The 60,948-nt window shown below is 46.7% G+C and overlaps 2 protein-coding genes across 5 annotated transcripts in view; both read right to left on the reverse strand.

The window, feature by feature from the left end:
• Nucleotides 1-10,008, reverse strand: part of PIM2 (Pim-2 proto-oncogene, serine/threonine kinase) — a 23,087-nt gene extending 13,079 nt beyond the window's left edge. Inside the window, exons 1-2 of one of the 2 annotated variants that reach the window (XM_056540922.1) lie at nt 9,237-10,008; nt 7,705-7,798 (exon numbers count right to left, since the gene is read on the reverse strand). In XM_056540922.1, the coding sequence (XP_056396897.1) occupies nt 7,705-7,763 (59 nt within the window). In that variant the 5' untranslated portion in view covers nt 7,764-7,798; nt 9,237-10,008. Of the gene's footprint in view, nt 1-7,704; nt 7,799-8,902 lie in introns of both variants that reach the window. The other variant, XM_056540921.1, reaches the window with a different exon arrangement.
• Nucleotides 10,009-15,070: 5,062 nt separating this feature from the next.
• On the reverse strand, nt 15,071-58,202 carry OTUD5 (OTU deubiquitinase 5). Of its 3 annotated transcripts, none has more exons than XM_056540912.1 (9): nt 57,620-58,202; nt 44,840-44,930; nt 25,680-25,744; nt 25,421-25,577; nt 25,051-25,199; nt 23,577-23,762; nt 21,466-21,667; nt 17,432-17,545; nt 15,071-15,772 (listed from the first exon to the last, which is right to left on the reverse strand). In XM_056540912.1, exons 1-9 carry the CDS (start codon nt 58,070-58,072, stop codon nt 15,651-15,653), a joined length of 1,539 nt encoding a protein of 512 aa, XP_056396887.1. In that variant the 5' UTR covers nt 58,073-58,202; the 3' UTR covers nt 15,071-15,650. The 3 variants fall into 3 exon arrangements, with proteins under 3 accessions (XP_056396887.1, XP_056396886.1, XP_056396890.1); XM_056540911.1 differs by having other exon boundaries at nt 44,840-44,933; nt 57,620-58,194; XM_056540915.1 differs by lacking the exon at nt 17,432-17,545 and having other exon boundaries at nt 44,840-44,933; nt 57,620-58,199.
• Between the last annotated feature and the right edge of the window lie 2,746 nt (nt 58,203-60,948).

Genomic DNA, 60,948 nt, shown 5'->3' on the forward strand with positions numbered 1-60,948 from the left:
ATGTGAGATAGAGGAACGGGGGAGTGTATACATGTGAGATATATAGGGGGTATATATATATATGTGAGATAGAGGAACGGGGGAGTGTATACATGTGAGATATATAGGGGGGATATATATATATATATATATATATATATGTGTGTGTGTGAGAGAGCAACACGGGGGAATGTATACATGTGAGATATATAGGGGGGATATATATATATATATATATATATGTGTGAGATAGAGGAACGGGGGAGTGTATACATGTGAGATATATAGGGGGGATATATATATGTGTGTGAGATAGAAGAACACGGGGGAGTGTATACATGTGAGATATATAGGGGGGATATATATATGTGTGTGAGATAGAAGAACACGGGGGAGTGTATACATGTGAGATAGAAGAACACGGGGGAGTGTATACATGTGAGATATATAGGGGGATATATATATGTGTGAGAGAGCAACACGGGGGAGTGTATACATGTGAGATAGAAGAACACGGGGGAATGTATATATGTGAGATATATAGGGGATACATATATATATATGAGATATATAGGGGATATATATATGTGAGATATATAGGGGATATATATATATATATGTGAGATATATAGGGGGGATATATATATGTGAGAGATATATAGGGGATATATATATATATATATGTGAGAGAGGAACGGGGGAATGTATACATGTGAGATATATAGGGGATATATATATGTAAGATATATAGGGGATATATGTGAGATATATAGGGGATATATATATGTGAGATAGAGGAACACCGGGGAGATATATAGGGGGGGGATATATATATGTGAGATAGAGGAACACGGGGGGATAGATACATGTGAGATTTATAGGGGATATATATATATGTGAGATAGAGGAACACGGGGGAGATATATAGGGGATATATATGTGAGATATATAGGGGATATATATATATGAGATATATAGGGGATATATATATATATTTGTGAGATATATAGGGGATATATATGTGAGATAGAGGAACACGGGGGAATGTATACATGTGAGATATATAGGGGATAGATATATATGTGTGAGAGAGAGGAACACGGGGGAATGGATACATGTGAGATATATAGGGGATATATATATATATACATGTGAGATATATAGGGGATATATATATACACATGCGAGATATATAGGGGATATATATATATACATGTGAGATATATGTGAGATATATAGGGGATATATATATATGTGAGATATATAGGGGATATATATATGTGAGATAGAGGAACACAGGGGAATGTATACATGTGAGATATATAGGGGATATATATATATATATATGTGAGATATATAGGGGATATATATATGTGAGATATATAGGGATATAGGCGATATATATGCAGGATATATAGGCAAGATATGTGAGATCCATAGGCGAGATATATAGGTGAGATATATAGGCGAGATCTATAGGTGATATATATAGGCGAGATATATAGGTGAGATAGGTGATTTATTAGAGATATATAGGTGATATGTGAGATATATAGGCGATATATATAGGTGACATAGGCGAGATATATAGGCGAGGTATATAGGTGATATATATAGGCGATATATATAGGCAATATATGAGATCTATAGGCAATATATGAGATCTATAGGTGAGATATATAGGTGATATAAATGTGAGATATATAGGCGAGATATATAGGCGAGGTATATAGGTGAGATATGTGAGATATATAGGCGAGATATATTTATTTATTTTTTCTATCCTTTGAGCTTTGCAAGGGTTTGTTTTCATTTATTTTTATATATTTTTTGGTACCATGACCAAAACAAAGAATAAAAAAGAACAAAAACAAAAAACGGCACCAAGTGGATTAAATAACGTTGTAATAAAGTTTGAGTAGTAACGGAAATGACAGTCTTATTCGTTTGTATAGTAAAGCATGTTTAACTATAAACAAAGGTTTATTTTTTATTTTTTGTGGTTTTTAAATTATTATTATTTTTTTTTTTTTTACTTGCATAGCTTCATACAGTAGTCTCCAAACTCTAGACCTCCACATAATGAAGCACTACAACTCCCAACATCAGTCAATGCATGCTGGGCTTTGTAGTTATGCAACAGCTGGAGGTCCTAGGGTCTGGCTCTTCAAACCTGATGTAGCAAAACCACAACTCCCAGCATGCCTATTGGGAATTGAAATTTTGTAACAGCTGGAGGTCATAGGGTCTGGCTCAGTAGTCTCCAAACCGGACCGCCTGATATAGCAAAACTACAACTACCAGCATGCCCAGAAAACCAATGGCTCTCTGAGCAGGCTGGGAATTGTAGTTTTGCAACAGCTGGAGGTCCAGAGTTTGGAGATCTAGGGTCTAGTTTGGTGGTCTTCAAACTGGACCTCAAGATATAACAAAACTACAACTCCCAGCATGTCCGGACAGCCGTTGGCTGTCCGGGCATGCTGGGAATTGTAGTTTTGCAACAGCTGGAGGTCCACAGTTTGGAGACCACTAGTGTAATTTTAGACCTTCATTAGGTTGCTGAACCCATCAGCACCCCGCAAATCTTTTGTGGGGAGAATGAGGTGAGAGAAGAAGACTCTTCTAACCACTTGGATGTCACGGTTGCTATTGACAGTGGCATTATAGGGGTTAAATGATGGGGATCTGAGTTATCTCCAATCCCAGCCATTGTAGTAAAGTGTCTGCTGTAACGCACAGGACTATGGGACTTCTGAGACATCTCCTGATCTCATTACTTTCAGGCTGCGGAGATTTCCCAGGAGTTTTGAACATCCTGCCGCCGGACCAATGTCATGGTAAAGTATGATTTAACTGTCCGGCAGGTAGGTGCAAAGAATAGTTAGTGCGGTGGCAGTTAGAGGGGACAAAAGATATATTGGGGGTGGAGAGAAGAGTGAGGGGGGAGAAGACATCAGCAGGTAGGGGGAGGGCATGGCAGGGCTTCAGGAGACTGGGAAAGCTTGGTGGCACACAGACCAGCTGATACATTACGGCTTATCCGCTATTCTAGATTCTAGATCCGTAGAAAAGGTTTTAAAACCCAATAGAAATCTGATTGCGCTGTACCTGAAAACCCCCGCACGCTGAATTATCTGGACTATCAAATGCCAGATTACAGGAATTCCATGGTATAGTTTATATAGAACAGATGGCGAAGTTGTAAACCGTTGATTTACTGATAACAAAACATTTCCTGTGTTCTGATGAAGTCTAAAAATATTTGCAGCCGATAAGGATCTGACATTTGTTGTAGCAATTTAAAGCCTCAAAGAGCAAAAATAAATAAATAAAAAGTAAAAATAAAAATATATATTATTATTAATAAAAAAATAATAATTTTCTTACAAAAAGGGCAGGAATCAATAACACAAAAACTCTCGACGGGTTTCTCTTCTGTGTCACTGATCGTAGCCTGACGTGATCTGAAAGTCATCATTTGAGTCACTTAAACTGCAGCAGGTGTGACTCCTCACTACCGCCCCCATGATGGTTCCCAGGCACGGGGGTCTGTCATCGGGCATCCTCAGAGGGCCCTACGGTGGTCAGGGGCCCCTCTGAGGATGCCCGAACACCATTGTGTGATCTATAGGGTTATTGTGTGATCTAAAGGGTTATGAGCTGCTATTTATGTGTTTCCGAACCAGGGTGCCTCCAGCTGTTGCAAAACTACAACTCCCAGCATGCCTGGACAGCCGTTGGCTGTCCGGGCATGCTGGGAATTGTAGTTTTGTAACAGCAGGAGGCACCCTGGTTGAGAAACACTAATGAACTGGTTTCATTCAGTGAGTAACTTGGCCTTAATCTTGCTTTACTACAGATGAGGCAAAGGGGGGAGGCTCCTGCTGCAGCCAGCTTTCATAAAGAACATATAAACTCCATGCAGATATTGTCCTTGGTGGGAATGGAACCTAAAAACCCCAGTGCTGCAACACAGTGAATAAGCACTGTTGCCTTACAGTGCTGGGGTTGTAGGTTCAAATCCCACCAAGGACAATATCTGCAAGGAGTTTGTCTGTTCTTCTTGGGTTTCCTCATAAAAACACATACGGATGGGGGGGGACCAATTTGAGTGTACTGTGCTGCAGAATCAGTGTGCGCTATATAAAAAAAAAAAAGTATTATTATTATTCTAATTTATAATTGAGTTTGGTGTATTCACAGTATACAGTCAGCCCCCCCTAGTGGTGGCCGCAGGCAGCGAGATTTTTCTCATTTTGCTGTGCTGTATCTATGCAGGGCATTTGAAGGTCTGTATTAAACAAAAACAAAGCTCGGACTGGTTCGAAGATTTGTATCTAGAAATTATGTATTTTTAGTCCATGTAAAAAAATATATATATTTTTAAAAGTATATAAAGAAGAACTATTGGGCGTGGAGTGATACTTCCTTTATTCTCCTTCTTGTTTACATACACCCAATTCTAAATTCCCTGGAATTGAGAGGAAAGGAAGTTAAGTTTCTTTAGAAATGTTTTTATTTGCTCTTTTTCTGATGGTAAAGTGTAAAAACGGGGGGAGGACTGAGACTAGACCAATGTTTCCCAACCAGAGTGCCTCCAGCTGTTGTAAAACTACAACTCTCAGCATGCCCAGACAGCCATAGGCTGTCTGGGCATGCTGGGAGTTGTAGTTTTGCAACAGCTGGATGCCCCCTGATTAGGAAACACTGGTCTAGGACGTCACAATATAATCCTGCCATGCTGGGAGTTGTAGTTTTGCAACAGCTGGAGGCTCCCTAGTTAGGAAGAACTGGTGTAGGATGGAATAATATAGCCTGCCATGTTGGAAGTTGTAGTTTTACAACAGCTGGAGGCACCCTGTTTGAGAAAGACTGGTTTAGGACATGATAATATAGTCTGCCATGCTTGCAGTTGTAGTTTGGCAACAACTGGAGCCACCCTGGTTGGGAAACACTGGCCTTTGTCTGTCCAGACATGCTGGGAGTTGTAGTTTTGTAACAGCTGGAGACACCCCGGTTGGGAAACACTGATCTAGGATGTCATAATATAATCCTGCCATGCTGGGAGTTGTAGTTTTGCAACAGCTGGAGGCACCCTGTTTGAAAAACACTGGTCTAGGACATCATATTATAGTCTGCCATGCTTGGAGTTGTAGTTTTGCAACAGCTGGAGGAACACTGGTTGGGAAACACTGCCTTTGGCTCTCCAGGCATGCTGGGAGTTGTAGTTTTGCAACAGCAGCAGGCACCCTGGTTGGGAAACACTGGTCAAGGATGTCATAATTTAAGCCTTCAATGCTGGGAGTTGTAGTTTTGCAACAGCTGGAGGCAACATGTTTGAAAAACACTGGTCTCGGACAGCATATTAAAGTCTGCCATGCTTGGAGTTGTGGTTTTGCAACAGCTGGAGGCACCCTGGTTGGGAAACAATGGTCTAGTACATCATAAGCCTGCCATGCTGGGAGTTGTAGTTTTGCGGCTTTGCGTATGGTGCTTGAACCAGTCAATAGTGATGGTAACGCAGGTTTTTATCCCCCATATTTCCGATAGACGCTATAATTGTCCGCACGTACTGGAAGCGATATGGAAGGAAGCTGAACCACTTCCACATTGCTGAAGAATTGGATATAAATAAAACTCTTGTATTTTCCACGGTTAAAGAAGCAGCAACAAGGAAATGTTCCTGCACCTGCCTGTAGAGAACAACTATCGGCAGCCAAAGGTAACAAGATAAAAGGTGGATGCGAGAGGCCCCGAGGGGTTGTTCCCATGTGCGGGCAGCGGTAATAGTACAGACAGTTCTGGGCGAATGTTCCCAGAGGTGATTCATTGGAAAATCATCTTCAGGTACCAGAGTCGGAATAGATTTGGGTTGTGCCAGTTTCAATAAACTTTATTTACCTGGATCAAGACTGTCGCTATGATCCCTTAAAACAGTGGTCTCCAAACTGCGGATCTCAAGCTGTTGCAAAACTACAACTCCCAGCATGACCGGACAGCCGTTGGCTGTCCGGGCATGCTGGGAGTTGTAGTTTTGCAACAGCTAAAGGGCCGCAGTTTGAAGCCTACGTTTCTTATATCTATGGGTTTCTAAAGTAGGTTAGTACTGAAATATGTGCAATATAGTGTCACAAATGGAGACATTGCAAAAAAATAAAAATAAAATTTTTTAAAAGGAGTGCATGCTCTGACTACGACTACGCAGTCCCTGACACTAAAGGGGCGACTCAGGATTAAAAAAAAACAAAAACGGACCAGCTTTCTATCAAAAACAGCTCCACACTTGTCCTCAGGTTGTATTCTGTATTACAACTTGGCTCCAGTGAATAAAATAAAACTGAGCTGCAATACCACTCACAAACTGAGGACAAGAGTGGCGCCGTTGGCTGTCCGGGCATGCTGGGAGTTGTAGTTTTGCAACAGGCACATGTTTGCAGTTTGGAGACTCCACTGGATAACATTTTATTTTATTTTTTTTAAATCAACTGGTGCCAGAAAGTTAAACAGATTTGTAAATGACTTCTATTAAAAAAATCTTTATCCTTCCAGTACCTTTTAGCAGCTGTATGCTACAGAGGAAATTCTTTTCTTTAAAAAAAAAAAAATTTTGTCTTGTCCACAGTGCTCTCTGCTGACACCTCTGTCCGTATCAGGAACTGTCCAGAGGAGAAATTCCCCATAGCAAACCTATGCTGCTCTGGACAGTTCCTGACAGGGACAGAGGTGTCAGCAGAGAGCACTGTAGACCAGACAAAATTCAAAAAGAAAATAATTTCCTCTGTAGTATTCAACAGCTGATAAGTACTGGAATTATTAAGATTTTTTAATAGAAGTCATTTACAAATCTGTTTAACTTTCTGGCACCAATTCATTTAAAAAATAAAAATTAAAAAATAAAGTTTTGCACCGGAGTACCCCTTTAATCTGATGTATAACTACAACTCCCAGCATGTAGTTGTAGTTGTTGTTTTGTAACAGCTGGAGGTCTGCAGTTTGGAGACCACTACAGTATAGAATATCTCTGGATTTATAAAGTATGTTAGTGCTGAAAAATTAGCAAAATAGCGTCACAGATGGAATTGGTGAAAAAGTTCACTGAAAAGTGCATTCTCTGACTACGACTACGCAGTCCCTGCCACTTGTATACATTCCTTCAATAAACTTTATTGCCCTGGACCCCACTGATCAAAACTGTTGCTATGATCCCTTAAAACAGTGGTCTCCAAACTGCGGATCTCAAACTGTTGCAAAACTACAACTCCCAGCATGACCGGACAGCCGTTGGCTGTCCGGGCATGCTGGGAGTTGTAGTTTTGCAACAGCTAAAGGGCCGCAGTTTGGAGCCCACGTTTCTTATATCTATGGGTTTCTAAAGTAGGTAAGTACTGAAATATGTGCAATATAGTGTCACAAATGGAGACATTGCAAAAAAAAAAAAAAAAAAGACATTTTTTTTTTTTAAAAGGAGTGCATGCTCTGACTACGACTACGCAGTCCCTGACACTAAAGGGGCGACTCAGGATAAAAAAAAAAAAAAAAAAGGACCAGCTTTCTATCAAAAACAGCTCCACACTTGTCCTCAGGTTGTATTCTGTATTACAACTTGGCTCCAGTGAATAAAACTGAGCTGCAATACCACTCACAAACTGAGGACAAGAGTGGCGCTGTTTTTGGAAGAAAGCGGAGTCCTCCACCTGCACAAACCCTAATGCGCGCCTCCTATACCGTAAAGGCTGTGTGGCAGGTCGTGTCCTCCAGCGTCCTCCGTCTGATGCGAAGTTCATGCGTCAAACTTGTGTTGACCTCCGTGTACACAGCGCTAGAATAAACACAGACAGCCTAAATAAATGACAAGGTGGCAGCAGAGTAAATATAGATCTTTACGATTGTGTTCACTTCCGTCAGACGCACACACGGTTCAGCACCGCGGCTTTACATCACTGGGGGGGAAAAAAAACGGGTTCAAAGCTACTAAGCATGAATGAGCGTTCACCAGGACACCAGGTCACGAAGCTCCTTGGCTTTGCCATGACTTCGGAATGGAGCAGGTGGGCAGACACTGGGTGGTGATGTCATTAGTTGTGGTGGGTGATGTCACCAGTTATTGTAGCCAACGTCACCAGCTCTGGTCAGAGAGGTCGCCAACTGTGGTGGTTCATGTCACCAGCTATGGTGTCTCCAACTGGAGTGGGTGATGTCACCAGTTGGGGTGGGTGATGTCACCAGCTATGGTGGGTAATGTCACCAGCTGTGGTGGCTGATGTGACCAGTTGGGGTGGGTGATGTCACCAGCTACGGTGGCTGTCTCCAACTATGGTGAGTGATGTCACCAGTTGGGGTGGGTGATGTCACCAGCTATGGTGGCTGTCTCCAACTATGGTGAGTGATGTCACCAGTTGGTGTGGCTGACATCACAGCTGTGATAGTTGATGTTGTGGTGGGTGATGTCACCAGCTATGGTGGGTGACATCACCAGTTATTATAGCTAACGTCACCAGCTCTGGTCAGAGAGGTCGCCAACTGTGGTGGTTCATGTCACCAGCTATTGTGTCTCCAACTGAAGTGGGGGATGTCACCAGCTATGGTGGGTGATGTCACTAGCTATGGTGGCTGATGTGACCAGTTGCGGTGAGTGATGTCACCAGTTGGGGTGAGTGATGTCACCAGTTGGGGTGGGTGATGTCAACAGTTGGGGTGGGTGATGTCACTAGCTACGGTGGCTGATGTCTCCAACTATGGTGAGTGATGTCACCAGCTGTAGTGTGTGATGTCACCAGCTGTGGTGGGTGATCTCACTAGGTATGGTGTGGCTTATGTCACTAGTTATGGTGGGTGATGTCACCAGCCGTGCCCACCTGCTATATTTACACATCTACATATAACTACCGCTTTTCCCATGGTGCCATGAGACTGAAGCACTAACCTTACCAATGTTACCATGACAACCTCCAAGATGGACGATCTTAGCCTGCAGCATGACTTTACATGAGAGATGATGTACGGCCACATACAGCATCAGCCATGACACCATGACTAAATCTCATCGGTCCCACCAGATAGGAACCCAGAACCTTTTAGCTCCGCCCATAATGACCTGAGGCCTCCCTCACCCAAAGATCCACCTCACACCCTGACCAGTGGAGCTGCCATTGTCCTCCCATTACCAGAAGCTACTGCCAGCCCAAGGCTTCTGGTAATACCCACCCCCCCCCCACCATAACAGAGAGTCTTCTCAAAAGTCACATGGGCCTCCTAACCACACGACAGAAGGCGACGTATGACTCAGGCGTCGCTGTGGCTATTTTCTCGGAGTTCCTGACAGCGGCCACAACTGAGATGTTCACACTACACGTTGGGAGGTGTGTGGTTAACACGTGGCCAGAATTACAGAAAATCTCCATGAGGGAGGGGGGAGGAGAAGGCCTCGTGGGGAGACTGCTGCTTATTGTCAATAAAGTTTATTGAGACGAACATGGATGCAGTGAACATATCTGAATGGCACGGACTGCGTAGTCGTAGTCAGAGAGCATGCAGTTTTCAATAAGTTTTATCCAGCACAATCTGTGACGCTTTTTGAACATTTTTCAGGACTATCATGCTTTAGTAAACTAAGGGACCTCAAGATGATGCAAAACTACAACTCCCAACATGCCCGGACAGCCGTTGGCTGTCCGGGCATGCTGGGAGTTGTAGTTTTGCAACAGGTGGAGGTCCACAGTTTGGAGACCAGAGGTATATATTGTATATACATACATATAAACCTCTTGCTCGCCGCCAACAGCGCTACCCTTCACGGTTACACCGTGCACAGTCTCTACACCATATAGACAAGATATAATAAAGCAGTGTTTGTTGTCAATAAAGTTTATTGAAACGAGCGTGCCCATGGACACAGGTAATGTATATGAGCAGCACTTACTGCGTAGTCGTAGTCAGAAAGCCAGCACTCTTCAATAAAATTTATTTGTCTCAATAGGTGACACTGTTTTGCAAATTTTACAGCACTAACTTCAAAACCCAGATAAATAGTAGACAGAAGCGGTCTTCAAACTGTGGACCTCAAGATGATGGTGATGGGTGGTGACTGATGGAGGAGGGTGGAGGATGGTGAGGGGTGGAGGATGGTGAGGGGTGGAGGATGGTGAGGGGTGGAGGATGGTGAGGGGTGGAGGATGGTGAGGGGTGGAGGATGGTGACGGGTGGAGGATGGTGACGGGTGGAGGATGGTGACGGGTGGAGGATGGTGACGGGTGGAGGATAGAGATTTATGGAGGATGGTGATGGATGGTGATTGATGGAGGATGGTGATTGATGGAGGATGGTGATTGGTGGAGGATGGTGACTGGTGGAGGATGGTGACTGGTGGAGGATGGTGACGGATGGAGGATGGTGATTGGTGGAGGATGGTGATTGGTGGAGGATGGTGATTGGTGGAGGATGGTGATTGGTGGAGGATGGTGATTGGTGGAGGATGTGATAGATGGTGATGGATGGAGGATAGTGATTGATGGAGGATGATGATGGAGGATAGTGATTGATGGAGGATGATGATGGAAGGTGATTGATTGGAGGATAGTGATTGGTGGAGGATGATGATGGATGGTGATTGATGGAGGATGGTGATTGATGGAGGATGGTGATTGATGGAGGATGGTGATTGATGGAGGATGGTGATGGATGGTGATTGATGGAGGATGGTGATGGATGGTGATTGATGGAGGATGGTGATGGATGGTGATTGATGGAGGATGGTGATGGATGGTGATTGATGGAGGATGGTGATGGATGGTGATTGATGGAGGATGGTGATGGATGGTGATTGATGGAGGATGGTGATGGATGGTGATTGATGGAGGATGGTGATGGATGGTGATTGATGGAGGATGGTGATTGATGGAGGATGATGAATGGAGATTGATGGATGGTGATTGATGGATGGAGAATGATGATGGACTGTGATTGATGGTGGATGATAATTGATGATTATGATAGTTGTCCGGGCATGCTGGGAACTGTAGTTTTGCACAGTTTGGATACTACCCGTATAATGTATGTATACATACATATTAACCTCTTGCTCCAACCAGCGCTACCCTTCAATGTTACACCATGCACAGCCTCTACACCGCATAGACAGATATAACAAAGCAGTGTTCCCAAACCTGTGGTTCTCCAGATGTTGCAAAACTACAACTCCCAGCATACCTGGACAGATGTAGCCTGTAGTTTAGCAACAGCTAGGGACCCACAGGTCAGGAACCACTGCAGCAAAGGGTATAGGGAAGCCATAGACTATACATGCGCGTCTGTCAACACCTGACCACACGGGACACCACTTCCTCAACTTTCTATCTAGGCGCTTTCCGCAGCCTCCTGACACTGACCATCAAGTAAGCGTCTGAGAGCGACTGAGAATCTGGAGTTTCTGTTTCAGGAAAAACGAAACTCTGACTCCCTCCATGTAGATTAACCCCTTCTATCCCTGCACTGTACCATTACATCACGGCAACAAGGTAGTCAATACGAAGCACCGTAAAAACACGTCACAGCGATAGCGACTAGAATGCCACATGTATGAAACTAGTGTAATTAGAGCAGTATTTCCAAGCCAGGGTGCCTCAGCTGTTGCGAAAAAACACCACCCAGCATGGCCGGACAGCCTTTGGCTGTCCGGCCATGCTGCGTGGTGTTGTTTTGCAACAGCTGGAGGCACCCTGGTTAGAAAAACGCTGTCTTAGAAGTCTGTGGTCAATATTGACTGTAGTACTAGTTGAAAGGTCACCAGGACAGGATGAGTAGGTAGGACCCGGGTACTATTAGAAGGGTAGCAAATCTATAGGGCAGTTTTTCCCAGTCAGGGTGCCTCCAGCTGTTGCAAAACTACACCAGCCATGCTGGGTGATGTTTTGCAACAGCTGGAGGCACCCTGGTTGGAAAAAACTGCCATAGAGTGATCCACAATATGACTGACATTTTCCTACATAAGATATCGCCGATTCCTTACCTGGAGACGTGATCGTCCGCTGCGCCCCACATACACATTACTATAGCCGATCTAACACATTCTATGCAAATACTTCATTTCCAACACCGGTCAACGGAAGACGGGAAGTATCAGAACGAGATTGAAATAATGACGGAAGTGATAAAAGGTCAAAAGGTGTTATCCAGGATTAGAAAACTGCACCACCCCTGTCCTCAGGTTGTGTGCGGTATTGCAGTTTAGTTCCATTGAAGTAACTGGAGCTGAGTTGTAATGCCACACACGACCTGAGGACAGGAGTGGCGCTGTTTTTGGAAGAAATTCATGCGCTGGGCAGGGGATTGCGGGGGGTCCCAGCGGTCTGCCCCCCTGCCATCTGACACTTATCTTCTCCCCTATCCTGCGGACAGGGAACCATTTTTTTTTTTAGATACTGAATACTCCTTTAAACAGCTGAGCAGTGAATATAGAGATAACTCAAATTTCAGATCAGAAAGCAGCTTATACATTAACAGCAGTGTTTCCCAACCAGGGTGCCTCCAGCTGTTTCAAAACTACAATTCCCAGCCAACAGCTGTCTGGGCATAATGTGAATTGTAGTTTTGCAACAGCTGGAGGCACCCTGGTTGAAAACCCCTGGCCTAGGCTTATGATAGTATCACCTAAGCAGTGTGCCTCCAGCTGTTGCAAAACTTCAACACCTTAGCCAATGAATGTTAAGGACTGCCCGGCTCCGTCCCTATTTCCAGGATAGGGAGTGAAAAAAAAAAAAAAAAGATTTCTTGTCAGATGAGCAAATGCTCTATAGCTCTTACAATAAGAGGGATTCTGGCTTGCTGGAAGTTGTAGTTTTGCAACAGCTGGAGGGCCAAGGTTTGCAGACCACTGCTTTAGAACATACCTGTGCATAAAATTTTAGTGCAATTGAGGCATATTACATCGCAATTTAGGCCATGCCACTTTCTTCATATACAACGCTCTAAATGTTTGTTCTTTAGTGCGCTCTGCTTTGTAAGTGTGGCTCATGCGCTGGGCACCACATTTCTGGGCCGGGGAACAATTTTTGCTCGGAGTGTATAAACATTTTTGCTCAGAGCCTTGGTTGTAGGGTTAAAGTGGTACGGTCTTAAAGAATCCCTTTAAAGGGGAATTCCGGCTTTATACATCTTATCCCCTATCCCAAGGATGGTCCTGCTGGGACCCCCGTGAACTCTGTGCAGCCCCCGGCATTCTGTGCTGCCTCCGTGATGTGACGGTCACGCCCCCTCGTGACCTCTCGCCACGCTCCCTCCATCCATGTCTATGGGAGGGGGTGTGGCGGACATCACACCCCCTCCCATAGACATGAGTAGAGGGTCTGTGGTGTGACGGAACGAGGGGGCGTGATCGTGACGTCTTGTCACGGAGGCAGAACAGAGATCACGGGGGTCCCAGCGGCGGGACCTCTGCGATCATACATCCTATCCCCTATCCTTTGGAATACCCCTTTTAGGGTCTATTCACACGTACAGTATTCTGCGCATATTTGATGCACAGGATTTTAGGCTGTGTTCAGTTTACATTGGAATCTGCAGCAGAAAATCCTGCGCATCAAATCTGCACAGAATACTGTACGTGTGAATAGACCATTAAAGGGATTCTTTAAGCTGATTTTGCTACCCGTTAACTTCAATGGCCCTAAAGAAAGTCTGCCAAATCTCCACTATTGCACCCTAAGGCTAAGAGCACACGGCCATTGTGCTCCCACCTGTTTTGGGTCCGATCTGTATATTTTTTTGGCACTAAATGGACACAGAATGGGTCGGACCACATCTAACATTGCAGGCTCCTGACAGACCCCATTGACTTGAATATATATATATATATATATATATATATAGAGTCGGCTGGCTTTAGAGGCTTGTATGGGCCCTGCTCCAAATAATTATAAATAAAAATAAAAAAAATATATAATTTTTAGCCTAAAGTCTATGTGCGTGTTATACGCCGATACCGCCCCAGGAAAGGCAGGGGGAGAGAGGCCGTCGCTGCCCGCTTCTCTCCCCCTGCCTTCCCTGGGGTCTAGAGCCCTGCTGCCGGCCCTTCTCACCCCCTGGCTATCGGCGCCGCTGCCCGTTCTGTCCCCCTGACTATCGGTACCGGCGCCGATAGCCAGGGGGAGAGAAGGGGCAGCGGCACCCATTGCCGGCGCCGCTGCCTATCCCCCCCCCCCCATCCCCGGTGGCATAATTACCTGGGTCTGGTCCGCGCTGCTGCAGGCCTCCGGCGTGCGTCCCCTTCGTCGTTGCTATGCGCTGCACGGCGCGGCGCATGACGTCAGTGCGCCGTGCATAGCAACGACGCAGGGGACGCACGCCGGAGGCCTGCAGCAGCGCGGACCAGACCCAGGTAATTATGCCACCGGGGATGGGGGGAGGCAACGGGGCAGCGGCGCCGGCAATGGGTGCCGCTGCCCCTTCTCTCCCCCTGGCTGTCGGCGCCGCTTCTCTCCCCCTGGCTATCGACGCCGGCACAGTCAGGGGGACAGAACGGGCAGTGGCGCTGATAGCCAGGGGGTGAGAAGGGGCGGCAGCAGCGCTCTAGACCCCAGGAAAGGCAGGGGGAGAGAAGCGGGCAGCGACGGCCTCTCTCCCCCTGCCTTTCCTGGGGGTGTATCGGGGTATACACACGCACACACGCACCCTCATTTTACCATGGATATTTGGGTAAAAAATTTTTTTTACCCAAATATCCTTGGTAAAATGAGGGTGCGTGTTATAGGCCGGTGCGTGGTATACCCCGATAAATACGGTATATATATATATATATATATATATATATATATATATATATATATATATATTATAATAGGTACTTATCTATATAGATATATATCTATAAAATTATATATCTTTTTCTCTCTCTGTTAATATATAAATATGTATAAATATATATATATATATATATATATGTATAAATATATATAAATGTATAAATGTATAAATATATTATATATATATATATATATTATATATCTATCTGCGGTAACACCCTATATACCTACTTAACCATTCTGGAAAAGACATCGGCCCTCAGGACAACAAACAACATGACACTTCAATTGTTCTGTATAAGATTTTTTTCCCATTATTTTTTTTCTTTTTTTTATCTTTCTTAATAAGAAAAAAAGTTATTCCTAGGTGATTGGAACGTCCTCTTGATAAGATACAAACCAAAAAAAAAAAAAAAAAAAAAGAAAATATCTCAGGAAGATACAAAAGTGGATATAAGCTCCACCGGCTGAGTCAATCTCTCCTCTGCACACCCATCCAAATCTATCTAAAAAGATGTCGACACGAGTCAGGGCGCCTCCCGCAGGAGCCAGGCAGGCAGCAAAATCCATCGTCCCACTGCAGGTCTTGAGAGCAAAAAAATAAGTCTGGGGGGTGGGGGGGGTTCAAGGAAGAAGGGGGGGTGGGGGGGGGGGGCATTGGGCTGTCAATATTTGCTGTAACATGCAGCTATACAAGTCCTCCATAGGCTAGTAGTAGGAAAGGTACGCTTACAGAAAAGAGCATCATTCATGTGGCGATCACAACGTGAGGATGATAAAAACTTGTCGGAGAAAGAAGAGGGGGGGAGGGGGTGAAGGGGAAGGCAAGCAGAAATGGGATGGAGACGGGAGAATTGGATGAATCCGAGCTGGATATCAGCTGTGGTCGGGGGAAGGATCCCTCCGGAGGGCGCTCTTCTTCACGGTGTCTAGATATTCCTGCTGTGACACTGCTAAAACGGAGGCCAGGATCTCGTCATCGTCCCAGTCGTTCAGACCTTAAAAAAAAAATAAAAAAATTAGAAGGTGTTCAGGCGGTGTTTTCCTAACAGTGTGTCTCCAGCTGTTGCAAAACTACACCTCCCAGCATGCCCGGACAGCCGTAGTTTTGCAACAGCTGGAGACACACTGTTAGGAAAGCACCGTGTTTAAGGGGTAGTCAGGTGGAAAACATTTGTTAAAAGAGATCTGTAGTGCTCAGAACTTAATCCCCTATCCGAAGGATAAGGGATACGTTTTAGATCTTCCAGTACTTACCAGCTGCTGTATGCTCCACAGGAAGTTCTTTTCTTTTTGAGAGACAGACCACAGTGCTCTCTGCTGACACCTCTGTCCGTGTCAGGAACTGTCCAGAGCAGGAGATGTTTGCTATGGGGATTTGCTCCTACTATGGACAGTTCCTGACGCGGACAGAGGTGCCAGCAGAGAGCACTGTGGTCAGACTGGAAAGAAATTTAAAAAGAACAGCCGATAAGTACTGGAAGGATTAAGATTTTTAAGTAGAATTAATTTACAAATCTGTAGTGCTCTGAACTAAGTTTTTGATTGCTGGGGCCCCCCGCGACCTCCCGTACGGGGCCGCGGCAATGTACAGGAAAGAAGCATGAAGCGGCAGTCGGCACGCACCTCCATGAATCCCATAGAGAGGCATGACGGCTGCAGCGTCATGCGGGGACGGAACGCCCCCTTTCCTGTACATTGCCACGGCCCCGTACAGGAGATCGTGGGGGGGGGGGGGGGGGCCAGCACTCGGACCCCTCCCCGCGGTCTAAAACTTAGTTCAGAGCACTACAGATTTGTAAATTAATTCTATTTAAAAATCTTAATCCTTCCAGTACTTATCAGCTGTTCTTTTTAAATTTCTTTCCAGTCTGACCACAGTGCTCTCTGCTGACACCTCTGTCCGTGTCAGGAACTGCCCATAGTAGGAGCAAATCCCCATAGCAAACCTCTCCTGCTCTGGACAGTTCCTGACATAGACAGAGGTGTCAGCAGAGAGCACTGTGGTCTCTCTCTCAAAAAGAAAATAACTTCCTGTGGAGCATACAGCAGCTGATAAGTAGTGGAAGGATTAAGATTTTAATACACCAGTATGATTTAAAAATAAAAAATAAAAATATATATAAATATAATATAGTTTTCCACTGGAGTTTAAAGGAGTACTATAGTGCAGGAGAAACCATCCCGAATTCTAAGCTTTAGATTGTCGGGGCGGTGCAACTGCAGGGACCCCCGCAGTCCCTAGGAACGGGGTGTGAGGACCCCCACACGGAGCGGCGGCCGACACAATCTCTAAGGGAGAGCCGGAGATACCTGAACGCTGTATCACCAGCTACCCCATAGAGATACACGGAGGGGTGTGTCGAAACAATCATAGGGGGTCCCGGGAGTCAGCCCCCCGCCCCCTAAACTAAAACTTATCCCCTATACCAGTGTTTCCCAACCAGGGTGCCTCCAGCTGCTGCAAAACTACAACACCCAGCATGCCCGGACAGCCGTTGGCTGTCCGGGCATGCTGGGAGTTGTAGTTTTGCAACAGCTGGAGGCACCCTGGTTGGGAAACACTGCCCTAGTCTTATTTTTCTCCAAGATAGTACTCCTTTAAGGGACTAAACTGGAAGCATGGAGACACACTCGATGAGGCGGCAACCACTCACCAAATGCTGTGGGAGACATGTGTTGCATGAGTGCTCTACACTCCAGGGCTGGGTACAAAGACACAAGGGGCGAGGTGGCACGGTCGGCACCAGAACATAGCTGGTTGCTTGGGCCTAGGCGGAAAACAAGACTGTGTGAGCGCATGCGCCAACCGGCGAAGCAAACCCAACTTTATTTAAAAGTAGGAGAACTCCAGCCATAACTTATTCCCAATCCCAGCGCTCTGACACCACCCCCCCACCACCCACCCCACCGCGATCTCCGGAATCGGGACCCTGGCTCTCTTAGGCTGCATTCACGCCACGTTTTTGCAATACAGTTCCCGTATCAGGTTTTTGATGACAACGCAGATTCCTCAAAACCTGATTAAACTGTATCAAAACGTGTGTACAAATTTTAATGCGTATACAGTTAAAAAAAAACGTATACGGTTTGAAAAATGATGTCCGGTGGCATCCGTTTTTTTAAGAAAAAAAAAAAATTTACGTTTTTAACTTTTCACTCCGTTATGAATAAAGTTTCACTTGTTAGATTGAAATTCCAAGAAAAAAAAACTGTGCAAAGTAAAAAACCGTATGGAGCACACAGGATGGAACCGTACGCATATACCATTCTGTACGGTTCCCATTGACTCCCATGTTTAAAAATAAATAAATAAAAAAAAATATATACGGTTTCAATACGGTTTTTCACCCGGACCAAAAAACGTGGTAGGCTACAATTTTGGGTACGGGAAAAAAAAATGGACAAAACCGTACAGGATGCAAAACGGACACAACCGGATGCATCTTTTGGAGAGTCAATGCTTACGGTTTTCAATATGGTTCCGTACGGTTTTCACATTGAAAACGTATATGGGAAATGTACTGCAAAAATGTGGTGTGAACGCAGCCTTAGCGAGGAGCGAGTGTCATCTAACAGAATAACGCATGCACCCCATTCATTTCTATGGGCGCGCCAATGATGCCCGACTGCTGTACTCGGGTCACTTTGGCACTCCCATAGGAATGAATGGAGCGCGTGCCGTCTGCCGCACCTGTATCCTGTGGATAGGGGATAAGTTAATTTTGGCTGGAGTTCTCCTTTAATCCCCAGGAAGTGACAAATACATCTCTCCTATGCTAGCAAAGTCCTTTATCAACTATAAGGGAGTTCCCCGATCTTAATTTTAGAGTCTTTTTTTGGGCAGCCGGATACAGGTATTACCTCACCGGGGTGTGTCTGGGTCTACACACCAAAGCACGGACGAGGGTGATGGCGCTTTAATTACCGAAGCTTTGTCAGAACTTGTGTCCGGTGTATACGTGCCCGAGTGTGACACACAAAGGAGCGGATCAACCGGATATTTCATTATCGAGTATTGCCAGGGGCTGTAGGCCACGATGCCGGGACCCAACCTATGGACCAGGGACTAGAATGGGGGGGGGGGGAAGAGATTTATCAAAAGCTGCGCAGAGGAAAAGTGGTGCAGTTGCCCATAGCAACCAATCAGATCGCTGCTTTCTTTTAAAAAAAGGCCTCAGAAATGAAAGAAGCGATCGGACTGGTTGCAATGGGCAACTGCATCACTTTTTTTTCCTCTGCACATTCTGATAAATCTCCTACTATGTAACTGTTGTGCAGTCTAAAATATACACAGATGAGCCATAACAATAAAACCATCTAACACGGTGTAGGTCCCCCTAATGTTGGCCAATGTCTGGACTCCTAGAGAGACTATAAAGTCCTGTAAATTATGATGCGCGGCCTTCATGGATCGGACTTGTTTCTCCAGAACATCCCACAGATGGTCGATCGGATGAGATTTGGGGAATCTGGAGGCCGAGTGACCATCTTGATCTCTTTGTCATGTTCCTCGTTCCAGAACAATGTCTGCAATGTGGTCGGGGGAAATTATCCTGCTGAGAGAGGTCACTGCTATTAGGGGGCCCGCTTCCATAAAGGGGGGGTTAACTTGGTCTGTGCCAGTGTTTCCCAACAAGGGTGCCTCCAGCTGTTGCAAAACTACAACTCCCAGCATGCCCGGACAGCCGAAGGCATGCTGAGAGTTGTAGTTTTGCAACAGCTGGAGGTGCTCAGGTTGGGAAACACTGGTCTGTGCAATGGTTAGGTAGGTGGTACGTGTCGTAGTAACCCCACATGATGCCAGGACACAAGGTCTCCTGCAGAACACTGCCTCTGCTTCATCCCATAATGCATCCTGGTGCCATCGCTACATAAATTAAAGAACACGCTCCAGGCTGTCCACGCGATAGAGAACGTGATTCATCACGTGCCCTTTGTGGACACTTTTGGCAGTGGATAGGGGTCGGCACACTGACACCTATCCACTGACTGGACTGTGACGCAGCCCTACACACAGCAAGCTGCGTAGTCCTATGTGTTCAGCGCCTTTCTATAACAGCCGGAAAGGACTTTTTCAGCAGTTTGCTCTACGGCAGCTCTTCAGTGGGATCGGACCAGACAGGCTAGCCTACACAATGACCCTTTGTGCCCCCATGACCCTGTCCCTGGTCACAGTAGTCCTTCCTTGGACGGTACTAACCACTACATATAGGGGACAACTCACAAGTAAGAATGTTTTGTACGATCTCCTGTACGGGGGCCGCTGCAGTCAGGGCTGTGTCGTCCCCAGCAGGAACCCGCGGCGGACTCACCCCCTCCATGTCTCCCAAGGAATACATGGAGGGGGCGTGTCTGCCGACGTGTCATGTGGGGACACTTACTGCCGCGGCCCCATACAGGAGAAATCGCGAAAGGGCCCCAGCGCTGGGTCCCCCTTCACGACCTATAATTTATCTCCTATCCTTCAGATAGGGGATAAGTTATATTGCACTATAGGTTTACTTTAAAGGAAATCTGCAGTGTAATACAACTTATCTCCTATATCCGTAGTATAGGGGATAAGTGTCTGATCGCAGGGGGTCTCAGCTGTACGGGGGCAGCGGTTATCCCATGCAGGAGGAGTGTTGGCTGCAGCATGGCGCCGCGGCCGACACCCCCCTCCATGTATCTCTATGGGAGAGGCAGAGATGCAGCGTTCGTGCTGCATTCTCCCATAGAGCCGTATGATCCGGGGGTGGGGGGTGGTGGTGTTGCAGGGTTGCGGGGCAGTGCCATCAACCTCAGTGAGGTCGACGATACACACCTCAGTCGCGGTAATGTTGGGTCCCCATAAGGGAGATCGCAGAGGCTCCCAGCAGTCAGACCCCCGCGATCAGACACTTATCCCTCTGTGCTGCGGATAGGGGATAAGTGTCTTACACTGCAGTACTCCTTTAACCTGCCACGCCTGTCCCCAGGTTGTGTGTGGTATTGCAGCTCAGTTGTTGGCTTGAAGTGAATGGCGCTGTTTTTTTGGAAGAAATCAGCTCGGTTTCTCTATTCCTGGATAACCCCTTTAATGCTACGGCTGATCGGTGTATTTATGCTGAATGAAAGCAATGATCTCCTGTGGTCCTACGGCTATAAGGAAACTGCAACTCTGCCGCTGCCAGAACATGCTGGGAGTTGTAGTTTTCCAACAGCTAGAAAGCCACAAGTTGGAGAGCAATGGTGTAGGGCAAATGCTTTAGTGTGTCCCATATAAATCCTTCTATACATTGGCAACCACCAATTTGCAGGGATTAATGGGGCGTTGTATAATGTTTGGTAATTTCAGTCTTAGAAAGTCCCAGGACTAAGTGTCTGATCGCGCAATTCTCCGTGACTCCTGGCACGGGCTCGGCTCTGGTATGCTCTGGTCGGCACACGCTCCATTTACTCTCTATGGGAGCGCCGAAGAGACCCTGTACTTGGGCATCTCTGGCGCTCCCTTAGAAATGAATGGAGCACGTGCCGTCCCCAGCATGTGCTCCTTTAAGAGAGATCACATGGGTTTCAATCAGTCGGACCCCCCGCGATCAGACACTTCTCCCCATCCACAGGATAGGGTATAACTTAGCTTTCGCTGCAGTACCCCTTTAAGGGTAAGGCTTATCATAGACACACAGTGCAACTACATAACTACAGATAAAGATGGCTGTGACATTACCTGGCGCACACGGGGAAGGGGGCTTAGCTAAAACTAGAGTGGTCCCTGGGGAAGACGGCTTTGCGGTTTGCTCTGTGTGAACGTCCGGATGCTCGGGAGACCCTGCGGTGCTGCGCTGCCTTGGCGAACGGCTGCTCCATTCTTCGGGTCCACTTGAGGCGGCGGCTGTGGCAGAACTACAGGTTGCAGTTGCCTTTCGTGGCTACGAGGAGGAAGAAGGGAGATTATTTTAAGCTTGAGGAACCATGAAGTGAAGACATTATAAGGAAACAGGAAAAGACAGACAACAGCAAATAAGAGGATGCAAAATAAAGGTGACAGCATGGGTAGACCAGGGTGCCTCCAGCTGCAAAACTAGAACCCCCAGCATGCCCGGACAGCCGAAGGCTGTCCGGGCATGCTGGGGGTTCTAGTTTTGCAACAGCTGGAGGCACCATGGTTGGGAAACACAAGTCTAGACATTGACATGAGATTTGTTGGTGCCCTTGAGGGTTCATATTTGACATGTCCTAGAGACATATCAAACGTTTTTAATCGGTCAGAGTCGGAGTGTTTGGACCCCGACCAGTCATGGGAAGTGCATGCTTAGCTTGTCCTCTTCAGGCTTAGTGTCACATGACCAGGATGGACTCACAATGTAAGTCTAAGGGGCACCTCTCTCCCCACTCGTGATTGGTCAGGATTTATACATTCAGGCCTCGACCAATACAAACTTTTTTTTTTATAGACAGGTACACTTTAACCCCTTAACGACGCAGGATGTAAATGTACGTCCTGGTGCGGTGGTACTTAAAGCGCAACTGTCATGAAATTTTGGTGCAACTTTGTACTGTGTGCAGATGGTGGGTATGGTAATATTTTTACCTATTATTTGCAGGCTTTCATGACTGCAAAAAAAAAATGCTTTTATTCAAAGCCACTGACGGTCGGATAGGCATGGCGCGAGGTACGCGATGCCCCGCCCACCCCCATGCCTACCCCGCATGTAGGCGCTGGGACCGCTGTGTGATTGACACACAGGTCCCAGCGCATGCGCCCTTCAGTTAATCTAACCTGCGCGTTGCTGTGTGTCATCCAGCAAGCGCTTACTCCTGCCGCAGTCTTCCTCCTCAGTGCGCCTGCGCAAAGCAGCGCGCAATCAGGTTAGTTCTCGATACTAGGTGCAGAGAGAAAGCGCGCTCTCTGCACCTAGCACTACGCAGGTGCACTTAGGAGGAAGACGGCGGCGGGAGCGAGCGCTTGCTGGATGACACACAGCGGCGGGCATGTTAGACTAGCTGAAGGGCGCATGCGCTGGGAGCTGTGTGTCAATCACACAACGGTCCCAGCGCTGACATACGGGGTAGGGCTGGGCGTGGCATCGCGGGGCCTCGCGCCACGCCTATCTGACCGTCAGTGGCTTTGAATAAAAGCATTTTTTGCAGTCATGAAAGCCTGCAAATAATAGGTAAATAAATATATTATATATATATATATATATATATATATATATATATATATATATATATATATACTCACCACCTGCACACAGTACAAAAGCTGTGTGCAAGTTATTGCACCAACATTTCATGACAGTTGCGCTTTAACACACCAGGACGTACATTTACGTCCTGTACATGACCGTGAGCATCAGAGCGATGCTCGGGTCATGCGTGGCAGGCTAGCACGGACGTGCATTGTCTTATAGATAGCAATGCAGTCCGACGGACTTCTGAACTGAGAGAAAACATTTTGTTCATTCTTTGGGAGGACCTCCATTCCGCCAGCGGAATTCCATTGCAGCGATTTCGCACAGTGTGCACAGAGCAACAGAATCCCATTGAAAACAATGGGACTCTGCTGCACGTGGAATTTAGCAGGTGGAATGTCTGCAGTGTAAACGAGCCCTTAGGTGCCATATCAACAGCAGAAGCACCATACAGTATGTTCTTTACTAAAACGGTCGGCACGATGACAGATCCCTTGCCAGATTGTATTAGTCAGAAAAGCTGATGAGGAAGAAAAGCTCAGACACAGATAGAGTAAATACCAACATAATGCCGAAAGACCACAGGAAATACAGACAGGATGTAGATGGGAGACCACAGGGCCGCAGCAGTGTGAACTGTTACCTGTCTGGCTTGTTTCTCTTGGTCCCGTAACCATTGCAGGTAGGATTCCCGCGCCACTTGCTCCTCAATTGCCTCATTCGTGGCCTCCCAGTCCGTGGCCCTCTTTTTGTCTTCTAACATCTGTTGCTCAATCCAGGATTCTTCTGAGGTCCGGATGGCGTTTTTCATCAGGGACTGCTCTGCGTACTGAACACAAAAGCCACTATGACCCTTAAGGTGCTGACATATTTGTTCATAGGACATCAATTGACAAAAACTGACATGGTCGCTAGAGATGAGCGAACTTACAGTAAATTCGATTCGTCACGAACTTCTCCGCTCAGCAGTTGATTACTTTTCCTGCGTAAATTAGTTCAGCCTTCAGGTGCTCCAGTGGGCTGGAAAAGGTGGATACATTCCTAGGAAAGAGTCTCCTAGGACTGTATCCACCTTTTCCAGCCCACCGGAGCACCGGAAAGCTGAACTAATTTATGCAGGAAAAGTCAGCAACTGCCGAGCCGAGAAGTTCGTGACGAATCGAATTTACTGTAAGTTCGCTCATCTCTAATGGTCGCACATCTACATCTTGCACCGAGATCTTGAGCATATATATATATATATAGTGTGTGTGTATATAAATAAGTGTGATATATATATGTGCACACACAAACACTATATAATGTATACACACACACACACACATTTATATATATATATATCACACACACACACTTATTTATTTATATTTTGTAACAAACAGGTCTTTAGTGTACGTTACATCCATAAAGTGAAAGCCAGGTAGCCTCATTATGGTAATCTGTGGGTAACGGGTCCCTAACCTAAAATGGTGTGGCACCAGACGACACCACCGCCACAACACCAGTGCCCATAGGTGGAATGGCGAGGCAGAGCAGCCCCGAATGCTGCTCGACTTAACCCCCGGCACTGGGCTGCGCCACCTCACAGACACGGCACCACAGCAGCAACGGCCGCTGCAGAGCACCACACCAGTGTGCACAGATGCCATGCCTGTGGGATGGCGCGGTCCAGAGCCAGGGGCTACATGGGGCAGCTCTGCCACTGGGCTGTTCCGCCTATGGTGTGGAATCACAGTCTTATAAATAAATGCACCAAGTCGAGACACACACTTAATATCAGCTTTCTGCTCTGGTTAATAGATTCACTGTGTGACACCAAATTAAGTGTCTAAGGGGCGGGGCATAACTAGGATTCAAAGGACATTTAACAGATCCCCAGTGTCATGGTCCACCCGATCAGACACTGCACTAAGCAGAATGGCCTAGGTGTCCAACCTGTGGCCCTCTGGCCATTGCAAAACTACAACTCCCAGCATGCCCGGACAGCCAACGGCTGTCCGGGCATGCTGGGAGTTGTAGTTTTGCAACAGCCGGAGGGCCACAGTTTGGACACCTCGTGTATCAGTACTCCCCTACACAAAGGCCATGTTGTCCGCAGTCCGCGCTTGCTTCCTTACCCCGGGTTTGAAGGCCGGCAGCCCCAGACCTACTCCTATTGTGGCCTTGTTGGGGTTGACCACGGAGTTGTAGTGGATGTTCCGGTGGTAGCTCACTCTGATCGGCTCGTCTTCATTCTGTTGAATCCCGTGGAATGTATTGATTGGTTCTGGGAAGTAGAAAGAAAACAAAAGATGGGAAAAAAAAGAAAACAAAAAAAAAACAAAGAAAAAAAAAAAAGTTTTTTCACAAGAGCTGAAATCACAATTCTGCTCTACAGAAGCCACACTTAAGAGTTATACCTGGTTCTCTAAACACAGAATTTTTTCCTCTCTCTCTCTCTTTTTTCAGATTATAAGGGAAGCCTGAGATTTGTCCAAACTTCCTCACCTGTTCCGTACTGATACACTTCTACGGGCCGGTTGTACATCTCTGCCATGGCTTGCATCTCTATGTGGTTGCCATGACAGTTGTTTTTCCGTTTCCGGTTGATGTAAGTGGTAAAGTCTTCCGTCACGTAGTTGGAAAAGTAGTCGGCGTTCTTCATCTGTTCACAAATCGCATGACGGAGACGTTAAAAAGAAGTGTCCCCCCCCCCCCAAATGGTTCCCTGCAGACAACCCCCCACCCCCCGGAGCCCCTTTCTTACCAGGTAATCCATGCAGTGTTTCCGGACCACCTCGTGCATGTCCTGGTCACCGTATACCTGGTCAGCTGGAGAGAAGAAGGAGATAGAGGTCACGTGATCTAGTATAAAGCATGGTGGGGGGGGGGGGCATTAGGCAACTCATGTTTTATAGAGTGTTTCCCCGACAACGGTGTCTACAGCTGTTGCAAAACTACAACTCCCAGCATGATCGGATAGCCAGTGTGCCTTCAGTTGTAGTAAAACTACAACTCCCAGCAAGGCCAGACAGCCAGTGTGTCTTCGGCTATTGCAAAACTACAACTCCCAGCATGCCTGGACAGTCAGCGTGTCTGCAGCTGTTGCAAAACTACAACTACCAGCATGGCCAGACAGCCAGTGTGTCTTCGGCTGCTGCAAAACTACTACTCCCAGCATGCCCAGACAGCCAGTGTGTCTACAGCTGTTGCAAAACTACAAATCCCAGCATGCCCGGAAAGCCAGTTTGCCTTCATCTGTTGCAAAATTACAACTACCAGCATGCCCAGTCAGCGTGCCTCCAGCTGTTGCAGAACAACAACTCCCAGCATGCCTCCGGCATGCTGGGAGTTGTAGTTTTGCAACAGCTGGAGGCACACTGCTTAGGGAAACACTGTCCTATAGTCTATATGATTCATTCACAGTCATGTAATCTGCTGCGGATTCTCGGTACAATCTAATTTCCCTACCACGAGCCCGCACACGCTCCCGCAGGATCAGATCCATTACAATCCAGTTAGCCGGCTTAGGAACATGGGAGGAAACCGAAACAAACGACACCCATAATGTATCAGGGAGGGTACAAAATGTGACAGCGTGATGGTGGAGAGGAGGAAACAGTCATCAGGGATAAAGGAGAACACCAACCCATGGCGGAGAGGAGGAAACAGTCATCAGGGATAACGGAGAACTCCAACCCATGGCGGAGAGGGGGAAACAGTCATCAGGGATAAAGGAGAACACCAACCCAAGGCGGAGAGAAGGAAACAGTCATCAGGGATAAAGGAGAACTCCAACCCATGGCGGAGAGGGGGAAACAGTCATCAGGGATAAAGGAGAACACCAACCCATGGAGAAGAGAAGGAAACAGTCATCAGGGATAAAGGAGAACTCCAACCCATGGCGGAGAAGAGGAAACAGTCATCAGGGATAACGGAGAACTCCAACCCATGGCGGAGAGGGGGAAACAGTCATCAGGGATAAAGGAGAACACCAACCCATGGAGGAGAGGGGGAAACAGTCATCAGGGATAAAGGAGAACACCAACCCATGGCGGAGAGGAGGAAACAGTCATCAGGGATAAAGGAGAACTCCAACCCAAGGCGGAGAGGAGGAAACAGTCATCAGGGATAAAGGAGAACACCAACCCAAGGCAGAGAGGAGGAAACAGTCATCAGGGATAAAGGAGAACACCAACCCATGGCGGAGAGGGGGAAACAGTCATCAGGGATAAAGGAGAACACCAACCCATGGAGAAGAGGAGGAAACAGTCATCAGGGATAAAGGAGAACTCCAACCCATGGCGGAGAGGAGGAAACAGTCATCAGGGACAAAGGAGAACTCCAACCCATGGCGGAGAGGAGGAAACAGTCATCAGGGATAAAGGAGAACACCAACCCATGGAGGAAAGGAGGAAACAGTCATCAGGGATAAAGGAGAACACCAATACACCCCTGGAGATGAGCATAATGGGAGATTGCACTAACATGACACGTTTTAGTTCTGCGAGATTCATAGAGCAGTCAGTCTGATCTGTGGGGATCCAACCTCTGGGAAGATCGACAACTTTCTGAAGACCCTGAATGACATATAAAGCTGATTGTTTTGGGAATGTACCTTTGTGTACGAGGTCTTAACTGAGATAAAAAAGAAATTCAGAGCTACTTTCTTTCAAGAACAGTGACCCCCCTCTCCTCAGGTTGTGTGTGGTATTACAACTCTGCTCCATTCACTTCTATGGAACTGAGCAGCAATACCGCACCCAACCTGAGGACAAGAGTGGCGCTGTTTCTGGAAGAAAGCTGCCATGTTTTTCCAATCCTGGATAAACCCTTAAAAATGGGGCCTCTTAAAATGGGACCTTTTAAAATTTAGTGTGTTTGCTTTAAGCAGCGTTTCCCAACCAGGGTGCCTCCAGCTGTTGCAAAACTACAACCCCCAGCATGCCCGGACAGCCGACGGCTGTCCGGGCATGCTGGGAGTTGTAGTTTTGCAACAGCTGGAGGCTCCCTGGTTGGGAAACGCTGGCTTTGGGGATCGCCCTGTACTGTCGGTGCTCGTGTTCTATATTCACATCATGAAGCAGAGTTATTTTCCATCCTTCCCGTTCAGTCGAGCGTGCAGCGGGGAAATAGCTTCATGTTATGCAAATAAGGGGAATAGGAGTTTCTACACTGAATCTCCACATTTGCATACGAGGTATATTCTGCTGTCGTATGGAGTGAAGCATGAAATGTAACACTGACACCTCTACTAAGAGAGTCCGTCACCTGGGGACCGTATAGCAGGCGGGGGCGCACTTTACAATGCGATACAACATGGGCAGCTGCATAACTAGAGATGGGAAAGCCGCCGTGCAATGGTGCCTGTATTGGGGGCGTTGCTGGGGTCTTCAAAGATCAAGGGCACGAGCCCCAAATCCCCTCAGTAGGTTCCCCCTTTAGGTAGTCAGGTGCCCCCGTAGCCACAATACCAGTTGGTCACCTGCAGGCCTCCAGACTTCCTGCTCCCCCTAGGACCGCAGAAACCACAACAAAAAAAACAAAAACAATGCACTGTGTGAACCGGGCCCAAAGGGGAACATAACCAAAAAACACCTAGATCTGTTCCAAAGGGTATAAAGCTGCTGAAAGCCATGTGATCAACTCATTCTGTCATTTTAAAAGGGTCACTAGAGGCAGTTCGGGACATTTCACACAGTGATGTCACTAGAGGCCGTTCGGGACATTTCACACAGTGATGTCACTAGAGCCTGTCCTGGACTGTCACACAGTGATGTCACAAGAGCTCGTCCAGGACCTGTCACACAGTGATGTCATTGCAGCCAGTCCAGGACCTGTCACACAGTGATGTCACTGCAGCCCGTCCAGGACCTGTCACACAGTGATGTCACTGCAGCCCGTCCAGGACCTGTCACACAGTGATGTCACTGCAGCCCGTCCAGGACCTGTCACACAGTGATGTCACTGCAGCCCCTCCAGGACCTGTCACACAGTGATGTCACTGCAGCCCCTCCAGGACCTGTCACACAGTGATGTCACTGCAGCCCCTCCAGGACCTGTCACACAGTGATGTCACTGCAGCCCCTCCAGGACCTGTCACACAGTGATGTCACTACAGCCCCTCCAGGACCTGTCACACAGTGATGTCACTACAGCCCCTCCAGGACCTGTCACACAGTGATGTCACTACAGCCCCTCCAGGACCTGTCACACAGTGATGTCACTACAGCCCCTCCAGGACCTGTCACACAGTGATGTCACTACAGCCCCTCCAGGACCTGTCACACAGTGATGTCACTACAGCCCCTCCAGGACCTGTCACACAGTGATGTCACTACAGCCCCTCCAGGACCTGTCACACAGTGATGTCACTACAGCCCCTCCAGGACCTGTCACACAGTGATGTCACTACAGCCCCTCCAGGACCTGTCACACAGTGATGTCACTACAGCCCCTCCAGGACCTGTCACACAGTGATGTCACTACAGCCCCTCCAGGACCTGTCACACAGTGATGTCACTACAGCCCCTCCAGGACCTGTCACACAGTGATGTCACTACAGCCCCTCCAGGACCTGTCACACAGTGATGTCACTACAGCCCCTCCAGGACCTGTCACACAGTGATGTCACTACAGCCCCTCCAGGACCTGTCACACAGTGATGTCACTACAGCCCCTCCAGGACCTGTCACACAGTGATGTCACTACAGCCCCTCCAGGACCTGTCACACAGTGATGTCACTACAGCCCCTCCAGGACCTGTCACACAGTGATGTCACTACAGCCCCTCCAGGACCTGTCACACAGTGATGTCACTACAGCCCCTCCAGGACCTGTCACACAGTGATGTCACTACAGCCCCTCCAGGACCTGTCACACAGTGATGTCACTACAGCCCCTCCAGGACCTGTCACACAGTGATGTCACTACAGCCCCTCCAGGACCTGTCACACAGTGATGTCACTACAGCCCCTCCAGGACCTGGCCACCTCCCCGTGGTAGATGGGGGACACTTTTTGATCAAAAAGTGCACTAAGAGCCTCCATTTTTTGACCAAGAGTGCTGCTGCAACCTTCTCTTTTTTTGTGTACTTTGTATTTGCAACAGCAGCGTGCGCCCGTGTATTAGGTAGTTGTGCAGGCTATTTTTCTTTCTTGTGTTTTTGCTATAAAAGGGATCCATAAGCTGCACCTATTTTTTTTACATAGACACAAACCTGTGTCCTGTTTACAGTTGGGCCTACGGGGGGGCACTGACCCACTTTGCGCCCCGCCATCCTCCCTACACGCCCATACCCTGCTCTATTCTTGTGTTTTGCACGGATATCTACACTCGAATCTGTTTGCAGCGTTTGTAAACATCACTTCTGTTGTGGTTTCCTGTTATAAATTCAGAGCGCTGCGCGGGAGACCCAAGCTTCAAGCCTATTGGTCCAGAGCGGCCCCCTCTCTAACCCCCCCCGAACTTCTAAGAAAGTTGGTCACGTGACAAGCGGGAAGGATTGCCATGTATAGCGCTCATTAGCATGCAGCATATTGTTTACATCCAGTGTGGTTTCACAAGGCGGCATATCTCTATATCTGCGGTTTGTTTGATTTTTTTTCTTCTATGTCTTATATATTTTTATATTTATTTTTTGTATCACTGTATATATAATTTTTTTTTTATTTTTTTTTTTATTTTTGCATGCTACTCTTGTTGTTTAGTGTAACCTAATATGACCCAAAATCTCTGATAACAAAACAATAGAATGCGGCGAAGTAAGTTCATGTGGTGTAAATAGCTAGATCCGTTATGATCCGTGGGGGTCCGACTAGCAATTGTGAGCATAAGACCATGTTCACACAATTTGTACTATGTACAGAATGTCCCGCCGAAAAATGCGGGCACATTTACTTAATGCGGCGGCACTAGGACCCGCTTGGAAACGCGCCGTCTCCATAGACAACAATGCATTTTTGAGCAGGATCCGCAGAAATTTTGAATCTGATGCCGGAAACGGAATTTCCGCCGCAGACAGATCTGCAGCAGAAATTCCGCCGTGTACAAGGTGCAGCAGAATATTTTCTAAATCAATGGGACATGTGAACATAGCCTTAAAGGGGTTATCCAGGAAAATAATAAAAAAAATTATATACATCTCAACTGGCTACAGAAAGTTAAACAGATTTGTAAATTACTTCTATAAAAAAATCTTAATCCTTTCAGTACTTATGAGCTGCTGAAGTTGAGTTGTTCTTTTCTGTCTAAGCGCTCTCTGATGACACGTGTCTCGGGAACTGTCCAGAGTAGAAGCAAATCCCCATAGCAAACCTCTTCTACTCTGCTTGTCTCGGGAACTGCACAGAGATGTCAGCAGAGAGCACTGTTGCCAGACAGAAAAGAACAACTCAACTTCAGCAGCTGATAATTATTGGAAGGATTACAAATTTTTCATAGAAGTAATTTACAAATCTGTTTACCTTTCTGGAGCCAGTTGATATATATAAAAAAAGTTTTTTCCTGGAATACCCCTTTAAGGGAATGATTGGTGCAAAACTACAACTCCCATTATGCTCCGACAGCTGAGGAACACCAACGAAATTGTTGTTTTGCAACAGGTATAGCATACTATATGTCAGTATTTCCCAACCAGTGTACCTCCAGCTGTTGCAAAACTACAACTTCCAGCATGCTCTGATAGCCTTCGGCTGTCCGGGCATGCTGGAAGTAGTAGTTTTGCAACAGCTGGAGGCACACTCTTCGGGAAACACTGCCATATAGCATGGTGGGAGTTTTGCAACAGCTGGAGAGTCCCAGGTTTCAGAATGCCACCGAATGACATGGTGGGAGTTGTTGTTTCGTAACACCTGGAGAGCCTCAGGTTATGGGCCACTGCATTATGAATGGTGGGAGTTGTAGTTTTGCAACAGCTAGAGAGCCCGAAGATGCAGATTTTTTACCATATAACATGGTGGGAGTTGTAGTTTTGCAACAGCTGGAGAACCCCAGGTTGCAGAATGTTACTGTATGACATGGTGGGAGTTTTAGTGTTCTAACAGCTGGAGATCCTCCGCTTGGGAACCACTGCCTTATGACATGGTGAGAGTTTAGTTTTGCACCATCTGCAAACTGAACCGTTGGAGACCCCCAGAATGACTGCACCTATCTAAGGCTGGGTTCACACCACGTTTTTGCAATACAGTTTTTTTTATCAGGTTTTTTATTTAAAAAATAAAATAAAATAAAAACGGATTCCTCAAAACCTGACTAAACTGTATCAAAACGTGTGTACAAAGTTTTATCAGTATACGGTTTGAAAAATTATGTCCGGTTACATCCGTTTTTTAAGAAAAAAAACGTATACCTTTAACTTTTCACTTCATTATGAATAAAGTTTCACTTGTTTGATTGAAATTCCAAGAAAAAAAACTGTGCAAAGTCAAAAACCATATGGTGAAAACTGGATGGAACCATACGCACATACAGTTCTGTACGGTTCCCATTGACTCCCATGTTAAAAAAAAAAAAAGTATACGGTTTAATACGGTTTTTCACCCGGACCAAAAAATAAATAAATAAGGGAAAAAAAACGCGTGGTTTGAAAAACGGAGACAACCGTATACAATATGGTGCATACGGTTTGGAATGGAAAGTCTATGGCCACGGTTTGCTGTATGGTTGCATACGTTTTTTTTTTTTTTAAACGTATCCAAAAACTGTATAGAAAAATCGTGATGTGAACCCACCCTTAGAAAAGCTAAACGGAATATCGAAGAATTTTACAAAAATATACCGGACCCCCTTCGCAGTTTTCCGAGGCAGCGCCTGACTGCGCCGTCCCATGGAAGACGTGAAGCCCCAGATCTTAGTAATCGCTCTTTAGTTTCCTCGCTATCTGCACGTTCCACCTGAGCAGCTTCTCAGAATCATCTTTCACTTCAAAAGAAAGGTCACAAAAAGCCAGGGGATTCACAGAAAAATGTTTTCAACGAAACCGAAACCGCACGGTGGCTGCACCAATGAGGTTACCGCTTTATGGCTCTCGAAATGCTGAATCCGCAAGATCTGACATATGCGGCGGGTGCAGTATAAGGAGGAGGAGGCGCAGACATCTAGACACTCCTAACTAGAACCGAAAAGATGGCCACCCTTTAACTCAATGGTCTCCAAATTGTAGACCTCCAGCTGTTGCAAAACAACAACTCCCAGCATGCCCGGACAGCCAAGGGCTGTCCGGGCATGCTGGGATTTGTCGTTTTGCAGCAGCTTTTTTTTACCTCTCCGTATTGAGAGCACATGCACACTCAGATGAGATAAGCATGCACGTGTTTGGGGACAGCCGTTTACTATCTGGGCATGCTGGGAGTTGTAGTTTTGCAACAGCTAAAAGGTCTACAGTTTGGAAACCATTGCTCTTACCGCCTCCATACATTTTAGTGCAGGCACAGGACTTCTCTTGTGCTGCACCTACCAGACACTCTTCTCCCTCTGTTAGATGCTGCTCCTGCCGCCTGTCAATCGTCAGATTCCTTTTTTCAAGTACTCACTGATACCAACCATGTGACAGCAGAGGCGGCTCTAGACTTTGCGAAGCCTTAGGTGAAAGACGAACATGAGGCCCTCACTGACACTTATAATTAAGTAGGTAGAGGATTAGGTAGAAGCCCCCATTAGGTAGGGATCACACCACATTAGGTAAAAGCCCCCATTAGGTAGGGATCACACCACATTAGGTAGAAGCCCCCATTAGGTAGGGATCACACCACATTAGGTAAAAGCCCCCATTAGGTAGGGATCACACCACATTAGGTAGAAGCCCCCATTAGGTAGGGATCACACCACATTAGGTAGAAGCCCCCATTAGGTAGGGATCACACCCCATTAGGTAGAAGCCCCCATTAGGTAGGGATCACACCACACTAGGTTAAGGCCCCCATTAGGTAGGGATCACACCACATTAGGTAAAAGCCCCCATTAGGTAGGGATCACACCACATTAGGTAAAAGCCCCCATTAGGTAGGGATCACACCACATTAGGTAAAAGCCCCCATTAGGTAGGGATCACACCACATTAGGTAGAAGCCCCCATTAGGTAGGGATCACACCATATTAGGTAAAGCCCCCATTAGGTAGGGATCACACCACATTAGGTAAAGCCCCCATTAGGTAGGGATCACACAACATTAGGTAAAAGCCCCCATTAGGTAGGGATCACACCACATTAGGTAAAAGCCCCCATTAGGTAGGGATCACACCACATTAGGTAAAAGCCCCCATTAGGTAGGGATCACACCACATTAGGTAGATGCCCCCATTAGGTAGGGATCACACAACATTAGGTAAAAGCCCCCATTAGGTAGGGATCACACCACATTAGGTAGATGCCCCCATTAGGTAGGGATCACACCACATTAGGTAAAAGCCCCCATTAGGTAGGGATCACACCACATTAGGTAGATGCCCCCATTAGGTAGGGATCACACAACATTAGGTAAAAGCCCCCATTAGGTAGGGATCACACAACATTAGGTAGAAGCCCCCATTAGGTAGGGATCACACCACATTAGGTAGAAGCCCCCATTAGGTAGGGATCACACCACATTAGGTAAAAGCCCCCATTAGGTAGGGATCACACCACATTAGGCAGAAGCCCCCATTAGGTAGGGATCACACCACATTAGGTAGAAGCCCCATGAAGATAGGTAGGTAGAAAATGATCCCTAAGAGGTAGATAACGCCCAGTAGGTAGGTAGGGAGCCCTCCTCTATTAGGCAGAAGCCCCAGTAGTTAGGTAAGGGATCCCCCCACCCCCCTTTAGGAAAAAGCTCCCAGTAGGTAGGTAACCATCCCGCCTCTCTCTCACACACACACACACACACACACACACACACACACACTATTAGGTACGTAGGGAATCCCTCTATTAGGTTGAAGCCCCAGTAGGTAGGCAGGGAACCCTCCCATATTAGGTAGAAGCCATCAGATGATCGGCCAGTAGGGAATCCCTCTATTAGGTAGTAGCCTCGAGTAGGTAAGAAACTCTGCCCTAATAGGCAGAAGCCCCCAGTAGTTAGTCATGTAGGTAGGAAACCTTCTATTAGGTAGACACCCCTATTAAAGGAGTTGTCTGGTGAAAAATAACGTATCCCCTATCCAAGGCTAGGAAATAAATTATGCATCGCGGGGGATCTGAGTGCTGGGGAACCCCGCAATCTCTTGCACAGGGTCCCAGCAGTCGACTGGAAGGGGGGGGGGGGGTGCCGTACCCCGCACGGAGTACATGCCCCTCCATGTACCCCATAGACATACATGGAGGGGGGGTGCCGGCCGCGGCTTCCTGCGGGGTACGGATGTCAGCTTCCGGCCAACTACCGGGGCCTCGTGCAGGAGATCATGGGGGGTCCCAGCGCTCAGACCCCCCCGCGATCTATGACTTATACCCTATCCTTGGATAGGGGATAAGTTCTTTTTCACCAGACTACTCTATTAAAGTAGTTTCCCCCAATAACTCTCACTCACCTTCCCTCTGCTCCTGCACTCTACATCCTTTGCTCTGTCAGCGGTGAAGGACCTTCTCCTGCAAGCAGGACCTGCCACAGGGTGAAGTGACGTCACCACATGGCAGGTCCTGCACCACTCTGAATAATGGAGGGAAGGATAAAGAGGCCACAGAGCAGGGGTGCGGGGAGGGCGAGAGGGAGGTACTCAAATGTCTAATATTGGTGCCGATACGGATAGCAGTATCAGGACATCCTTAGTCGTCTGTATCACGATTATGGAACTACAAGTAACAATGCCCCCCTATCCCTGCCATGGAATCCATGAGAGCTGCCTGGCAGCATGTGAGCTCTTTGGGCAGGAATTATTTATACGCAGCGTCTTATTTATGTAATTATTTTGTATGTCCGCACTAAGGTGGACACATTTACGTTGGCAGTGCCATCTTGCAAAGCACAGTGTTATTTTCCTGTTCCGATGCCGTTCCCGTCCCCAATGGATGCCTATGTGATGCCTCTCATGACGGTGCAGTATTCAGGACAGTGTTTCCCAACCAGGGTGCCTCCAGCTGTTGCAAAACTACAACTCCCAGCATGCCCGGACAGCCGTTGGCTGTCCGGGCATGCTGGGAGTTGTAGTTTTGCAACAGCTGGAGGTACCCTGGTTGGGAAAACACTGACCTGTATACTGCACCGTCATGGAATCACAGCTCTCCAGGTCACAGGAAGAACAAACACTTCAGATCTGAGCTCCGTCTCTTCCTGTAGACTTAACCCATAAGCTGCTGTGTCTGTGCACGAGGCTCCAGCGTCTGATGTACGTGGCGGCGCAGATAATCTTTATCAAGGGCTGCAGTACAGGGGAGAGCCCGCCGGGTCACACATCCAGCCACCGATCCTATACAGGCAGTAATATCCCACCGATCCTATACCGGCAGTAATATCCCACCAATCCTATACAGGCGGTAATATCACACAGATCCTATACAGGCGGTAATATCACACAGATCCTATACAGGCGGTAATATCACACAGATCCTATACAGGCGGTAATATCACACAGATCCTATACAGGCGGTAATATCACACAGATCCTATACCGGCAGTAATATCCCACCGATCCTATACAGGCAGTAATATCACACAGATCCTATACCGGCAGTAATATCCCACCGATCCTATACAGGCGGTAATATCCCACAGATCCTATACAGGCGGTAATATCCCACCGATCCTATACAGGCAGTAATATCCCACCGATCCTATACAGGCAGTAATAGTAATGGCAGTGACATCCCTCTCCTCCCCTAGCCCAGCAGCGACATCCCTCTCCTCCCCTAGCCCAGCAGCGACATCCCTCTCCTCCCCTAGCCCAGCAGCGACATCCCTCTCCTCCCCTAGCCCAGCAGCGACATCCCTCTCCTCCCCTAGCCCAGCAGCGACATCCCTCTCCTCCCCTAGCCCAGCAGTGACATCCCTCTCCTCCCCTAGCCCAGCAGTGACATCCCTCTCCTCCCCTAGCCCAGCAGTGACATCCCTCTCCTCCCCTAGCCCAGCAGTGACATCCCTCTCCTCCCCTAGCCCAGCAGTGACATCCCTCTCCTCCCCTAGCCCAGCAGTGACATCCCTCTCCTCCCCTAGCCCAGCAGTGACATCCCTCTCCTCCCCTAGCCCAGCAGTGACATCCCTCTCCTCCCCTAGCCCAGCAGTGACATCCCTCTCCTCCCCTAGCCCAGCAGTGACATCCCTCTCCTCCCCTAGCCCAGCAGTGACATCCCTCTCCTCCCCTAACCCAGAAGCGACATCCCTCTCCTCCCCTAGCCCAGCAGCGACATCCCTCTCCTCCCCTAGCCCAGCCCAGCAGTGACATCCCTCTCCTCCCCTAGCCCAGCAGTGACATTCCTCTCCTCCCCTAGCCCAGCAGTGACATCCCTCTCCTCCCCTAGCCCAGCAGTGACATCCCTCTCCTCCCCTAGCCCAGCAGTGACATCCCTCTCCTCCCCTAGCCCAGCAGTGACATCCCTCTCCTCCCCTAGCCCAGCAGGGACATCCCTCTCCTCCCCTAGCCCAGCAGTGACATCCCTCTCCTCCCCTAGCCCAGCAGTGACATCCCTCTCCTCCCCTAGCCCAGCAGTGACATCCCTCTCCTCCCCTAGCCCAGCAGTGACATCACTAAACACTCAATCTATGGAGATGGGAAAACAATGGGCATCACAGCTCACGTGGAGACAATGTTTTTGAAGCTACCCCCATAAACATGTTCCCGTAACGTGACCTTCTGTATACAGAGAGCCATGATGTCATCTTTACTTCCTCTATCTTATCTGAGTAATAACAGGAACCACTACTGGAAATTATTAGATCGGGTAGAAAAAAACTCCCCTCCCCCGGGTCAGGGGGAAATATCAGCAGCAATAACAGGAAGAGAACGGCTGCAGGTACGAGAGTCACCTGGGAAAATACGCTGAAAAACAAAATTAGGGACAGGCCGATATTGTCATGGGAAGATCCGCAACGTCTGATGTACTTTGTGTGTTAATTCCTCGCTGTATACAAACTTCCTGCTTGCTGTCATTGAATGAAAGCATTGTGTACACTACCTAGAGCAGTGTTTCTCAACCAGTGTGCCTCCAGCTGTTGCAAAACTACAACTCCCAGCATGCCCGGACAGCCGAAGGCTGTCCGGGCATGCTGGGAGTTGTAGTTTTGCAACAGCTGGAGACACTCTGGTTGGGAAACATTGTCCTATAAATATAGTATCACGTTACAAGACAACTTTTTATGTGTTGTGCATCTTGGCAAAACATTAAAATAATGCTTCTAAATGTTACTCTTTAGGTCCTGCAGATGCTTTACATGTCTATATGTGTCTAGTTTCTGTATTTGGCTCCTTCCGTTCTGCTGCTCACTCATTCTGACATCCGCTGCTCGGGAAGGGGCATGTCCAAGCACTGAGCCCGCCCTCACTCAACATGCATTCACTTTCTCCCTGAGTCTGCTGTGCTGTGTCTCTTCATCCAATCACTGCAGGCTGCTCTGTAACCCCTTCCTCTCTGTTTTCATGCTGCAGTCTGATAGGACAGGAGTGAGCGCAGAGGAGTGCTAGTCCCCGCCCTCACTTCCTGGACTTTGTCCCTGCCTGTGCTTCAGCTGTAGCCGGACAGGATTATGTTCTGGATAGTATGGGGACCCCTAGTGGTCTTTTTATATATGCCATGATTTTTGATAAATATGAAGTATATTAGAAAGCTTAAAGAGGCACTGTCATTGTTAAAAACTTTCCATATATTGCAGGACTCATTATAATATGACATTTCACAATATACACCTGTTAAAAAAAAATGTAAATTTTCACCTGAAATTCAAGCTCAAAATAGCCGCCACTAGGGGTCGCCTGTCTTTTAGCCAGACAGACTAGTCTAGATTTTACAGCATACTGGATACTGGCCGTAAAGCATACCGGTATCCAGTATAGGAGATTTCTATTGTGTATGCAAAACTACAGATAAAGGATGTGTGGACATGCTGGGAGCTGTAGTTTTACAACAGCTGGAGGCAACACTGCTCTAACACAGTTATTTACAAACATTGCAACTTCAGATGTTCCTAAACTACAACTCCCAGCATGCTGAAATAGACAAAGCTTTCTCGGACTCCTGAATGACAAAGAAGTTGATCAGACATTCAGGAGTCTGTGAAAGATGAATGACACACATAGTGACAGCTATGCTGATTAGCATTCAGCTTTACTAGGAGAAGATAAAACAGATAGGACATGTATTCATAAAAATGCTGTAATTTTATCTAAAAAATCATTGCACTAATTTTATAAAGATCTATTCTTATATTTATACATTTTATCCTGTTATTAATTCACCATAATGTCTTCTGATTACTGCAGGCAAGCTACAAGCATCTTCCTCTGTGTAACATGACACAGCATTAAACCAGAGAGGAAAGGGTTACAGAGTAGAGAGTACTGATTGGCTGACTGCCCAGGCTTGCTCCTGTGAGGGAGACAGACTGACACGCCCCCTCCAGCCTGCACAATGAAAAAGTAACTCACCAGCAGATAAATGCTTATATCTCTGGATATATAGGTCCGAGACACCTAAACATTATATGCGCATGATCAGGATTGGGTCCCAATTCACAAAAAGTTATAATTAATAACTTCTCTACTTTAACCCCTTAAGGACCCGGGCTTTTTCCCGTTTTTTCATTTTCAATTTTTCCTCCTTAACTTTAAAAAATCATAACTCTTATTTTTTGCATCACTAATTCTACTTTGTAATGACATTAGTCCTTTTACCCAAAAATCTACAGTGAAACGGGAAAAAAAAAAAATCAATGTGCGACAAAATTGATGAAAAAACACTATTTAGTAAGTTACACACAGTAAATTTTTCAGCAAAAATGACACCTTATCTTTATTCTGTAGGTCCATACGGTTAAAATGATCCCCTACTTATATAGGTTTCATTTTGTATCACTTCAGAAAAAAAATCATAACTACATGCAGGAAAATTTATACGTTTAAAATGGTCATCTTCTGACCCCTATAACTTTTTTATTTTTCTGTGTTCAGGGCGCTATGAGGGCTCATTTTTTGCGCCGAGATCTGAAGTTTTTAGCGGTACCATTTTTGTTCTGATCAGACTTTTTGATCAAAAATGCGCTATTTTGGACATTGGAATTTTTTTGCGTGTACGCCATTGAACGTGCGGTTTAAAAAGCGGTATATTTTTATAATTCAGACATTTCCGCACGCGGCGATACCCCATATGTTTATTTTTATTTACACTGTGTTTTTTTTATTCTTGGAAATGCCGGGTGATTCAAACTTTTATTAGGGGAAGGGATAATTGAAAGGGTTAATGATTTTTTAACACTTTTTTTATGCAGTATTATAGCTCCTATAGGGGGGGCTATAACATTACATTTACTGATCTTTACCACTGATTGATGCATCTCCATAGGAATGGATCAATCAGTGTTTTCGGCGATTGAATGCTCAAGCCTGGATCTCGGGCTTGAAGCATTCAATCGGCGATCAGACTGCAGGAAGGAAGGTAAGAGACCTCCTCCTGTGCTACAGCTGTTCGGGATGCCGCGATTATACCGCGGAGATCCCGAACAACTCCCTGAGCTAACCGGCAACTTTCACTTTCGTTTTAGCCGCGCGGCTCAGTTTTGAGCGCGCGGCTAAAGGGTTAATAGTGTGCGGCACCGCGATCAGTGCCGAGCTCTAAAAGAGGCGGGTCCCGGCTTCACTATGACGCCGGGCCCGCCGCGATATGATGCGGGGTCACCGTGTGACCCCGCGTTATATCGCAGGACCGGGACCCAGGACGTACCCATACGTCCTGGGTCCTTAAGGGGTTAAGAATAAAGATGCATGCAGTGCCTCATGTAACCGCAAAACGAACACGTTAAGTGACCGTGAAGAAGCATGCTATTCATGTGCTTCACTATATGGCACGCAACGCACAATTAGGAGCAGCAATACTTATACTTTCCATAGTGTTGTGTTCTGCTGTTACAGGGAACCCATGGGTAACCTAGCCTCTCACTGATAAGGGGTTAAGGAAATATGTTTTTTGCAGGACTAGAGACACTTGTATAAGTGAAGGGAATGGAGGGTCAATAGTTCAAGACTGAAGCTGTAAACCATTGGAAAAACTGCTGCCATTCGGCTAAGGCTATAAAAACTTGTAAACTCCGATTGCTAGCTTAAAGGGGTATTCCACCACTAGACATCTTATCCCCTATCCAAAGGATAGGGGATAAGATGTCAGATCGCCGGGCTCCCGCTGCGCATAATGACGGGCAATACCGTAGGGGCCGTAGCATCGTTACGTCACGGCTCCACCCCTCGTGACATCACGGCCCGCCCCCTCAATACAAATCTATCACGCCCCCTGCCATAGACTTGCATTAAGGGGGTGGGCCGTGATGTCACAAGGGGCGGAGCCATAATGTCACGCTGCTACATCCCCTGTATCGCCCGTCATTACGCACAGAGCAAACTTGCTCTGTGCAGTAATGATAGCGGGGTGCTTTAAGATACCTCCAGTAGGTAGGGAACCTCCCCCCTCCTTAATTAGGTAGAAGCCCCCAGTAGGTAGGTAGGGAATCAACCCCCCCCCCCCCAATAATTAGGTAGAAGCCCCGCATCCCCTCTTAGGGTACATTCACACCACGTTTTTGCAATACAGTTCCCGTATATGTTTTCAATGTGAAAACCGTACTGAACCGTATTGAAAAACGTACACATTGGCTCTGCATTGTAAAGCTGTATATCAAAAGATCCATCAGGTTGTGTCCGTTTTGCATCTTATACGGTTTTGTCAGTTTTTTTTCCCCGTACCCAAAACCGTAGTCTACCACGGTTTTTCGTCCGGGTAGAAAACTGTATTCAACCATATACTTTTTTTTTTTTTTTTAAACATGGGAGTCAATGGGAACCGTACAGAACTGTATGTGCGTACGGTTCCATCTGGCTTTTACCATATGGTTTTTGACTTTGCACAGTTTTTTTTCTTGGAATTTCAATCAAACAAGTGAAACTTTATACAAAATGGAGTGAAAAGTTAAAAACGTATACGTTTTTTCTTACAAAACGTATACAACCGGACATCATTTTTCAAACCGTATACAGGTTTAAATTTGTACACACGTTTTGATACAGTTTAGTCAGGTTTTGAGGAATCAGTTTTTCATCAAAAACCTGATACGGGAATTGTATTGCAAAAACGCGGTGTGAACGCAGCCTTAATTAGGTAGAAGCCCTCAGTAGAAGCCCTTTATTAGGTAGAAGCTTCCAGGAGGGAGGTAGGGAATTACACCCCCCCTTAATTAGGTAGAAGCACCCAGTAGGTAGGGTGGGAAACCATACCCTCTTAATTAGGTAGAAGCCCTCAGTAGGTAGGTAGCGAATTACCACCTCATAATTAGGTAAAAGCCCCCAGTAGGTAGGGAATCACCCTTCCTACCCTTAATTAGGTAGAACTCCCAGTAGGTAGGGAATCCCCGCCCCCCCCCCTCCACCCACAATTAGGTATAAGCCCCCAGTAGTTAGGGAATCACCCCACCCCCTTAATTAGGTAGATGCTCCCAGAAGGTAGGTAGAGTATTACCCCCCCCCCCCCTTAATTAGGTAAAAGCCCTGAGCAGGTAGGTAAAGAATCACCCCCCCCCCTTAATTAGGTAGAAGCACCCAGTAAGTAGTCAGGGATTCCTCCTATTAGTTTAAAACCCCCAGTAATTAGGTAGATGTCCCCATTAAATAGTTTCCCCAATAAGTCCCCTCCAAAATAAAATAAAAATCCCACTTCCCTCCGCTCCCGCGCTGAGACTTCTCCATCCTCCGCTCCGTTAGTGGTGCAGGACCTTCTCCTGCACTCCACGCAATTACATCATTTCTAGAGATGAGCGAACTTACAGTAAATTCGATTTGTCACGAACTTCTCGGCTCGGCAGTTGATGACTTATCCTGCATAAATCAATTCAGCTTTCAGGTGCTCCCGTGGGCTGGAAAAGGTGGATACAGTCCTAGGAGACTCTTTCCTAGGAATGTATCCACCTTTTCCAGCCCACCGGAGCACCGGAAAGCTGAACTAATTTATGCAGGATAAGTCATCAACTGCCGAGCCGAGAAGTTCGTGACGAATCGAATTTACTGTAAGTTCGCTCATCTCTACACATCACATCTACACACATCACAACATGGGCATGCCTTGATCGCTGTGGTGTCCGGACATGCTGGGAGTTGTAGTTCTGCAACAGCTGGAAAGCCACAATTTGATAAACAATATTCTATACATTCCGGCGTCCGCTGCCTTCACCACCTACCATGACACATTTTACAGGAACCTTAAATACAGATGACAGGTAAGTAGTTGCTGACAGATACCCTCCTATGTATGTAAATAGCACTAAAATCACTGAATAAAATCCAGCAGTATAATGCCATGAATAGCGCACTATAAATACGTCCTGTGTAGGCGTCTGTTTACTTGGTCTCTAATCTGCCGCCACATGGCCTATTAGGCACATCCAGCACCTGTTATGTAAGATTAATTCACATATGTGGGAGGAGAGATTAGCGCCCTCTGCAGTACACAAGCCTCCCCTACCCAAAATATATCAGAATTCTTCACCGCTGAGTCACTATTCCCCGATCGGGCTGCTGAGTCACTGGAAACGCCTAATCGTGCCGGCAACTATCTACCATGGCCACGCATACGCCACGCCGCGAGAACCCATCACCCACAGTGTAACTACAACACCTAGAAGCCAATGTTAGAAGTCTTCATACCCGTATTTCATATCTTCATACCAATGGTGTCCAACCAGGGCCTTCGGCTGTCAGGGAATGCTGGGAGTCGTAGTTTCACAACAGCTGGAGAGCCAGAGGTTGGACACCACTGCTGTAGCCCTGCTAGAAACCAATGTATCATCAGAAAAGAAAAGTAACTACTGTTGCAAAACTACAACTCCCAGCATGCCCGGACAGCCTTCGGCTGTCCGGGCATGCTAGGAGTTGTAGTTTTGCAACAGCTGGAGGCGCACTGTTTGGAAAACCCTGCCCTAGGCTGCTTAGGGATACTTAAATTTGTAAGAGCTGGAGGCACCCTGGTTGGGAAACCCTGCCCTAGGCTGGTTCAGGGATGCTTAGAGTTGGATATTTGCAACAGCTGGAGGCACCTTGGTTGGGAAACCCTGCCCTAGGCTGTTTAGGGATGCTTAGAGTTGTAGATTTGCAACAGCTGGAGACACTCTAGTTGGGAATCTCTGCCCTAGGCTGCTTAGGGATATTTAGATTTGTAAGAGCTGGAGGCACCCTGGTTGGAAAACCCTGCCCGGATGCTTAGAGTTGCATATTTGCAACAGCTGGAGGCACTCTAGTTGGGAATCCCTGCCGTAAGCTGTTCAGGGATGCTTAGAGATGTAGATTTGCAACAGCTGGAGGCACCCTGCTTGGGAAACTCTGCCCTAGGCTGTTTAGGGATGCTTAGAGTTGTATATTTGCAACAGCTGGAGGCACTCTAGTCGGGAATCCCTGCTCTAAGCTGTTCAGGGATGCTTACAGATTTAGATTTGCAACAGCTGGAGGCACTCTATTTGGGAATCCCTGCCCTAGGCTGCTTAGGGATACTTAGATTTGTAAGAGCTGGAGGCACCCTGGTTGGGAAACCCTGCCCTAGGCTGTTCAGGGATGCTTAGAGTTGTATATTTGCAACAGCTGGAGGCACTCTAGTCGGGAATCCCTGCTCTAAGCTGTTCAGGGATGCTTACAGATTTAGATTTGCAACAGCTGGAGGCACTCTATTTGGGAATCCCTGCCCTAGGCTGCTTAGGGATACTTAGATTTGTAACAGCTGGAGGCACCCTGGTTGGGAAACAACGATACAGGTAAATACAAGAGTGACCAAGTACTTACCGACAGCTCTGAACAGACAGGCGCCATCTTCCTTCATCTGCTTTATAATAAATCCCTTCTTCTCCTGCAGGGCCTTCTCAAACCAGTTCTCCTGCTAAAACAAAATTAAAAAATGGTGGAATTTGCAAGATTTGTACAAAAATATATATAACTACCTATAGGTGGCGCTAGAGAGATTTTTTATTTTTTGCATTTTTTTCCCCCCATAATGAGAACCTGTAACCCCCTGAGATACAAACAAGCAATGTACCAACTGTATATAAAGGGGTATCCTGATAATAAGCCTCTTATCCTAGCGTTTCCCAACCAGTTAGCCTCCAGCTGTTGCAAAACTACAACTCCCAGCATGCCAAACTCCCTTATATGGTGAGAGAGCTGCAGAGCATGTGCTCATCTTGGAGCCTTGTGGTCAACTGACTAGAAATCTGGGTTTTGCACTCCCTATCCTGGGAGTAGCAGTGGAGTAGGACAGTCCTTTCATTGGCTAAGGGGTTGGAGTTTGGCAACAGCTGGAGGCACACTGGTTGGGAAACACTGCTATAGGCTTAGCAAGTCGTAAAAGCAACAACAGCTGCTGGCTGTGTGGACATGATGGGGATTGTAGTTTCTCAACATCTGGAGGCACACTGATTGGGAAACACTGGTCTATCTACTTAACAGGCAATAGCAGAGACACAGGACCCCCGTTCTAATCATAGACAGGGGACCCCCATTTTCTCATAGGTCAGTTTGCTACAATTGTATTCAGTCTAGACCAGTGGTCTACAAACTGTGAACCTCCAGAGGTTACAAAACTACAACTTTTAGATGGGAGCTGCAGTTTTGCAACAGCTGAGGGCACCCTGGTTGGGAAAAACTGCTCTAGACGATGGTCTGGCTACTTAAAGGGTCCTTCGCTGGAAAAAAAAAACATTTAAATCAACTATTGCCAGAAGTTAAACAGATTTGTAAATTATATTTAAAAATCTTAATCCTTCCAGTACTGATCAGCTGCTGTATGTTCCACAGGAAGTGCTTTTCTTTTTAAATTTCCTTTCTGTCTGACCACAGTGATCTCTGCTGACACCTCTGTCCATATCAGGAACTGTCCGGAGTAGAAGAAAATCCTCATAGCAAACCAATCCTGCTCTGGACAGTTCCTGACATGGACAGAGGTGTCAGCAGAGAGCACTGTGGTCAGATAGAAAAAAAACTACACAACTTCCTCAGGAGCATACAGCAGCTGATAAGTACTGGAAAGATAAAGATTTTTTTAATAGAAGTCATTTACTAATGTTTAGCTTTCTGGCACCAGTTGATTAAAAAAAAAAAAAAAAAAAAAAGTTTTCCAGTGGAGTACCCCTTTAAAGCCGATACATTTTATGCATCATGGTTTCCATTCGTGACGTATCTTTTTTTCACCTGATGATGTACTTAACTCAGACAATTGTGAGCTCTGCGCCAAAGTTATCCTAGTTGTAAATACAAACATTCCATTCACTGACAGCAAGAAGAGATCTTAAAGGGGGTTATCCAGGAAAAAAAAAAAAAAACTTTATTATATATATATATCAACTGGCTCTAGAAAGTTTAACAGATTTGTAAATTACTCCTATTACAAAATCTTAATCCTTTCTGTAGTTATGAGCTGCTGAAGTTGAGTTGTTCTTTTCTGTCTAAGTGCTCTCTGATGACACGTGTCTCGGGAACTGTCCAGAGTAGATGCAAATCCCCATAGCAATCCTCTTCTACTCTGTGCAGTACCCGAGACAAGCAGAGATGTCAGCAGAGAGCACTGTTGTCAGACAGAAAACAACTCAACTTCAGCAGCTGATAATTATTGGAAGGATTAAGATTTTTTTAATAGAAGTCATTTACAAATCTGTTAAACTTTCTGAAGCCAGTTGATATATAAATTTTTTTTTTTCCCTGGAATACCCCTTTAAATAAGCCCCTAACAGCAAGAAGCTTCGGCTCTGTCCATGCCGCCATTTTTTGTTGTACCGATAATTCGGCACCTATAGAAATCCATTGGATATATGTGCTTTAAAAACAGAGTTTTTTTTCTTCCATATGGGGGGGGGGGGGGAAGGAGACATGCTTTAAGTATATAGCAGTATTTCGCAACCAGGGTGCCTCCAGCTGTTGCATAACTACAACTCCCAGCATGCTCGGACAGCCTTTGGCTGTCCGAGCATGCAGGGAGTTGTAGTTTTGCAACAGCTGGAGGCAAGCTGGTATATATACAAAATGTATAGTGAACACCAGGCGGACTCCTGACATCTGCCGCTGGATTTTAAATCTAAATGACAACACTGCCCCCCAGTGCTGAAACCAAGTCACTGCCCCGACCAGGTTGAAGAAAAAGCAGTGTTCCCCAACCTGTGGCTGCTCAAGCCGTTGCGAAACTACAAATCCCAGCATGCCCAGACAAGCGAAGGCTAGAGGAAGTGCAGGCAGTGAGAACATGATGGGAATTGTAGATTGGCAGGTAGAGAGGTGGTGCAGACACTCAGGGCATGATGGGAGTTTTTGTCTTCCAACAGTTGGAGGTTTAGACACTGTAAGGTTATGGTCACATGGGGCAGACACGCTCACTTTCCAGCGTGTCTCCAGCTGTTGCAAAACTACAACTCCCAGCATGCCCAGACAGTCAAATGCTGATAGGCTGTGGCAGTCACATGACACCAGAGTGCCGACCCGACACATCCGCTGCTGAACAAGCTAGAGAGAGATGAGGGGACAGTAAAGATGGACACAAGCGAGAGATGAGGGGACAGTAATAACTGTGACACAAAAAGGGTGAGATTAAGGGATAGTAATAACTGACACACGGGGAGATGAGGGGACAGTAATAACAGATACACAGGGGGAGATGAGGGGACAGTAATAACAGATACACAGGGGGAGATGAGGGGACCGTAATAACAGATACACAGGGGGAGATGAGGGGACAGTAATAACAGATACACAGGGGGAGATGAGGGGACAGTAATAACAGATACACAGGGGGAGATGAGGGGACAGTAATAACAGACACACAGGGGGAGATGAGGGGACAGTAATAACATACACAGGGGGAGATGAGGGGACAGTAATAACAGACACACAGGGGGAGATGAGGGGACAGTAATAACAGATACATAGGGGGAGATGAGGGGACAGTAATAACAGATACACAGGGGGAGATGAGGGGACAGTAATAACAGACACATAGGAGGAGATGAGGGGACAGTAATAATAGACACACGGGGAGATGAGGGGACAGTAATAATAGACACACAGGGGGAGATGAGGGGACACTTTTGACTGACACACGGAGGGGAGATTAGGGGACAGTAATAACAGACATAGGAAGAGATGAGAGGACAGTAATGAATGTGACACAGGAGATGAGAGGACAGTAATGAATGTGACACAGGAGGGGACACTAGTGACTGATCATACGCTGTCACATTAGCTCTCAGATCCATAACAAATGTGAACATACTGATAGAAGTAAATGGGATGAGATTTAGAGTGAACCTGTGACGCGGAGCCTCTTCCATTCTTTCACAGGTCATAGACGCAGGTCTGCGCTGGAGGTCGGGGCTGCCCAGACAACATTATGACCCCCATAGAGTTCTGCTGTACTGTTTAAAGGCCAACAAGTTCTATGCACAAGTCCCTATGGATAAGAAACTGAACCGCGCACAGGACCTGTCGGCCAATATACAATGAATGGCTTCAGGGCCGTGACCTGCGTCTCCCTGCGGCTCGGAGCAGATTTCTAGTATGGTTATTTATGGTGCGGAAGTGCTGCAGATTTATGGCCGTACCTTTAGGGCACTGTTTACCAAACACTGCATTTCCAGCTGTTGCAAAACTACAACTCCCAGCATGCCCGGACAGCCGAAGGCTGTCCGGGCATGCTGGGAGTTGTAGTTTTGCAACAGCTGGAAATGCACTGTTTGGAAAACAGTGCCTTAGGCCAAATATACAACAGACACTTACCACTCCTATAAACTCTGGTCCTGAACAAACATAGGTCAGTGGGACACAGGCGACGCCGCGCGACTATAGAAGTACATGGGTTTTCCTATGACAACTGTACAGGCCGGACAGGACTGGTGGGGATCACGCTGTCCGTTCACATGTCTGCACCGTGACGCCCTCATTTCCTGTTCAGCAGTGTTATCCTGGATGATGGCGCCACCTGGAGGTCAGAACTGTCTTTGCTGTATGTAAACAAAGCACAATATGACCCCAGCACCCGGGGAACATGAGGACGTTTGGGAGGAAATTGTTGTGTTTTTTCTTTAAAAAAAAATAAATAAATAGGACCTGCCTACCCCAATCTGATTTTGTGGAGGTCAAACACTGATCCACTGTGCTGGGGACAACAGCATTAGATACCGATAACAGTCAATGAGTTATATGGGAACTTAAAGTGCACCCGTCAGATCCAACAAAAAAACATTATTTTTAAATATATCACTCAGTACCTAATCTTGACCATGTGCATCTAATTTTTATGTTTCTAGCACCTTTATTTTTATATTACACTTTTAATTTAGCTCACTAGTCTGAATTCCTCTCAAAAGGAAGGGGCGTGGCCTCACTGTGCAGGTCTCCGCCCCCCCCCCCCCTCCCTCAGTTTGCTGTCTGCTCACATCTCCCCTAGCATTAGCAAAACTACAACTCCCAGCTTGTCCTCACTGACAGTAGCGGGACACAAGATGACAGTGGGAGGATTTTCCCTGCGCTCACAGCTGTCAATCAAGGAAGTGTGTCCATGACACAGGTGATGACTCATGGACACAGCAGGACTAGTATGTGTCCAAGCAGGCGGGGGGGGGGGGGGGGGCAGTTGTTTGACTGGATTTTTCTGTATGAAACACTGAAAATTTTCTAATGAAAGCAATTGCACAACCCATTGGTTATACCTGCTTTACAACATAGCAAAAGATTTTTGGATCTAACAGTGCCCATTTAAAGGGTTATTATAGACTGTAAGTGCTCACGACCAGGGCCCTAAGAGGAGATCTGCAGAAGTATATAACTTATCCCTATCGTGGGGGTAAGGGATAAGTTATATACTGCTGCAGATCTCCTCTAAGTGCCCCGGTCGTGAGCACTTACAGTCTATAATAACCCTTTAAATGGGCACTTTATTGCGGGGTGGGCCCAACCACTGGGAACCCCGAGCAATCTCCCATACGGGAAGTCAGCTCTGTACGGCTCCAGAAAGTTAAACAGATTTGTAAATTACTTCTATTAAAAAAATCTTAATCCTTCCAATAAATATCAGCTGCTGAAGTTGAGTTGTTCTTTTCTGTCTGGCAACAGTGTTCTCTGCTGACATCTCTGCTCGTCTCGGGAACTGCACAGAGTAGAAGAGGTTTGCTATGGGGATTTGCTTCTGAACTGGGCGGTTCCCGAGACACGTGTCATCAGAGAGCACTTAGACAGAAAAGAACAACTCAACTTCAGCAGCTCATAAGTACTGACAGGATTAAGATTTTTTAACAGAAGTCATTTACAAATCTGTTTAACTTTCTGGAGCCAGTTGACATACATACATACATACATACATATATATATATAACAAAAAGTTTTTTCCTGGAATACCCCTTTAAACTTGTGTGTCTAATATTGTAATGTCTGATATTTGTCTTTGATTTGTTCCCCTCAAAAAGTGTGGCGGTAGCTGATTGTGCTATATAAAAAGCAATATTCTAAATATTATTAATAATAATTATAGATGTTAAGATTTACTTATAATAATCATTAATATTATTATATAATAAATTGTTATAATAATTATTACTACTATGGATGCACCGAAAGGGTAACTTTGTGGTGGAACTGAAAATTTAGCCGACAACTGAAAATACATTTCCCCGCCTACTTTTTTTATTTTTTATTTTTTATATATATATATATATATATATATATATATATATATATATATATATATAGTTTTTTTGTAAAATTGTATTATCAGAATATTTTTTGTTAAATAAATTAATCTTGAATTAAAAACTCCATGATAACAATTAGAGATGAGCGAACTTACAGTAAATTCGATTCGTCACGAACTTCTCGGCTCGGCAGTTGATGGCTTATCCTGCATAAATTAGTACAGCTTTCCGGTGGGCTGGAAAAGGTGGATACATTCCTAGGAAAGAGTCTCCTAGGGCTGTATCCACCTTTTCCAGCCCACCGGAGCACCGGGAAGCTGAACTAATTTATGCAGGAAAAGTCATCAACTGCCGAGCCGAGAAGTTTGTGACGAATCGAATTTACTGTAAGTTCGCTCAACTCTAATCTCAATAAATAATAATAATAATAATAATAAATAAAATAAACAGTTTTATTACTAAATAACACAAAAATTGGCCAACATTTTGTCCAAACTACAAATAATATTAAATTAATCAAAATTAAATAAAACCTACTGATGGAAAACAGTAAATTAAAAAGGGGCCAAGTGTCTGATGGGGGATCTGACCTCTGGGACCCTCCGCAACTTTTTGATTTCCTGAACGGGGCCCCGGCTTTTCCAGTTAAGTGCTCCAGCCCCCACCTTCCGAGACACACTTGTCTCTACAGCAGTGTTTCCCAACCAGGGTGCCTCCAGCTGTTCCGAGACACACTTGTCTCTACAGCAGTGTTTCCCAACCAGGGTGCCTCCAGCTGTTCCGAGACACACTTGTCTCTACAGCAGTGTTTCCCAACCAGGGTGCCTCCAGCTGTTGCAAAACTACAACTCCCAGCATGCCCGAACAGCCAAAGGCTGTACGGGCATGCTGGGAGTTGTAGTTTTGCAACAGCTGGAGGCACCCTGGTTGGGAAACACTGCTCTACAGTGACGGTCCACTTGGCCAATCACCTGCACGCGATGACTGGCTGAGCGGGCAGTCAATGACACATGGGAGGTGGCGGCAGTGCGGTGCCAGAGAGAGTCTGAATTACTCAATATGCCATCACGCCCTGTACGCTAAACCGGCCCCAGCCCCCACTCTGCGCCAATGTGGAAAAAAATGCAGAAACCATTACGTACTGGCCCTGCTTTGGGGGGGGGGGGGGAGATGTGTGATCCTGCTGGTACTTGGCGCCAACTGGGCTTCTTCTGCCGGCCTTGCCTAAGTAAGTTCCAAGCCACGCCCACCGAAATTATCGGCGGGAAATTCCCTTACCTGTAAAAGCCGAAAGGGTAATTTTCGGTGGCGGAAATTTCGGTGCATCCCTAATTATTACTAATAAATATATTTTTGAGATGTACTTATAATAATTAATAATAATAAATAATAGATATTGATAAGATTTGTTTATTATTATAATATTTATTCATGAATATTATAAGCATATCTTATCAATACCTACTTTTTAATTATTATATTTATAATTAATATTAAACATGAATTTATAATAAATTTGATTTATGAGAGATTTGTTCACAATATTTATAATCATTTTTTTTAATGAAATAAATAAATATCATTGTCAGAAAATTTAAAAAAAAAGATCCGTCCTAAAAGCCATGTATAACAGACCGGGATTTTATCTAGGACTAGCTGCCTCGCCACCCAACAGAGCTCACAATATTGTACATACTAAGACCTCGCCACTCAACAGAGCTCACAATACTGTACATACTAAGACCTCGCCACTCAACAGAGCTCACAATACTGTACATACTAAGACCTCGCCACCCAACAGAGCTCACAATACTGTACATACTAAGACCTCACCACCCAACAGAGGTCACAATACTGCACATACTAAGACCTCGCCACCCAACAGAGCTCACAATACTGTACATACTAAGACCTCACCACCCAACAGAGGTCACAATACTGCACATACTAAGACCTCGCCACCCAACAGAGCTCACAATACTGTACATACTAAGACCTCGCCACCCAACAGAGCTCACAATACTGTACATACTAAGACCTCGCCACCCAACAGAGCTCACAATATTGTACATACTAACACCTCGCCACCCAACAGAGGTCACAATACTGCACATACTAAGACCTCGCCACCCAACAGAGCTCACAATACTGTACATACTAAGACCTCACCACCCAACAGAGGTCACAATACTGCACATACTAAGACCTCGCCACCCAACAGAGGTCACAATACTGCACATACTAAGACCTCGCCACCCAACAGAGGTCACAATACTGCACATACTAAGACCTCGCCACCCAACAGAGCTCACAATACTGTACATACTAAGACCTCACCACCCAACAGAGGTCACAATACTGCACATACTAAGACCTCGCCACCCAACAGAGGTCACAATACTGCACATACTAAGACCTCGCCACCCAACAGAGGTCACAATACTGCACATACTAAGACCTCGCCACCCAACAGAGCTCACAATACTGCACATACTAAGACCTCGCCACCCAACAGAGCTCACAATACTGTACATACTAAGATCTCGCAATACTGTACATACTAGCACCTCGCCACCCAACAGAGCTCACAATACTGTACATACTAACACCTCGCCACCCAGAGCTCACAATACTGTACATACTAACACCTCGCCACCCAACAGAGCTCACAATACTGTACATACTAACACCTCGCCACCCAACAGAGCTCACAATACTGCACATACTAAGACCTCGCCACCCAACAGAGCTCACAATACTGCACATACTAAGACCTCGCCACCCAACAGAGCTCACAATACTGTACATACTAAGACCTCGCCACCCAACAGAGCTCACAATACTGTACATACTAAGACCTCGCCACCCAACAGAGCTCACAATACTGCACATACTAAGACCTCGCCGCCCAACAGAGCTCACAATACTGTACATACTAACACCTCGCCACCCAACAGAGCTCACAATACTGCACATACTAAGACCTCACTACCCAACAGAGCTCACAATACTGCACATACTAACACCTTGCCACCCAACAGAGCTCACAATACTGTACATACTAACACCTCGCCACCCAACAGAGCTCACAATACTGTACATACTAACACCTCGCCACCCAACAGAGCTCACAATATTGTACATACTAACACCTCGCCACCCAACAGAGCTCACAATACTGTACATACTAAGACCTCACCACCCAACAGAGCTCACAATACTGTACATACTAAGACCTCACTACCCAACAGAGCTCACAATACTGTACATACTAACACCTCGCCACCCAACAGAGCTCACAATACTGTACATACTAACACCTCGCCACCCAACAGAGCTCACAATATTGTACATACTATGACCTCGCCACCCAACAGAGCTCACAATATTGTACATACTATGACCTCGCCACCCAACAGAGCTCACAATACTGTACATACTAAGACCTCGACACCCAACAGAGCTCTCATAAGAAAGAGAAGCTTTATTCAAAGGCTTCAATAGATGTCCCACCACGGCCAGGGCTTGTCTGATTGGCAGTATGACCCTCTGGGGCCCAAGCGTCACGCTTTTTCACAGGAAAAGTATCGCAGACGGGGACCGGAGAGGGAAACTGAGGGTGCGCTGGAGGTAAATAGGGTTTCATTTTTTATGTAATGAAGAATTACCATTCTTCTAGCCCCCCTCCACATTCATGATGTCACACCACGCCCCCTTCATGTCTATAGGAGGGAGCGCGATGGCTAGTAGATAGCCGTCACGCCTCCTCCCATAGACGTGAATGGAGGGGGTGTGGCAGCTTGCATCGCCAGTCATCAGACATGTTCGCTCCGTGCACCGAATGACAGGGGTGCCGGGCCGGAGATCGTGGGGGTCCTGCCGCTGGGGATCTAAAATCTTATCCTCTATCCTTTGGACGCCATGATGACATTTGATCGTGGCGTGTAAAGGGTTAATGCCACGCATCGGCCCGATTGGCGGTACCCGGCATTAACCGTGGGTCCTGGCTGCCTGTAGCAATCGGGACCCACCGGGTTTAATGCGTTCTCCGCTCGTGAGAATGGTTTAAACCCCGTTAACGGGACCAGGACCTACAGATACGCCCTTGGTCCTTAAAGGGGTACTCCGGTGGGGAAAACATTTTTTTTTTTAATCAACTGGTGCCAGAAAGTTGAACAGATTTGTAAATTACTTCTATTAAAAAAATCTTTATCCTTCCAGTACATATTAGAGGCTGTAGATTACAGAGAAAGTTCTTTTGTTTTTGGATTTTTTTTTTTCTGTCCACAGTGCTCTCTGCTGACACCTATGTCTGTATCAGGAACTGTCCAGAGCAGCATAGGTTTGCTATGGGGATTTGCTCCTGATACGGCAGAGAGCACTGTAGACAGAAAAAAAAAAAAAAAGAAATCCAAAAACAAAAGAACTTTCTCTGTAGTATATAGCAGCTAATAAGTACTGGAAAGATAAAGATTAATAGAAGTAATTTACAAATCTGTTTAACTTTCTGGAACCAGTTGATTAAAAAAATAATTTCCACCGGAGTACCCCTTTAGGGTACGTTCACACGGGCGTATTTTCAGCGTATTTTACGCTGCGGATCCGCTGGTGAAGGCCCCGCTCTATGCCGGCTTTACATGTGCCTGCTCGTAGTGGCAATACACCGCTACCAGCAGGCACACTGTGATGTACGAGTCGCCGTATACTCGCACATCGCGGGAGCTCTCTGCCTAACTCAGAGCAGGGAGAGCGGCCGCGATGAGCAAGTACGCCACCCACATCGCTGCAGTGTGTCTGCTCGTAGCGGCGTATTGCCATTACCAGCAGGCACATGTAAAGCCAACATAGAGGGGGCCTTCACCAGCGGATGTGAACGTACCCTTAAGTACCAAGACGTGAGGGTATACCTGTACACCCTTCTACCTGGTGGGGTTAAAGGAGAACAGTAGAGCAATATAACGTATCCCCTAGTTGGAGGCACCCTGGTTGGTAGTTTTTTTTTTTTACTTTTTCTTAGTTTTTTTTTTCATTTTCCTCCGAGGACAAGCAGGGCCCCGTGCTCAGAGGACAAGCAGGGCCCCGTGCTCAGAGGACAAGCAGGGCCCCGTGCTCAGAGGACAAGCAGCTTTGCAACAGATGGAGGCGCCCTGGTTGGGAAACACTACCATAAAGTGCTGACAGTGAAGCGCTCTGTACTGCCCCCATACAGAAGAGCAGGCACAGGGGGACGGTGCAGGACGACGCTGTTAGGAGGGTTATGTTTTTTGTTTTGGCTCAATACAACTTTATTTGAAATCCAGTGCCCAGCGGATGACGGTGTCAGCTCGGTCACAATCCCTCAGGAGCCGCACACATTCCTGGCATCGCCCGGCAGTGACAGGTGGAATGAGTGTGACCCAATGGGCGGCCTCACATGTGACACATGACTAACCCAACAACAATAATAATAACAACCGCAGCATGCCAGAGAAATAATGTGCCCCCCTCCCCCGCCCAACCTATACAGCAATCAGTGTGTGAACAGCAACATAACAGGAGCACAGGAGGCTCCAGACCCCCACAGATAGGACGAGGGGTCCCCTACAGGAACATGTATCAGAGGAGACGACATGTGACCAAATCCACAGGACAACCAGGAAAACATGTGACATAGAGCTCACAGCCCCCCCCCCCGAGGACACCTCTCCCCTCCCCCCTGACATGTCATCCCCCCCAACAAGCCTCTACTCTTCCCCCCCTGACATGACACCTCTCCTCCCCTCCCCTCCTCCCCCCTGACATGACACCTCTCCTCCCCCCTGACATGACACCTCTCCCCTCCTCCTCCCCCCTGACATGACACCTCTCCCCTCCTCCTCCCCCCTGACATGACACCTCTCCCCTCCTCCTCCCCCCTGACATGACACCTCTCCCCTCCTCCTCCCCCCTGACATGACACCTCTCCCCTCCTCCCCCCCCCTGACATGACACCTCTCCCCTCCTCCCCCCCCTGACATGACACCTCTCCCCTCCTCCCCCCCCTGACATGACACCTCTTCCCTCCTCCTCCCCCCTGACATGACACCTCTCCCCCCCTCCTCCCCCCTGACATGACACCTCTCCCCCCCCTGACATGACACCTCTCCCCCCTCCTCCCCCCCTGACATGACACCTCTTCCCTCCTCCTCCCCCCTGACATGACACCTCTTCCCTCCTCCTCCCCCCTGACATGACACCTCTCCCCTCCTCCTCCCCCCTGACATGACACCTCTCCTCCCCCCTGACATGACACCTCTCCTCCCCCCTGACATGACACCTCTCCTCCCCCCTGACATGACACCTCTCCTCCCCCCTGACATGACACCTCTCCTCCCCCCTGACATGACACCTCTCCTCCCCCCTGACATGACACCTCTCCCCTCCTCCTCCCCCCTGACATGACACCTCTCCCCTCCTCCTCCCCCCTGACATGACACTTTTCCCCTCCTCCCCCCTGACATGACACCTCTCCCCTCCTCCTCCCCCCTGACATGACACCTCTCCCCTCCTCCTCCCCCCTGACATGACACCTCTCCCCTCCTCCTCCCCCCTGACATGACACTTTTCCCCTCCTCCCCCCTGACATGACACCTCTCCCCTCCTCCCCCCTGACATGACACCTCTCCCCTCCTCCCCCCTGACATGACACCTCTCCCCTCCTCCCCCCTGACATGACACCTCTCCCCTCCTCCTCCCCCCTGACATGACACCTCTCCCCTCCTCCTCCCCCCTGACATGACACCTCTCCCCTCCTCCTCCCCCCTGACATGACACTTTTCCCCTCCTCCCCCCTGACATGACACCTCTCCCCTCCTCCTCCCCCCTGACATGACACCTCTCCTCCCCCCTGACATGACACCTCTCCCCTCCCCCGTCTCACCTGCTCCGCCATGTCCGGGTCTATGGACTCGGTGCGGGCCGCTGTCTCGTACTCGTCCTCGCTGTTGTTCCCGGCTCCATCCTCCCGGTCGGGGGTGTTACCGGTCACGGGCAGGCCCAGTCCTCTCTCGCCGGCTCCCCCGGGTCCGCTCGCCCCCTGCCGCCTCCTCTTGCTGTGTCCGGGCCCAGAGCAGCAGCCTCCGGGTCCTATCCCCGCCCCGTTACAACAACAACAACTACCGAGGCCTCCGAGCCCGTCCGGACCCGAGCCCGTCCCTCCCGGACCCCCAGCACCGGGCGGAGGCGAGGCCTGGGCCCAGCGCGGAGGTGGGGAGGAGCGAGGCCGAGCCCCGGAGCGCGAGTGGGAATGCGAGTCACCCCCGCCGGCGCCGCTCCGGTCCCCGTCCTCCGGGTCAGAGGGGGGAGGCGGCTTCTTCTTGGGAAGGATGGTCATCGGTCACCTTCACCGGACACCGAGCCTGCGTCACACCGAGCGCCGGACCGGGCAGAGCGTCACTACGCAACACGTCCTCCTACACCACGTGACGGGGCGTATACCTGCCGCGGATTGGTGCGGCCACAAAGAGGCGGAGCCCAAGACGATGCGGGCTACAGTGTCGTCATTACGTCCGTGCTTGCGTTCCAGGCCTCGACTGCGACCGGAGGTTACCATGAAAACCGCTGCTGCAGAACCTGGGTATAGAGCGGAGTGGACGTCACCGGGAGAACCTGCATTAGTGCTGTTCATTATGTATTATTACCAGTAGAGTGCTCCCTTATATAATATTGGATGTGTTCTTATATCGCAGTAGAGTGCTCCCTTATATAATATGGATGTGTTCTTATATCTCAGTAGAGTGCTCCCTTATATAATATGGATGTGTTCTTATATCTCAGTAGAGTGCTCCCTTATATAATATGGGATGTGTTCTTATATCTCAGTAGAGTGCTCCCTTATATAATATGGATGTGTTCTTATATCTCAGTAGAGTGCTCCCTTATATAATATTGGATGTGTTCTTATATCTCAGTAGAGTGCTCCATTATATAATATGGGATGTGTTCTTATATCGCAGTAGACTGCTCCCTTATATAATATGGGATGTGTTCTTATATCTCAGTAGAGTGCTCCCTTATATAATATGGGATGCGTTCTTATATCGCAGTAGAGTGCTCCCTTATATAATATGGGATGTGTTCTTATATCTCAGTAGAGTGCTCCCTTATATATTATGGGATGTGATCTTATATTGCAGTAGAGTGCTCCCTTATATAATATGGGATGTGTTCTTATATCTCAGCAGTAGAGTGCTCCCTTATATAATATGGGATGTGTTCTTATATCTCAGTAGAGTGCTCCCTTATATAATATGGGATGCGTTCTGATATCGCAGTAGAGTGCTTCATTATATAATATGGGATGTGTTCTTATATCTCAGTAGAGTGCTCCCTTATATAATATGGGATGCGTTCTGATATCGCAGTAGAGTGCTTCATTATATAATATGGGATGTGTTCTTATATCGCAGTAGAGTGCTCCCTTATATAATATGGGATGTGTTCTTATATCGCAGTAGAGTGCTCCATTATATAATATGGGATGTGTTCTTATATCTCAGCAGTAGAGTGCTCCCTTATATAATATGGGATGTGTTCTTAAATCTCCGTAGAGTGCTCCCTTATATAATATTGGATGTGTTCTTATATCTCATTAGAGTGCTCCCTTATATAATATGGATGTGTTCTTATATCTCAGTAGAGTGCTCCCTTATATAATATGGGATGTGTTCTTATATCTCAGTAGAGTGCTCCCTTATATAATATGGGATGTGTTCTTAAATCTAAGTAGAGTGCTCCCTTATATAATATGGAAGTGTTCTTAAATCTCAGTAGAGTGCTCCATTATATAATATGGGATGTGTTCTTATATCTTAGCAGTAGAGTGCTCCCTTATATAATATGGGATGTGTTCTTAAATCTCAGTAGAGTGCTCCCTTATATAATATGGGATGTGTTCTTATATCTCAGTAGAGTGCTCCCTTATATAATATGGATGTGTTCTTATATCTCAGTAGAGTGCTCCCTTATATAATATGGGATGTGTTCTTATATCTCAGTAGAGTGCTCCCTTATATACTATGGGATGTGTTCTTATATCTCAGTAGAGTGCTCCCTTATATAATATGGGATGTGTTCTTATATCTCAGTAGAGTGCTCCCTTATATAATATGGGATGTGTTCTTATATCTCAGTAGAGTGCTCCCTTATATAATATGGGATGCGTTCTTATATCGCAGTAGAGTGCTCCCTTATATAATATGGGATGTGTTCTTATATCTCAGTAGAGTGCTCCCTTATATAATATGGATGTGTTCTTATATCTCAGTAGAGTGCTCCCTTATATAATATGGGATGTGTTCTTATATCTCAGTAGAGTGCTCCCTTATATAATATGGGATGTGTTCTTATATCTCAGTAGAGTGCTCCCTTATATAATAGGGGATGTGTTCTTATATCTCAGTAGAGTGCTCCCTTATATAATATGGGATGTGTTCTTATATCTCAGTAGAGTGCTCCCTTATATATTATGGGATGTGTTCTTATATCTCAGTAGAGTGCTCCCTTATATAATATGGGATGTGTTCTTATATCTCAGTAGAGTGCTCCCTTATATAATATGGGATGTGTTCTTATATCTCAGTAGAGTGCTCCCTTATATAATATGGATGTGTTCTTATATCTCAGTAGAGTGCTCCCTTATATAATATGGGATGTGTTCTTATATCTCAGTAGAGTGCTCCCTTATATAATATGGGATGTGTTCTTATATCTCAGTAGAGTGCTCCCTTATATAATATGGATGTGTTCTGAAATCTCAGTAGAGTGCTCCTTTATATAATATGGGATGTGTTCTGAAATCTCAGTAGAGTGCTCCCTTATATAATATGGATGTGTTCTTAAATCTCAGTAGAGTGCTCCCTTATATAATATGGATGTGTTCTGAAATCTCAGTAGAGTGCTCCTTTATATAATATGGGATGTGTTCTGAAATCTCAGTAGAGTGCTCCCTTATATAATAGAGGATGTGTTCTTATATCTCAGTAGAGTGCTCCCTTATATAATATGGGATGTGATCTTATATCTCAGCAGTAGAGTGCTCCCTTATATAATATGGGATGTGTTCTTATATCTCAGTAGAGTGCGCCCTTATATAATATGGGATGGGTTCTTATATCAGTAGAGTGCTCCCTTATATAATATGGGATGTGATCTTATATCTCAGCAGTAGAGTGCTCCCTTATGTAATATGGGATGTGTTCTTATATCTCA

Source organism: Hyla sarda, chromosome 9 (genome assembly GCF_029499605.1).
Source record: "Hyla sarda isolate aHylSar1 chromosome 9, aHylSar1.hap1, whole genome shotgun sequence".
Classification (NCBI taxonomy): domain Eukaryota; kingdom Metazoa; phylum Chordata; class Amphibia; order Anura; family Hylidae; genus Hyla; species Hyla sarda.

Excerpts from the sequence above, each read along its gene's own strand:
- OTUD5 (XM_056540911.1), bottom strand. The coding sequence starts at position 58,072 with ATGACCATCCTTCCCAAGAAGAAGCCGCCTCCCCCCTCTGACCCGGAG. Across the intron at positions 25,200-25,420 it reads AGTGTATCAGTACGGAACAG|AACCAATCAATACATTCCAC; the intron begins GTGAGGAAGTTT and ends TCTACTTCCCAG. Across the intron at positions 23,763-25,050 it reads TGCCGGCCTTCAAACCCGGG|TACGCAGAGCAGTCCCTGAT; the intron begins GTAAGGAAGCAA and ends TTTTGTGTTCAG.